General features: G+C 44.5%; 1 protein-coding gene and 3 pseudogenes across 1 annotated transcript; 1 reads left to right on the top strand and 3 right to left on the bottom strand.

The window, feature by feature from the left end:
* Nucleotides 1–4,156: 4,156 nt before the first annotated feature.
* On the bottom strand, nucleotides 4,157–7,317 carry LOC109690386 (saoe class I histocompatibility antigen, A alpha chain-like; annotated as a pseudogene).
* A 2,532-nt stretch (nucleotides 7,318–9,849) lies between these two features.
* Nucleotides 9,850–11,589, top strand: LOC141425880 (MHC class I polypeptide-related sequence B-like). The gene is made up of 4 exons (XM_074084806.1): nucleotides 9,850–10,204; nucleotides 10,743–11,009; nucleotides 11,127–11,251; nucleotides 11,545–11,589. Exons 1-4 carry the CDS (start codon nucleotides 9,850–9,852, stop codon nucleotides 11,587–11,589), a joined length of 792 nt encoding a protein of 263 aa, XP_073940907.1.
* Nucleotides 11,590–13,803: 2,214 nt separating this feature from the next.
* On the bottom strand, nucleotides 13,804–19,543 carry LOC109690387 (ATM interactor-like; annotated as a pseudogene).
* A 324-nt stretch (nucleotides 19,544–19,867) lies between these two features.
* Nucleotides 19,868–22,882, bottom strand: LOC141425879 (ATM interactor pseudogene; annotated as a pseudogene).
* Between the last annotated feature and the right edge of the window lie 38,066 nt (nucleotides 22,883–60,948).

Below are 60,948 nucleotides of genomic sequence, written 5' to 3'. Positions count from 1 at the left end.
GGACTAGTTATAGCCCAGATCCTTCAGGAATGAAGGTCAGGGTCACTCCACCAGGTAAAGAACCAGCTGAAGGAAAAGGGAATACTGAGTGAGGAGTAGATGAAGGTAGTTACAAATCAGCTAGAACCATGTGACTAGTTACGGAAACAAGGACTGTCGTTCTTTTTTTAAAACTATTAATACATTTATTATTGGTATGATATATTATTAAAGATTATATCCCAAGAATTAGCCAAAGTAAGAAAACCTTTGGTTCCTGTGACTTTATCTGCATGTGTTCTGTCTGAAGTACTAAGAGCACTAAATCCAGTGCTCAGCTCCATGCCTCAATCTTTTCTGCTCCAGTTTCATGAAATAACTGAATTTAAAATTTCACTACTTAACTATATTCATTCAAGATACAAGATGGGGGCTGGGGCATGGCTCAAGTAGTAGCACCTGACTAGAAAGCATGAAGCTCTGATTCAAACCTGAGTACAACAACAGTAATAATAAGCGAGCCAGAGATGGCATTTTGTAGATGATGCTGAAGGAATATGTTTGCCTTAAATTCTGATGAGTGACTATGACAGTGTTAGATGTGAGAGCCAAGAGGCATTTGTAACATTCATTTCCCAGGCATTTGAGCACAGCTGGCCCATACATTGGCAGAGATGAGGCCAGCCAAATGTGTCATTAAACCATCCTGAACAGGCATGGCCTCTTTTTATCCTCCAGAGATGCTGCAAGAATCTGAAGATGGCTAGACACAAGCATTTAACTGTACCACCTCCAAAAAGACCGTTCCTCTTTTAGGGCATAATATAAACAATATGCCCAAGTTCAGACCCATCTTCCTTGGTTTGCCTCTCTCTGCACAGTGACTGGGCTATGAGCACTGCTGTAATCGCACGAATTCCTTCTGTTGCATAACAAGACGCCATTCTGTTAACCCTATCTATAACATGCAAGAGACTTTCCAGAAGGCCACAGAAAACTCAGTGCTGACACAATCTTTCTTCACTTGTGTAGCACAGGCTGCAGCTTTTGCAAATGCCTGCATCCCACTGCCATTAGCCGATAACTTCCAGTCACTTACTGTGCAGGCATTTTTCAGTTAGGTGTCAGACATATTTCTTTGTACCATGCAATTGGATTAAAACCATAGTTCTGAGCTTGCTGTCCAAAATTGTTTTATCTAATACTGTTTTAGCATTTGCAGACTTATTAAATGCCAGGTGGCAGTAACTCTATATGAGGTCACTTTCAATGAGTACTACCAAGACTGGCTGATTCTGCAATTCCCTTATCAGAGCTGTACTAGATCTTGATACAATAGTGATATATCTGAACAGATACAAGAAAAATTTCAGGTAGGGCTGGCAGACAGCAAGTGAAGGCTTGAAATGTCAAACATAAATGACAGCATACAGTTGTCTTGTTGGAACCATGTATTCTGATCCAGCAGTTGCACTGCTGCTTCCACTAAAACCATGCTGCTTTGGTCTCCAGCACTCAAGCTCACGCTACCAAGTCAGTCATTTTAAGTTTGGGAGTAGCTCCCCGAATTGTTCTAGAAATCCATCTGACTGCTTAACCATTGATACTATCTATCTGCCTTATTAAAATGCCTCCTGAGTTAGCATTCACTTTCTGCTGCAGGTGTCTGTATGCAGACTGATTTTTAGAGTTTGTGATGTATTTTTATCTGCTTTCACCTAGTTTGAAGCTTGAAGGATTTAGGTGATTTTAACAGGTACCCTAGAAAGATTGTAATTGGTCAGTGGTTGAGAGGTAGCATCTTTGAGACCATGCTTTTTCATAAATAAAGGGACTTGGGAGAAAAGGGCACAAACTGACCCTACATGTTTCAAGTTCAGAAAATGACTTTGTGTTCTTTATATGGTCAAATATATTGTAGATGGGAATGTGAAGGGAAAGTAACTCTTCACTGCAAGTGTTCAAGCCTTCTGACATCACTGACACTATTATAAAAAGGGGGACACCCAGATGGAGACCTTCAACACCACTGCTCTGTACACAAAGAAACATGAGCACTGGGTCCAGTTCTATACATGTTGTTTTGCTCATGAACTGCTTCACTGAGAAGTTGCCTATGGCCTGGCTAAGTCAACACTCAAGAAGCCTAACTATTGAACTGATTATCACACTTTCATGACATTCCTCCCTATAATAAATGTGGGCAATTTTGCTGGACCTAAGAAAGTTCTTCCTATTTCTTTGAAAGATGAAAGTTGTTGGAGTCCCATGTGTCTTCATTTGTTTATGACCTCACAGTCATCACCATGAATCATCTTCCAAAGCCACTAATCTTGATGACATCCAACTTTCTACCCCACACTCACCCTGGTGCAGCTCTGGCAGCTTTCTTGTCATTGCACTGACACAGCCTGGTCCTCGTTCTGCAGTTCATCAGACTCAGGGTTTCCCACAACTGGGTTTCTGTTTTCATTACTTCTTAGCTTTGTGTTTCATTGTGTTTCAGTGACTGCTCCAGTCATCATCTTTGTTATTCTTCCTGGAACACAAGGCCCAGTTCCTGCCCCAGTGCATTTGCACATCAGGATCCCCTGCCTGAAAAGAGCTTGGTCCAGATGTTCTCAGGGAAGATTCCTTATGTTCTCCGAATCATTCCTCAAAACTTGTCTTCTCAACGAATGCCACACTGAGCACCCTAACAGACATTTTCCCTGTCTCCACATTCCCACACTGTGGACCATCTTACCTGTATCTCTTGCTATCTCCTAACATGAACACTGTTCTTATTTACTCTGCTTAGAGTGTATCCTCTGCTTCTTCCCACTGGAATGCATGCTCCACAAGGCCAGCAGTTTTTCTAAAGACTTCACAGGGTGTCCCAGATGTGAAAAATAATATGTCACACACCTGGCACAGAGCAAACACCTATGGAATGAGTGATCAGTATAAAGATCCTCCCTCTTCTAGACTCACTATCTTTATTAATAGAGCGCAGGTAAAAAGTTGCTCTGTGACAACTGCAGATCAAAGCCCTATCACACTGAAGTCAGGGTCACCTGGGTTTTCCTCACAAGGGCTTCCCTTCTTCCCCACACCATTATCTCTTCCTTGCACAGTACCTATCTCTGCACTTATCTCTTCAGAAAATAACAGTCTTTGATCTATGAATTCTACTTTCCAAATAAATATAAATTTAAATTTCACTCTCCCTATAAGCCCTTGAGTTGACAATGGAGCCAGTGCAAAGATTACTAGAGCTAAAAGCAGGGATGGGGCAGATAAGCATAGCAGAAAAGAATTCCAGGATCTAAGATGAAACATTAGGGACCCTTTGTCTTTGCTAATTCTAGAACCAGAAATTAGATTTTAAAAGATTGGGGCATGAAGGGAAGAAAATTCAGGAAATAGCCATGGAAGGAGAGCAGAGCTCACAAAGCTAAAAATTCATCTCTAGATTTCACAGAGTCTCCTCTGTGCTGGGGCCTTCTAGCACCTTATAGGAAAAACACCTGTTATTGCTGTCACAAACAGGGGCACTCAAAGAAGAATGAGATTAGCATCATTCTGAAGAACAAGAATAGGCAAAATTCTCTATAGAAACCAAGAGACAAGAAACAAACACAAAAGAGAGGAAAACCCAGGGTTGAGCCTAGACTCACCTGGCACAGGATGCCTTAGTATTCACGATCCTGGAGACAGGACAAGTCTCTGGCCATATCTGAATTCCTGTGATCACAAGCCCTGTTGGAACACGGTTCTACCAAAAGGACAAGGAGAAAGGAATGCAGATGGTGATGTATCTGACAAGTGATCACGTCAAAGCCCACAAATGACTGAGCACCGACTGGGGACAGCCCCATCCATACCTGGCTCTTCACAGCCTTTTCCTGCCCCTACCTACAATGGACTCAAGCACAGGAAACCTGGGCTCTGGTAGGTTTTTTTAGTGATTCCATCTATTCCTCCATCAAACTTCAGAAATTTTCTCCTTAAATTAGCTCATCAGTCCCTCATGTCAAGGATTTGACAAAACAAGTTTATATTTAGATACTTATTTTAAATGTGGAAGTAAGATGCAGCTTAGTGCACCATGAAGTTGAGAGGCAGATGGAGATGTTCTAGCTCTGTTTCTGCCACATAACTGTGGCAGGGAACATAGATCAGTGTGGGACAGGGGTCATGGGGGGCAGGGGTAGGCTGGTCGCTCCACTTTCTTCACATTACCTATAGGAATGCAGACATATTTAGATCCCTTTGTAGAACAAGAAGCCATGGGTTCTTGAAGTCACAGGGGAGAGACGTGAACAAATCTTGTGTCACTCAGTCCCACACAAGGCACCTGTCCCACACATGCTGCAAAGCAAAAGAATCGTGAACAAATCCAGGGCAGGCAAAATAAGTGGCAACACTGAACAACCCACCACTCACACAAAAGGTCCAAATTCTGAGTACTTCTGACCCTGTCATGTTCCCTCTGCCTCACCCCCAATTCAGGGTCTCACCTTTATAAGCTGTGAGAGACTTATCAGAGTCCTGGGTACCGTCACTACCTGGCATTGAAAAATAACAAAACACACTCAGAGTCCAGCAAAGACGTGGTTGAAGGAGCAATTGTGGGTTGGGCTAGTTCACCATGGATACCCATCTATTCCACCCCAGGGTACTCAGGGACTCTCCCTCCCATACTTACTTGCAGTCTGAGGGTAGCTCCCTCCTTTTGTACCCATGGGAAGAAAACAACCTGTGAGAAACAGAGAATCCCTGGGCCCCAGGGAGTTTTCAGAGCTGTGACTGCAGACCCAGGGAAGGATCAGGAGACAGGAGGAAAGAAGATGTACAGGGACTGAACCAACTGCCCTCCTGGAAGCCTGTCCTCAGCAGGGACCTTCTCCTCTCACCTCTGACTGCTGGGAATCAGGCCACTAGCACAATGATCAGAGTGACAAATCTGTCCCTTCTTTTTCATGCACTTTACATAGAGTAAGTGTCAGCACACAGGGCCACAGGCTGGGAAGCCTGTGTGTGTGTGGTGTGTGTGCGTGTGTAGTGTTTGTGTTCCATCAACGAGGCAGAGTGCACTTCTAAAAGGGGCTGAAAGGAGAAAACTAAGACCCTTCCCCTCCCCTACCTGTGTTGTTCTTCCTCCGTATCACAACAACCACCACAGCTCCAATGACAACTCCAAGGATAACCAGGGCAGTGACAATTCCCATGATGGGGATGGTGGGCTGAGGAGGTGGCTCTGGGAAGGGAAAGGAGGGAAGGGAAGGTTAGAGAACTTGACCCCCAGAGCTCAGCCTGACCCTGCTGAGAGTCTCCAGAAGAGCTCCTGCCTTCCCTGACAAGAGGTCTTGTGCCCACGTCCCCTCCTTACCCCATCTCAGGGTGAGGGGCTCAGGCAGCACCTCATGCTGCACATGGCACGTGTACCTCTGCTCCTCCCCAGAAGGCACCCACTTCTGGAAGCTTCCATCCCCTGCAGGCCTGGTCTCCACAAGCTCCATATCCTAGGTCTGGTGCCAGGTCAGGATGATCTCCACAGGGTAGAAGGCCAGGGCCCAGCACCTCAGCGTGAGGTCCATTTCAGGTCAGGGATGATGGGTAACTTGTGTCTTTGTGGAATCTACAAAGATGAGTTGAAAAATTCAGGCATTTTGCATTCTTTCTGGGCCACTCCAGTAGCACTCACGTGACCATCTTGAGAACTGATAGCAGACTTGGATTGATGTAAAACCCAGACACTAGCCCCAACACAGGCATCTGGGATAATCTAATTCTTGGGAAGTTCTAGAAACAAGTGAGTTATCCCAAGGCAGGAGACTCCAGATCTCTAAGGGAGAAAAGAGAGAGATTTCTGGGGCTGTCTTGGTGGAGATTTGGCATAACTGGAGTCAAACATCTAAAGCCATTGGGTGGTAGACAGAGAACAAGGTCTGAGAGAGGCCATGGTCACAACCCCTGCATAGCCAAAGAGAACTGCAGTTTGGTTACTTCACGTACCTTTACTCTTCCCATCCTGAGGCAGACTCTTCAATTGTCACGAGAGGAGGGTGAGCCCCTGGGCAGGTCACACTCTGATATTCAATGTGAAAATCTCACAGCTTTCTTCTCCATGGCGATTCAAGAGAGCAGTGTTCTGCTTCCCCTTTTCCTCCTTGGAAGACATGGGTTCCATCCCCAGGGCAGATGGAGGAGTTGCCCTTCGGGCCCTTGTACCTGCGCGCTGCAGCATCTCCTTCCCATTTTCCAGGGGTCTGAGGAGCCCACTCCACTCACTCCCCCTCCGGGTAGACCCTCTGGTGCTCTGCCTCACCAGCCGCCTCCCACTTGCACCTGGTGATGTGAGCAGCTGTGTCTGCCCCAGTCCAGAAGTGCAGTTCCTCATTCAGGGAGATGTAATGGGTGCTAACTGATTGCAGCCACGGAGGAGGCGGCCATGCAGCCCCTCGGTGCAGCCATGCATCCTCAGGACCGTGAGAGAGCATGGCCTGCCACCCACCGCCCCCCCGACCCCAAATGGATTTCAACCTAAACTGAAAAGGGCACAGTCGCACCCCGCGCGTTCTTCCCAGGTCGAAGGTCTCCGCTGGTTTCCCAGCGTTGAGGTGAACCTTGAATCTGGGGACCCGGGGCGTCTCTGGCCCTTCTGTAGGAGACGTAGAGGGGTTGTGACCTCTGATTCCAGCCTGGGGTCACTCACCATCTTCGCTCCGGTTGTAGTACACCATTGTGGTCCGCAGATACCTTCGGTAACTCTGCGTTATCCTTGGTTCCTTGTGTGTCCAGGTCCCAGTACTCCAGCCCTTCCCGCTCCACCCACGGCGCCCGCGGCTCCATCCTCGGGTCCGCGGGGTCGCTGTCGAAGCGCACGAACTGCGTGTGGTCCACGTAGCCCACTGCGATGAAGCGGGGCTCCCCGCGGCCGGGCCGGGACACGGAGGTGGAGAAATACATCATGGAGTGCGAGCCTGGGGACGGGGGGGGGGGGGGGGTGGCGACTGAGACCCCAAGACCCTCCGGCCGCGGGACCGGGTCCCCGTTTGATGGGGTCGGAAGGGAGGAGGGTGCTTGGGGTTCTGAGATAGAAAGGGGGCTGCTGGACTCAAATGGCGAGGATTAGGTGGGAGAGGAGGAGGCAGGAGACTGGATGGAGGTCACAACAGGCAGTAGCACAGATGAGAAGGGATCTGGCTCAGGGTGGCCTGGAAGCGTTTTCTGCTTCCTGAGCTCCCCTCGCTCTTCCCCAGCAATGGGCCTTTTGGCCCCTCACTCAGCTGCCCAGATTTCCAACCAGGCCAGAGCTCCAGAGAGCAGCAGGAGGAGGGCTCTTGGCGCCATGATTCCAACTTTGGACATTGTGAGAAAATATAAGTCCCAGAGAGTGGGAACCTGAAACCAGGGCAGAAGCTTATTGGCTTCTCTCGGAACTCAGCACTCAATAGGAGTGAGAACTGAGGCCTTCTCAGTTCCAGGTCCAGGCAGAAGACACTGACCCCAGGTTGGGAGTGCCCATAAGCACCATAATCCACAGCCAAGACCTACAGGGCCTCCTCTGAGGTTCCTTCTCTCTAAATGTCCCAGAACAATCCTAACATGTAGCTATTAAAGTAGTAAAAGTCTTTCTTTGGGAGTAGCTGAAGGAGACAGTTTGCTGGAGCTGGCCCATCTAGGAGGTCCTAGAAGGAGGGCAGACATCATGGAGGAAAGGGCTGGGACCAGCTGTGAGGAGAATTGAGTTCCCTCTTCCACTGCATCATCACTACCCTGTGACCTTCACTAATGAAATGGTCTCTGTGAGAATGGGGGACTGGACCTCAATCCCTCTTGTGCTAAATAAATTATCATGGTCAAAATAATTAATAAAAATGAATGTAAAGTTTAAGTTGTCAAGACTGCTGGGCGTGGTTGTACATGCCTGTAATACCAGAACTGTGGAAGTTGAGGCAGGAGTATGGAGAGCTCCAGGGCAGCCTGTCTACACACAGAGTTCAAGACCAGCCCTGTCTCAATATATATAAATTTTTCGAAGCGCTGTGATACATGATATTTACATCCACAGACAAAAGGTAGTCCAGGGGTCCCAGGGGAGTGGTTAGTTAAGGATAGGAACAGTTCACCCTTAAAAAGGGGAAGCAGAGGTGAACTGAACACAGTTCCTGATCCTGGAGTGAGAGAGCTATGATCCTGTGGACCTGTCTGGTTTGAGAGGCTGATGGGCCCACGGATGCAGATGTCCTAAGGCAGGTTGGCTGTGGAGAGCGGATTATGGAAAGCCTATGAAAACTGGACACAAGCAAGGTGAGATGCAGCTCACCTGCTTTTCTGAGATTGGCACAGCCCTGGAAGCAGAACAGCTGTTTCTCCTAAGTTGTTTTCCTTCAAAGAAGCAGGAACACAGGTTTCTCCTGTTACAATGTCACACCCCTCCCTGAGAGCTGCTGCTCCACCCTGCTTACTGCTGTTTATAAAAGACCGCTGAAGGAGGAAGAGGGCTTTTGCCTTTGGCTTTGGCTTGGGCTTGGGCTTTTTGGTGTGGGCAGCTTTTGGAAGGGAAAAGAATTACTGAAAGGAAAAGAATTGCTAAAGGGAAATTGCTGAAGGGAAAAGAATGCCTAAAGAGGGGTTGATGGAGTGTCTGCACTGAGAACTTTTACATAGGCCTTAGAACAACTAAGCTAAAGAAAGAACTTTACCATAGATAGGCCTCAGAAAAGCTAAGCTAAAGAAAAGAACATGAGACAGTGCAAGATAGAGAACCAAGACATTAAGAGTTATGCATATACAGTTTTTAGGCATGACTGTTGTTTGCAAGTCTGAGCACCCAGGCTTTAAGAAAGCTAGAGAGATGGGACAGTGCAAGCCAAGGGGCAAAAGACTTTAAGAGCGATTAAGCTAAAGATAAGCTAAGAGAAAACATGGGACAGAGTGAGTCTAAGGAAAGAGGTTTTAAGCAAGGTTTTAAAGAAGACTTTAGAAGCAACATTTTAAAGAGCTGCAAGGAATAAGACCTTAAAAAATAAAGATAGAGAAAAGAAGCAATGCGGGTTGGGCATCTCCACCCAACCACTCAACACACCTGACCCCACTTTCTGTTTGTCTGTCTATCCTGTGTCTTTTCTGAATCTCCAGTCATCCCAGTTAGCCCCAGTTAGGTTCCGTAATAACCAGGAGCAAGAGAAAGCTCCCTCTAACAAAGGAGGGAATGAGAAAACAATGCCCCCTCCAGATGGTAAAGGGAGTCTGGTTGGCAAAGGGTGTTGGAGTGGACTATAGTGGAGGGGGGGAGTAGGAACAGAATCAATGAACTTGTGAGTTTAGACACTTAGAGGAAATGACAACAAGAAAGAGACCTGGATGAATCTGGGAGTCAATGGAAGGAAGAAGAGATTGAAATAGCTGAAACATTTGAGAGATTTGGAGTGATTTAACTGGGGTAAGGAGCTTCAGAGAGGCAGAGGAGGACAAAATCTGCAAAGAGCTCTTTAAATCTGGCTAGTGGTGACATTACCAGCAATGCTGAGCATGATTGAGGGCTGTGTGTTGGGAGGGTAGGAAGAAGCTCAGAATGACCCTGGCAGAAATCAATGCCCTACAGAAACAGAAAGGAGATGAGTACGGGAGGCTTTTTCTGGGAAGGTTGGGGAGAGGGCAGGGATCTGTCTTCTCACCACATTTGGTTGGGATGGGGTAAGGAGTGGAGATCTGGGAGCTCAGCCCAAGGTAAGCCATTACTCAACCAGCACAGAGGAGACATAGTGGAGATCAAGGGATCTTGATCTCTTAGCTGGAGTTTCTCGCTTGGGTGGGGAAGGGGAAGAGGGAATGGGGTTTGGGTAATATTGTGGGGAGGGGGTGGTTGGACTGTGATAGATGGGTGACTTGGTGGTGAGTTTGAAAAATGCTGCCAGAGGACAGAGAAGTCAATGCTGGGTGGGGGCAGGTTCCCTTTCCCTCCAGATCTGGGGCTGTGAGATTCAGGAAGACAACCACTCCAGAGGATTCTGGGATTTCTACTATGATGGGGAGCCCTTCCTTTCCAATAATCTGGAGACCCACAGCTGGATGATGTCCCCATCCTGGGCTCAGTCCTCGGCTGTGGAACTCAAGAAGTTATGGGACACAGATAGAATTCACAGCAAGAATCACTGGGCCCACATCCAGGGAGAACTTTGTGGAAAACTCCCTAGATATCTGGAGTCCTGGATTGGCTTCAGGGAGAGTACAGGTAACCTCCCCTCCCCTGCAGCCTCTGTCCAGGGAAAGCCTCTATACTGTGGGATGTATGCCAGTGTAGTGAGTGGGTTGTATCTGATTTTCCTGTCCTGCTAAAGCCACAGTGATAAAGATACACAATTAGGTCTGGAAATGATCTGTTAAAGGTTGTAACCATGAAGCAACCCAAACCTAGTTAGGATGGGGCTGATCAGGAACTGAAGTCCTCAGAGCCAGGGTCTTGCTCCACCTGTCTGTCAGCCTGCCTATCACAGAGAGCTCCCTCCAGGCCCCATGACCCAGGAGCTCCCCCAACCAATACCCTCTTCTCTATATCAACATGTGGAAGGAAGAGCTGAGGCCACCTGTTAGTCTGGAGAACTCAGGTCTCAGATTGAGACTAGACTTGCAGAAGTTCCTGGGGTCAATGAAGGCTTTGGCAAGAGTAAGAAAAGGGGAGAGGACCAGGCCTGTTCCCGCTGCCTCCCTTAGAGAAGAGCCTTGGCTATGTTGCCTCACTGGCTCTGTCCTTTCTTCTCTGGTATTCCCAGTAGTGAATGTGACCTGCAGTGAGGCCAAGGGTAGCTTCAACCTGAAATGTTGGGCTTTCAACTTCTGTCTTGGTAATACTTCTCTGACCTGGTATCACAGTGGGGAACAAATGAGCCAGGACAAACAGCAGTCCGAGGATGTCTTGCTCTATGGGAATGGGACCTACCAGAGCTGGGTGACCATCAGGGTTCCCCAAGGAGAGGAACAGAGGTTCACCTGGTATGTGGAACACAGTGGGAAGCACAGCACTTACACTGTGTCCTGTGGTGAGCCTGGGGTGTCGCTGCAGGGGTTCCTACTGGAGTGGGACCAGAGGTGGGCTAGGGCAAGGGGAGAGGGCTTGAGGCCCCTTGTGCCCTGTATATAACCAGGCCTACTTTCAGGGAAGGCTGTGGTGCTTCGAAGTCGATGGCCTGTCCTTCTGAGTGTGGCTCTTGCTTCTGTGGTGATTATTCTCTTTGTGTCCTTTGGTACAAGAAGAAGATGGCGTCAGCTGTGGAGAGTTCAGGTAAGAAAAGTAGTCAATGGTTGGTGATGGTGGTGCCATGTGTGACTGCGGGCTTTCCTCAAACCTCCCAATGACAAGAGAGTAGTGGAGGTGACAAACTTTCTGGAATAAACCTTCTGAAGTCAGGGTCTTTGTGAGGGTATGGAAGCTACCTGTCCAGCTATACCCCTTGTCCTGCCCATATGTAGGGCTGGCAAGGCCCTTGAAGGCCAAGCTGTAGCCTCTTCTGGATACAGGGTAAGGAGTGAGCTGCAATGGGGCCTGGGTTCCTGCTCTGTTCCCATCTCTCACAGCCTTCCCAGCCCCCACCAGGGCCCATGTTGGGACTCCTGAGCTGACCTCTGTGGGCTTGACTATCGTGACCTCAGGGAGAGCAAGGAGTAAAAGCACCTGTGAGCTGGGGAGAGGGCTCAGAAATTGGCGAGGAATCCCAGGAGAGTTGACTCCTGTCCATTCCTGTCTGCCTCCCTCTCCCCTACTCTCTCCAGTCATTTTGAGGAAACCAAGAAAAAGATCCCATGAGGCCAGAGCCCTGTCTCAGGGGCCATCTGTATTGGGTCATTTGGTCTGTGTTCTGTGGCCTCTCCTCACCCTCCTGGAGCCATTCTTCTTTCTCTAGATGGTCACTGACCTATAAATTTGAAGTCAGGTTGTTCAAATGATTCCCCCAAAATCAGGTTACTTGAGGGAAGAGAAAAGGTGAAAAGAGGAAACTCCTTTTTCAGCAGAGAACCAAGGCCTTGTGTGAACAGTGAGGGGCTGAAGGTGGGCAGAATCTTCAGGTCACCCTGAAGATTCAATAGAAGGGGGTACAAAGAAGGTAATGGGGGTGAGTGCGATCAAAGTACATATATACGTATATAAAGATGTCAGAATGAAACCCATTAAATTGTATAAAAATAATTTCCATAGAAAACAAGAAATATTTGATAATAGAGGAAAAAAATAAAGACTCCTTAGGTCTTTCTGCTGCTTCTGCTACCTCTGTGTGTCTGCAGTGGGGGCAGTGGGTGGTTTCTCATCCTTGAATCTGATTTCATTGTTAATTGACCCCTCAGCCTGGGCAGGTGACTCCTGCACAGTTCAGTTTTGTATTTACCTTCCACTCTTTACTAGAGGTGAGGTGGGGAATGTTAGTTTTGGTTCACAGTGGGCAAAAATGGCTGCCCAAAATGTCTCTGGCGTATTGGCCAGGAAAGTGTGAAAGCCATATGCTGTTTTGGGTTTGTTTGTTCTTTTAACTTCAAATTTCTGCTTTGTTGGTACCCAACAAATATGCTTCCTGTTTCAGCTTTGTTTCTTTAGTCAGGGTCTCACTATATGTTGCCCAAGCAGGCTTCAAACTCACTGTGTAGCCCAGGTTCACTTCTGCCTCCAGAGTGCTGGGGTTAGGGGCACTAACCCCCTGCCTGACTCAGCTGGACCATCTTAATAGAGATTCCTCCAGTGCCTATGTCGTAATGAACATTAAGTGAAACAGGAAGTCACATTGCAAGGGCCCTCTCTGGCATGGCTCCATGTGGAAGATGGTGGATGGTGGCAGAGGCAATTCCAGGGTGAGCAGAGTATGGGCAGACAGCCTGAGGCTGCAGGGTCTCAGGAATGCCCTACTCTGCATTAGGAAGAAGAGCCCTGTGGTCTGTGAGGGCTGTGGTCTGAGTGAGTCCCTGCTAGGAATGGGGGCAGGCAGGCTGGGACAGCCTCAGGTAAGCAGTGGGCCTTGGGGAAGAGCTGTGTCCCAGAGGCAGGAGGACCAAGCAGGGGAGAGGATGTCAAAATTCAGAATGACAACTTGGGCAGGGACTAAGGGTCAGGGGAAGCCAGGCCTCCATGGCACAGGCAGTTCAGTGTCGGGTTACAACACACCATTGGCAGCCAAAGTTGTCCAGCTAGACCTGTTGGTGCCCCATGGGCTTCTTCCTGGGCTGGCTCAGGACAGGAAAGAGGGGATGCTGAGCTGTAGGTAGAGGGCAAGACCTGTAAATAGCAGAGCCCAGGCTGGTTCACACCTGTAGGGGAGAAGGGCTTGGAACTGTGAAGGACTGTGTGGGAGCCCCATGCCGAGGCCTGTCAGGACCAAGAGCTGCCCCTCTGGTTGGGTCCACCGTAGGGACTGATTGAGTTGGAGAAGAGGGGTGGTGGAGGTGATGGGCTTCCAACCAGGATCTTGTCACTTAATCCTGTGGTCCTTTTCTTCCCTTGCATGGTGGATGGTGGAAACTGGAACAGATGGCACTGCTGACTGAGTCACAGGAGAAGACTGATAAGGGCTAGGAGAGTGGGGTGAGAGGGAGAAAAGGGTGGAAGCATTTTCTTCCCTCAGAGAAAGGCTGATGTTGGAGGGACTGAGAAGGGGAAGTCCAAGAGAATGAAGGGCAATATTGTACAATCATTGAACACCTACTGTTTTCCCTTCTTCCCCACAGCTCATGAGCTTAGCAGTCCTGGGTCAAGAGTAGAAGGGACCAAGAGATCAAAATGGCACTGCAGAGCTGGAGGCAGCATTCAGGACAAATCCTGTGGGGCACGTCTGCCCTGAAGAGTTGGAGCCCTCATGTGATGAAGCAGAGCTGGAGGATGACACCAGGGAAGGGGGCAGGAATGGTGCTTTGGGGTTCCCTAGTGATGAGCAGCAGGGACTGTGGCTGTTCTGGAAACTGAGGGAGGTTAGAGTCTGAAGACTCAGGGCCAAGAGATTCTTCTCTTGACTTTTCATCTCTACCATGAGTGTTCTCTGGCCTCCTGCTCCCTGTGGGTCCTCTCCACTCTTGCATCTCCATCACTCTGTATGAACTGTGTGCTCTCTGCTATCTCCTCTTGTTTGAAGTTCTCTGATCCATTTGCAGAGTGTCTGCTTTCACATTACCTCCTCCTCAATGGCACGCAAGCCCTTCCTGCTCTAGTTATGGTCCATTGCCTACAAAGATCTTCACCCCGTGCTCACTCATGCCATCTGCACAACTTTCCCTAGTTCTAACTTTCTTTTTTTTTTGGAAAAATGATTTTTAGTTGACTTAATTTTTTTTTAAAAAAAAAGCCTATCTGCCTTGGGCCCTCACCAAGTTCCATCTCTCACAAATCCTTCTTGAAAGGAACTTCAGTCACCACCCCTGACCTTATCTGGCTTCATCCAGAGCACCCCATTGTCCCCACCCTACCCCTAGCTCTTCCAGGGTCACCACAGAAATGAAATGAAATAGTACAAAGATAGGAAGCTCTTGATATTTCCTCATGGAATGGACTCCATGTTATACTGTTAGAAAAAAAAATCAAGATGCAAGAAAACTATGTCTAGGCTCAATAATACAAATCCAAGCAATATCATCTATACATAGAAATATATACAGAACATGCACCCAAAAGTGGGACTGGCAGAGGAGACTAAGGGAAGAAAGGCAGTGAAAGAAGGAAAAGACAGATAGTGAACAATAGTAAAATACATCACATCTGTGTTCAAATGAAACACACTGAAAGCTGTTGAACAACACAGGATGGGCAAAAAGGGTGAGGAAGTACAGTGGAGAGGATAGATTGACTTAATTAAGCACTGTACATCTATAGGTAAAACACCAAAGCAAAAAATCTCACTGAACAACAAATAGACACCTAAATAATGAAGGGTGAGAATGTAAAACAGGTTACACTAAGGGGAGGGAACTGAAGGAAGGAGAGTAAATGAGGAAAGTAAAGGGCATGAATATGGTTGATGCACTTTCTATACAAGTATGAATATGGAACATTAAAACCTCTTGAAATCACCATCAGAAGGGGACTATGATAAAAAGAATAATGAAGGGGATGTACCAATTCAGGACAATATATATATATATATATGGAAATGTCACAATGAAACTCCCTGTATAACCATCATAAACAAAAATGTCTTTTTTTTTTAAAAAATGAAGGACAGGAAGGTAAAACAAGTCCTGTCCAGGCGTTGGTACCAGTGAGAGTGGGGAAGACATAGGAAAGGGTGAAGGAAGGCAAATATGGTGGAAGTACTATGTATTTACATATGAAAATGGAGCAATGAGACCTGTTGGAATGGTTCTAAGGGGAAGGGGATAAAGGAGAATGATGGATCTAATATATCTAAGACATATTGTAAGCACTTGTGTAAAAGTCACAATGTACCCCAATACAACTATAATATGCTAATGAATAAATAAAAGAAAAAAACAGAAAAGCATATGTCATTTGCCATATTTTTTGTGAAAAGTGGAAATAAATGTGACATTTATATTTGTTTGCGTATGTGTTTTGGGAAGAATAAAGAAGCTGGTATCAGTGGCTACCTATAGGGGATGGAACAAGAGGGAGTGACTTTTTACCTTGGAAATCTGTTTTTGAACAAAGTAAAAAATTAAAAGATAATTCAAAGGGAGACAAACAAACCCCACAGACTTTTAATTGCTGGTGTGTCTCAGTGGTAGAGCATGTGCAGTCACAAGGCCCTGGGATAAATCCCCAGCTCTAAAACAGAGACCAAACCAAAGCAGCAACAGAAAACAAAACAAGTGAAAAACTCTGATAGAAATAATTATTTTTCTTCCATTAAGATAACAAAATAATCTAAGAATGGTATCATTCCTTAAATGAGAAGGCTTACTACTATTTAGCTTCAATATGTTTTTTTAATTGCATTATCTTCCTTTATGATTAATTGATAAATGTGATTCATTTAGGGAAGGAAATTATGATCCAAAAGAGCAAAGCTAATTTATCACAATACCAGATGTAATCCCTAGCTAGAGGCTTCTCTGTGTGTGTGTGTGTGTGTGTGTGTGCGCGCGTGCGTGCGCGCGTGTGTGTGTGTGTGTGTGTGTGTGCGTGTGCGTGTGTGTGCGTGTGTACACAAATATGCCAAAGAGCAGTGGGGTTTTTGTTGTTGTTGTTGTTTCTTTGTTTGTGGTGCTGGGGACTGAATCCAAGATCTTGCCCATGCTGGGCAAGCACTCCACCCCTGAGTTGCATCTCCAGTCCCCTTCTTCCCAGTTTGAAACATCTATAATGGCTGGGAGAAGGAAGTCCCGTACTGTGTGCAGAACCCCGACATCCCCTTGCAGCACCCTGGGCCTCTGCACTCACTGTGCCTCCCAGGACTATTTGTTTCTAAGTCCAACTTGGAATAGAGGAAGAATTCTGGAAGCATTGGCATTCCATTTCTGCATCCTTCCTCTGCCAGACATGACCTCAGCTTCCTGCTTTCCTGCAGCCTCCTCAGTCCTCGCTAGAGGGAAGCACACTGGACGCTAGGGCATGACTCTCTTTCTACCTCAGACCTGGACGTGCGGTTTCCTGTCCTTCCAGCCACCGCCACTGTGTGGAGACTGAGAATATCACCCAGATTGACTAGATTCCCTTACAGAAACCTTATTGCCCAAACATGTGGGAAACTCCTTTAAATCACAGTGTCATTCTTTAGACTTGCTCCAAAAGTCTTTGAGCGTTCACAAGAGCAAATTGAAGCTAGAGGAGTGAGAAGTGCCTGGACCAGAAGATTTTGTGGCAAGGCAGGTTCAAACACTGTTTGGGTATAAATGTGTCAGGGTCCTCAGTGCAGGTACTCAATTTTCCCCCTCTGTTGTTTATTTTCTCTGTGAATCATCAGCTGCCTCTATTTTGCATTTCTTTTTGTTATAGCCTGCACCATTTGCAAATATTTGTTAAATGTCCATTCCACCAAAAGTGTCCTTTTCAGGGATGGGAGTATAGCTCAATGGTAGAATGATTGCTTGGTGTGCAAGAGACCCTGGCTTCCATCCCAGCACTATAAAAATAGAAAAAAATTTAAAATAAAAAATCTCTCTTAAAAGTAGCTTAGGAAAAATTCAATGCTATGAAAATACGAGGACTTACCCTAAGAGAGAATTTCTGGTATCAGACTGTAATTGACATTTTGGTTTTAAACATCAGGATTTTGTTCAGTTTGGGGCTTAGTTTATCATATTTTAAAACAGGTATTCTCTCCTTGATCCCTCTTAGAAATCCAAGTTTATACTGAAGATACAATTCCAACATTTCAGAGAAAACAAGAGTCACTACATTTTCCCAGTCCTAGAGATATCACTGTCAAAACTTTGGTAGGAAATCTTGCAGGTTTTGTTTTATATTATAATATATATAATGCAGATTGGGTATGATGGCACACACCTATATTCCCAGAACTCTGCAAGATTATGTAGGAGGATTGTGAGTTCAAGGCTAGCTTGTGCTACAAAACAAGGCTATCTCAAAAAATGTGTATGTGTATACTAATATATTTTTGTAAGTGGTATTAGTGACATTATAATCCAATATTCTATTAACCTGTTAAAAGAAAAGTCCTAAAAGTATGTCAGGTACCTCTCACAACAGTACATTAAAATCTATTTTATTCCTTTTAGTGGTTGCATAGAATTTTCTTTGCAGAGCCTTTCTTTTTTGGAGGAGTGTGGACGTGTTCTGTATCTTCATTGTGATAGTGGTAACATGCATGTGTGTGATTGACCAAACTCAATGAACTCTACATATCAGATAGTTACATTTCACTGTGCATAAATCATGACTAAGTAAACCTGTTTTTAAGATCAACATCTTCTACTGTAGAATACACTCGAATGTATACACACATTTCACGTCTACAAGTACAAAAGGCAAAGAACTGCAAAGAATATGAGCTACTGCATCACCACTACATCAAGAGTTAATCTTGTTGTCCTTGTTCCCTGGTTTCTAAATCCAGAAGGAAGTGGTAAATAAATGCCATCCCCTAGAGGACTCCACATACAGACCTTGGAGACACCATGCAGCTCAGCACACATCTGGGTTTCTGCAGGGCTGAACTGAGATTCCATTTTGTCCCAGGCCAAATCAGCAACAAGGCAGTCATCACTGCTATTCAAGTGTCATTGCTGGTGAAGAACAAGCTCCCTAGAGTTTCAAAGCCAGAACTTACTGTCTGTTTTCTGTTCAAGTGAATCTTCCTCTCCAGAGCAGGTAGGATTCCAACTGGAGATTCTTTCACTGTGGGTTTCTGTGTCAGATGAATCAGTGCTCATGGAAAAGCTGGAGTGTTTCAGAATGCTGACGAGGGACAGGTGAAGAGCACTGTTTAAAAGCAAGTTTAAGTCTATATTTGCTGCCAAACATCAGAAAGTCTAAAAAGTGAGAACTTTCCCTGCACTCGTAGGGCTGAACAGAAGTGTCTGTGGGTAAAAAGTAAGTCTGGGTTTCTATGTTCATTGACTCCTAGACTGGCTCAGTGTCCCCGGTGCTAAGCTCACTCTTTTCACTTTGAGTCTGGGTAGTTGAAGCTGAAAAGAACTGTTCAATATTAAAATCTATACCAGAAATCAGGCTTGGTGACAATTGCCTGTAGTCCCAGAACTTGGGAGGTTAAGGCAGGAGGATCATGAATTCAAGGAGAGCTGGGCTACATAGTGAGACCCTGCCTCAAAAACCCAAAACCCAAACAAAAAACTAAACAACAACCCCTACCAAAATCAAAATAAAGAAAAAGGAAACCATCAAAAAACAAAACAAAGAAACTGAAAACAAACCATGAAAACCTGTTCTAGGATTCCGGATTGAGCCAGAAGAGAAGTGGGATCATGACCAGGAATTGCGTCAGACAGAAAACCATGATTATCCAATACCTACCAGGAGATTATATGAGCAGATGTTTTCTAAATCACTTAATAGAGGTGTGGTTTGGATCTGGTTACATCATGTTCTGTGAGGGAAGCTTATCACTTCAATGCACTGAAGTCTGAAATGGGTGCAGATTGCCCGATGTCTTGATTTCAAGTTGCTCTCAGGTAACAAATCATGAGTTTTTGTCCTGCTACTAAAGTGCAGCTTACAATACTGTCTGTCAGAACATCGTGTGATGAGCAGACACTCAAAAATATCTGCACATTCCAGTGTGGTCTATCTGTACTCTGTCATGTATGAGACTTTGCATCCCACTGGTTTGGGTTTCTCTGGAGATCCCACTGAGCTGGGATCTACAAGTATCTATAAACACATCACTCAGAGCAGTCATAGATGAAGTTACCTTAGAGTATGAACACTAATGAGAAGACACTTGAAAATCAAAGGATGATTTGAGAATAAGATAACATAGAAGAGTCAAGACCAAACCCCGGTATAGAAGGTATAAAATTTTGTAAGGCATAGGACACTTCTGTGTGAACATTGATTGAAGAAATCCTGTTCTTTTGACATGTTCTGTAGTTCATGTAAAGGACTAAATGAACTTTTACCCAAATTTGCCTGAATCCTGATGATAGAATCCAGGTGCTCCAGCATGCTAGGCAAGTACTCTACCACTGAGCTACACACCCCAACTTTTAAATTTTATTTTGACACAGGGCCTTGCTAAGCTGCTGAGGCTGGCCTCTCCATGGAGTTCATAAATCTCTAATCTCAGGCTCCCAACTTGATGGGATTATAGACGTGCACCACTGTACCCACATAGGATTTATGATTTTTAAAGAGGTAAGCCATCTTTAATAAAGCCAGCTTCTGGCTTTTGGCAGTTTTTTTCCCCTCTGTTACTATTGTGGTAACTTGAGCTATTTTTTTTAGCTCCTCAGTAATCATCTGGCAAGAAAACCATCTAAAGCAGCATTATTAAAAACAGCTCTGACAGTAACAGTCACTACTACAGACATAGAAAGTAAGTTTAATTTCTGAAGTTTCTACTTCTTGATGTCAGGACCCAGGAGTTGGTTGGTGTCTCAGTGATTCAATGGTCTCATGGGATAACTTCTGTTTGTGCAGATAGTTTTCGATTTTTGATTTTTTACTAAGTGTTCCAATAAAAACAGACACCTGTGTTCTGCAGGGATCAAATGGTCAGTTGGATAGATGTGAGATTGTAATGCTTTTCTTATAGGGGCAGTCACATGTGCACCAGAAGGTCTTGCCACAGTCCTCAATGTGTCTTTTCAAGACCTGTTCAGTTCCATATGAATTGCTGCACTTACTGCACTTATGCTTCTTCTCCACATGCATTTTCATAAGGTGCTGTTTCCAGAAAAAACTGAAGAAATGGTCTTCCAGGGCCTCTAAAGCATCCTTCAAATGGACTACAGTAGAGTTTCAGATCTTTTCTTTCTGCTGGATTTACTATGCCATTTTGCAGGTGGTGGTTCTTGAGCAGGTACATGGTGAGCACTGGGTTGTTAAGCAGGGTCTTGCTGTAGGATGCACAGCGCACAGGATGTTGGTCCACATATCCTGGGACTCTTGGCTCACTAGCTGGATCAGCAGCCAGGCTCAGGTCCAAGGGCCATGGCCACTTAACCCTCAGCCAAGGAACATGGAGACTATCTGTTCCCACTCATCCCCGCCCCCACAGCCAGAGGAGTCGAGGCATGATTGTGAAACTTCCTAGGCACCTGCTGCCGTGCCTCAGGGGCTGCCAGGTCTCCCACCCACAGCCACCTCTTCATATTATACTTTATGTCTGTAGGAGGCAGACACCTTTACAGAAAGATAATACAGGGGTATTTTTTTTCAGCACTGAGGATTGAACTCGGGGTCTCACACTTGCTAGGAAGGCACTCCACCACTTGAGCCACTCTGCCAGCCCTGTTCTGTATTGGGCTTTGTCGAGATAGGGTCTCATGAACTATTTACCTCAGGCTGGCTTCCAATTGCTATCCTGATCTTTGCCTTCTGAGTTGCTAGAATTACAGGCATGAGTCACCAGCGCCCAGCAATCCAGGGGTTCCTGAAGTCATAAGATAAGGACATGAACAACTCTTGTCACTCAGTCATCTCATGTTGCAGAAAAATAAGTTATGAACAAAATCAGGGCAGTTACTAAATGTGGCAACTTTCTGAACAACCTACCACTCATTCAAAGAGTCCAAATCCTGAGAGTCCATGTAACCCAGTAGTTACAACCCCCATTCAGGTCCTCAGAGTGTCACTTTTACAACCCAGGGGAGACACATCAGACCCTGGGCACTGTCATTACCTAGAGTAAAAAAGAAAAAGAAAAATTCAGAGCCCAGAGGTGTGGCTGAAGGAGGAATTATGGACTGTTTGAGTCCCCTCTGCCCCCATGGGCTACCACCTCTCCACACTGAGCGTGTCCCCCACATACTTATCTGTAACCTGAACATAGCTCCCTCCTTTTGAATCTATGGGGAACAGGTTCTTACAACCTGTAAGCAATTGGAGAAGACTTGAGCCCCAGAGAAGTTTGCAGAAATGTGACTGAAGACAGGGAAGGATCAGGAGGCATAAGGAGACATGTGCAGAGACAATCAAGTGCCCTTCTGGAGGCCTGTCCTCAGCAGTGACCTTCTCTTCTCATCTCTGACTGCTGGGAATCAGGCCCCGAGCACAATGATCAGGGTGACAAATCTGTCCTTTATTTTTCATGCACTTTACATAGAGTAAGGGTCAGCACATAGGGCCTCACGCTGGGGAAGCATGCATTTGTGGACGGTGCTTCCATTAACGAAATAAAGCCCACTGCTAAAAGGGGCTAAAGGAAGAAAACTAAGACCCCTCCTCTTCCTGACCCGCATTCCTCCTCCTTGTGACAAGGGCCATCACAGCTCTGATGACCACAGCTCCAAGGAGAACCAGGACAGTGACAATTCCCATAATGAAGATAGTAGGATGAGGAAGTGACTCTGTGAAGGCAAGGGATTAGGGAAAAGAAGAAGAGGTGCCCTGGTCCCCATCTCTTAGCCCTGATCTGCTTTCCCTGACAAGAGGCTCTGTGCCCACGTGCCCTCCTTACCCCATCTCAGGGTGAGGGGCTCACGCAGCCCCTCATGCTGCACATGGCACGTGTATCTCTCCTCCTCCCCAGAAGACACCACCACATCTGCCCACTTCTGGAAGGTTCCATACCCTGCAGGCCTGGTCCTCCCCATCTCATTGCCAGGTCAGGTTGATGTTCTTAGGATAGAAGTCCAGGGCTCAATGCCTCAGGGTGACATCCCCTTCAGGTCTGGGGTGATGGTTCACATGTCTCTGTGAGGGGAAGAATTGGAAACTTTAACTATCCTGAGAAGGGACAGAAGAACTGGAGTTGGCGGCAGTGGGAAACCAAGCCAAAACAGGCATCTGGGATAATCTATTACTTGGGAAATTCTAGAATCAGGGTGAGTCAACCCAAGGTAAGAGACTCCAGGTCTCTGACCTGTAGAAAAGGGATTTCTGGCCCTGCCTTTGAAGGAACTCAGCATAACTGGAGTCAGAGATAGGGCACAGGCTGAGAACAAGGCTTGACACCATGGTTCACACTCCTTTGCAAAGTCAAAGAAATCTGCTGGTGGGTTAGTTCACTGATCCACTCTCCTCCCATCTTGAGACAGACAAAATTGTCTTGAGAGAAGGGCCAGAGAGCCCCTGGGCAAGTCTCTCTGATGTTGGGTTTGATAACCCAGGAGCTCTCTTTCCCCTCCCAATAGGAGAGAACTACAGTGTCCCAGCTGGATCCCATTTCTCTCCCTCCTCAGCTGCCGTCAGCCCCTTCCCTAGGGAAGATAAAGGAGTTACCTTGTGTCTGCTTGTACCTGAGCATTGCAACGTCTTCCCGCTCTCCAGGTAGGCCTTGAGGTGCTCTTCTTTACCCGCTGCCTTCCAGCTGTGCCTGGTGATCTGAGAGGCGGTGTCCATAGTGGTCCAGGAGTCAGGTCCTCTTTCAGTGAGATGTAATCTTGGCCATAGGCCTGCTGGTCCTACCCTTAGGAGTGCTGCTCTTTCCATGGGCATACTGCTCCTACCCACGGAGACGGTACCTGTCCAGGCCAGCTCATGCACTCCTCCTTCAGGTAGGCCCTGAGGTGCTCTGCATCACCAGCCATCTCCCAGTTGTGTCCAGTTATCTCAGGGACAGATTCCATAGTGGTCCAGGAACACAGATCCTCTTTAAGAGTGATGTAATCTAGGCCAAGGTAGGCTTGGGGCTACTACCTAGGAAGGAGATGCCTGTCCTTTCCACTTAGCAGCTTGTCCTGGCTTCAATAATCTGTCAGAACTACTCACCTGGACGGCCTTGCCAGGACCGACCCCGGAGATTTCCATCTATACTGAAAATAAATCCGGGTAATTATCCCCGCAAGCTCTTTCCAAGTCAAGGATCTCTGAGGGTCCTGCAGCCTCGGAGTGAACCTCGGACCTGGGGACCCAGGCGACTCCAGCTGTCTGTGGAAGACATGGAGGCATGTGACTTCCGACCAGGACCAAGGTCACTCCCCGTTTTCGCTCAGGTTATAGTAGCAGAGCAGGGTGTGTAGGTCCACTCAGAAAATGTGTGCGTTGACCTTGGCGGTCCCAGGACTCCTGCTCCAGCCTCTGCGGCCCGAGGCTCCATCCTCAGGGTCGCATTGTGACTGTCCAAGGGCATGAACTGTGCCTCATCCACTTCCAGGTGCCTGGGCTTCCAGCGGCCAGGCAGGGACACAGCCGGGATGAAAATACGTCATGGAGTGGGAACCTGGAGGTGGGGAGCGGCTGACACCCGTGCGACCCTCCTCTTGGCGTGAGACTCAAGGTTCCACATTGGTGGGCATGAAGAGCAGGAGTGGGAGAGGGATGGAGGAGGGGTGGTGGAAATGAAAGAGCCATAAGTGGGTGGAAGAAGAAGGTGCGGGAGACTGTAGCGGATTGGACAGACAGTAGCCGATTGGGGAGGGATCTGGGTGGGAAGGTGGAGATGCAGATTCCAGTAGTCTTGCGCCCCAATCCATCTGTCCCCTTTCTCCTCTCCAGCAAAGGCTGTTCCACTCCCACCCAGGCACTCACCACCCAGGTCTCAGTAGGGGCCAGTACCACCAAGAGTGACAGGAAGAGGGTTCTTGAAGCCATGATCTTCATCTTCAAGAATAGGGAAGAATCTGAGTCTTCGTGAGTCCGTAGAGATTTTATTACCTGGAACTGTGAAGACACTGATTGACTTTTCTAGAATCACGCAGTGGGAGTGAGAACTGGGGCACGTCATGAGTGTCCAGGCAGAATGACCTGAAAAGGTTTAGGAGAGGGAGAAGTGAAACTATGGGGAAATGAGGAATCCCCAATGTTGGGCTTCCCCACCCCAGGCACCATCCTGGGACCTCAGTCCCTGGGAGGCTCACAGAGGACCTGGGATTTAGTCATGAACACTCTCCTCCTGCAGAAGAGGGCTCTTTGTCCCTTGTCTTCCCTTAGTCCTGGCCTAGAGGCTTTCGGAGGAAACCAGGGAGAAATTTTCAAGCTGGACTCAGTTTCTCTTTTTCCTCTTCTCTTTTGGGATTCCTGAGATATAAGCCTAACCCCTAAACATCCCCCTGGGCTATTCTAGAAGAAAGTTCACCCCCAGGGATTGTGATGCCAGTGAACTGGCCTGGGAACTGAGTGGGAGACAGGTTTTCACTGTAAACATGGAGAAGCTGTGCCTGCAAGCACCACAGAGAGCCACACAGAGGCCCATTTCCTGTTGTTTATTGAGGAGAGTGGGCAGCACTGATTGCTAACCCTGGATGGTCAGGAATCTAATTTGCAAAGGAAGTGAAATTGGCCTTTCATACATAAATGTGTCAAACAGCATTGCACTTAGACTCACAGAACTGTTTAGTTGTCTTTTCCTTAGGTTGTTGTGTTTGAAAATTAACATAATTCCAGAGCCCTGAGTTTGTGTGGGTCCAGGGCATTGTCTCCATACAGGAAAATACAGTCTTTCTCCACCCCAGCCCCCTTCACCAGGGGGAATAGCCCAGTGGATGCCTGAATCCAGCAGAGTACTGAATGAACCTTGTCTACATCTTTTCCTATGTACACACATATTATGATAAAGTTTAATAAATAAACCAGATGCAATAAGAGATTAACAATAACTAATTATAAAAAAGAACAATTATAACAATATACTGTAATAGTTATATAAATTGTTATCTATCTCTTTCTCACAAAATATCTTAATTTCACCGAACTCACATTTCTTGTGATGATGTGAGTTATAGAATGCCTACTGATGAGATAGATGAGTGAGATGCTGGTTCAGGCATTATGGCACAGTGGATATGCCAACCAAATTGGCTACTAAGTAACTTAGGTGTGTGTAGCATATACAGTGTGGATACTCTCACAAAGGTAAGATTCACATACCAGGTGGCCAAAAGTTTCATGGCACTACTAAGGAAGGTAGGAAATTAAAAACCTATGAATGGTTTATTTCCAGAATTTTTGACTTAGTATTTTCAGGCCTCTGTGGGGACTAATGTACAGACAAGCACATGAAAGCAAACTTGTTACTGTGTGTTTTAAACAGAGCTGTAAAAACTTTAATCATGCATGTGTTCAGTGCAGCCATGATACTCCTCACCAGCTCTTATGCATTGTCTATTTTTAAGAATTATTCACATTAAGTGATGTGCACACGTTTATTGGGAAACTTTGTAGTATTATTTTTAGACTTATTAACATAGGAAGGCAATTAAATTTCAGGCAGCCCCACAGAATGTATTAAGTACCAAGTGCAAAGAATGCTTTGCCAAGCTCTGTAGACAGATCTATTAAAAATCTTAAAATTCCCATAGCTAGTGGCTCAGCCTGTAATCCTAACTACTTGGGAGGCTAAGATTGGAAGATCATAGTTTGAGGCCAACCTGGGCAAATAGTTCACAGGACCCCCATCTGCAGCATAACCACAGCAAAAATGGTCTGGAGGGGTGACTCAAGTGGTAGAGTGCCTACAAGCACAAGGACCTGAGTTCAAATCCTAGTGCTATAAAAAAAATCTTTAAAATAACATACTCAAATTGAGAATTCTACTGCATTAGAATTCCTTACCTTTGTATTTATATGACATCGCATCCTAATCCAAACTCAATTGTTATTGTCTAACAAGGGTAGACACATAAAGAGTTTTTGTAAATAATTGCTCTTCATAGTAAGAAAACAAATACTTTTTGTTTTGGGGGTGGAGTACTGGCACATGCTAGGGTGTTTTCTGCCACTGAGGTTGACTCTAGCTCCTGAACAAATACATTTTAATGAGGATCTTTTAAAAAAGTCTTCTGAGCTGTAAACACGTGAAAAAAAAGAGAATCTTGTTCACTAAATTTGTTTTATACTTAATGCAATTTTTTGTTTTAATTATAATAAAAAGGAGGAAAGCTGTAGCCCTTTTTGGAGTGGGGAGGGGTGGCCTCTAAGGGTTGAATCTTTTTCTGGTGTGGACAGAAGAGCCTGGCCCTGGGGGAAGGCATAGACCCCTCCTTCACTTTCCTGCACTCTGGCCTTTCTTCTTTTTTTCTTCCTTGTTTCTCTTTCCCCTTTACTTTTTTTTAAAAATCACTTTCTTTCTCTCCTTCCCTACTTATCTCTACACTTCACTTTATCTTCCCCCACCCCCTTTTTTCCACTCTCACTTTCCATTTTATTCCTTGTGAATTGGAGCCTGGTGGCCTGCACATGTTACCACGTCCCCTGGGACTTGTAAAGCCAGCCCTGAGCTGCTCACAGTATCTCCTATGTGGTGTGGACTGGCAGGCCACGCTTTCCTGTCTGATTTCAATGAAAGTCACTCAAGTGGACCATGGAGAGATCACATTCTGATCCTCAAAGATCCTCAGGGAAGAGCTGGCAGAGAGTGAGTTCAGCTCTGAGTTCAAACTTTAGTACCGCCAAAACCAAAACAAAACACCCCCAAACGACAACAAAAGATCCTCAAGGCAGGCTTTTCTTCAATCAACTAGTTGATTTTTGTCCCAGAGGGGCGGGTTTCAGAGAAAACGACAGCCGGCCACAACCTTCCTGGTTTGTCACTGAGCAGCAGGAAGTTGTGGTCGAATTCTAGAACCCTTGGGCGGGGTCCTGAGTGGGAGCGGGGTGGTGGTGGAAGAAATATTTCATTACCCACCAGCCTCGAAGTTCGCTGGGATGCTGGTTGAGTGTTGTCGGATTCTAGATCCCGCCTCAGACCCTCGGGGTCCCGCACACCCGCAGGTTCTGCACTTTGACAGCCGGCAGGTGTAACTGCCTAGCAGATGGACAACGTGACCCCAAATGCGTCTCGCCCTCCTCCCTGCGGTCATAAGCACCGTAATTCTGATTTCATATAAATCAACGATTTTGATTTTCTTGAGGTCAGAGTGGGGATGATGGATAATCTTCAGGCCTCGCAGTAAACTTGGGCCCCATAGACTTGAAAACGAGCACAAGTGGCCTAGAGAGCCCGGCCCAAGGTGGCTTCTGTTTCTTTTCCGGACTCGCAATGGCGACCAAAGTCAGCGCAGAGAAAGGCGCCACTGTTCTTGTGAGTCCAGGGGTCTAAAGACGAGAGTGGAGGGAGAAAAAGTAGTTTACAGGGCAGAGCAGAGAGTGTTGAGGTGCTGGGGAGGGGGCGGGTGAGAAGGGAGGCACTTGTACCAAAGCCAGACTGGGAGGCTTGGTGGGGGAAGGGCAGCCAGCCTGGATCCTGGGGAGCCCCTCACCCGGAGCCAAGACCGGCAGGGCCTTCTCTGAGGTCTCTTCTCTCTAGATGCCAGGGAACAAACCTTGCATGTAGCTATTAAAGTAGTAAAAGTCCTTCTTTGGGTGTAGATGAAGGAGACAGTTTGCTGGAGCTGGCCCACCTAGGAGGTCCTGGAAGGAGAGCAGACATCATGGAGGAAAGGGCTGGGACCAGCTGTGAGGAGAGCTAGGTTCCATCTCCCACTGCATCAGCACTACCCTGTGACCTTCACTAATGAAAATGATTCCTCTGAGAATGGGAACCAGACCTCCATATCTCATGTGATAGATAAATTTTCATGGTGAAACTAATTACTAAAAATGAATGTAAGGCTAAGAAGTTGTCAAGACTGCAGGGCATGGTGTTATATGCCTGTAATCCAGGACTTTGGAGACTTGAGGCTGGAGGACAGAGAGTTCCAGGGTAGCCTGGAATATATAGAGCTTTTAAGACCAGCTTGGGCTACAATAGTGAAAACCTGTCTCCACTGAAAAGGAAAGGGGGAAAAAAGGGAAAAAAAAAAGAAATTGTCAAAATTTTGTGATGTGTGAATTTTACAACCACAGACAAAGTGCAGTCTGGGCATTCCATGGGAATGGTGAGTAAGGATAGGCATAGTTCAGTTTTTAAAAAGGCATTCCTAGGGGAGACAGAGGGGACATGAACACAGTTCCTGATTCTGGAATGGAAGATGTGTGACCCTGTGGACCTGTCTGGTTTGAGAGGCTGATGCACACAGAGATGCAGATGTCCTAAGGCAGGTTGGCAAAGGGAGTCTGGTTGGTGTTGGAGTGGACCACAGGAGGAGTGGTTGGGGACAATTCAATGGGCTTGTGAGGTCACAAGAAAGGAGACCTGGCTGGATCTGGGAGACAATGGGAAGAGGAGGAGATTGAAATGGCTGAAACATCTTAGAGAGGTTGGAGTCTTAAGGATTTAACTGAGGAAGGTGCTTCTGAGAGGTCTTTAAATGTGACCAGTGGTGACACTGCCTGCAAGGCTGAGCTTGGTTGAGGGCTGTGTGTTGGGAGAATAACAACTCAGGCTCTTCTCGAAATGTGCCCTGGAAGGAGCAAGTGAGCTAGAGGCAGCCAGGTGGGGAGACCTGGGCTGCTCCACCGGCAGGGAGTGGGCAAGGTTGGTGCCGATGTGGTGTGGGTCTGCTTTAAGGTTGGACCATGACACTTGGCTGTTCACAATCTGTTCCTACTGCATTCACCAACTGCAGTCACCTGTAAGTGGAGCCTAACCAGGAGTCCTTAGTCACAGGCTTTTATAGACGTAGAGCATTTTTGTAGGTTGAGAAAGGGTACCAGCTGCTGCTGGATAGTTCCCAACTTCTTTGACCGGAGTGAATGAGCTATTTCAATTACAGCTCCAAAATAGCACTCTGCTCTCTCTCCCCGCCACTGTTAGGGGCTGACGTTGGTCGGTTTTCATTGGTGAGCGGTTGGGGGCGGGGGGGGGGGGGGGGCACTTATACACTACTTTAAAGGCTGACTTTCCCGGGACTTCTTTGCTGTGGTCGCTGGGAGGGTGGCAGACTGGCGGACTATGGGACCATTCCACGTCCTGTTGCTCCTGGCCGGCACCACTGCCCTTTCTGCACCCTTCTGTGGCCCCCGCGGTGAGTGGTTGCTTGTGATCCTTCAGAGCAGAGCTGCCCGACGTTTGCAGGGGTGGAAATGGGAGAAGTTATAAGAAGCAGCTCGTGTATCTGTGAAATTCCGCTAGTGTCTGAGAGGTCAGCTGGCTCTGAGGTGCGATCCCCTCGGTGGTGGTAAGGGGTACGAGGTGTTTGCCACTACCCCGAAACTCTGCTTCTCAGGGTCCACCCCTCCATTCCCCATCCCCCCATCCTGGTCTCAGACTGCACCTTGCCCTCCTTGCTTTCCCTCTGAACCTACCTTTTCATTTTCGGACATCCTTGTCCTTCTGACGCCTCGGGGTCCCGGAGCTGCTTCCTGTGTTACCCGCAACAGCCTCTCCTATCTCTATGGGACTGTGGAGCTCCAATCAGACTGAGGGACATTAGAGTCTGAAGACTCAGGGCCAAGAGATTTTTCTCCTGACTTTTCCTCTCCACCCTCACTGTCCCCTGGCCTCCTGGTCCCTGAGGGTCCTCTCCCCTACATGAACTCTAATTATCTAATATACCTGTGTCTCTCCAGATCCCTGCATGCCTCCTGCTCTGCCTATCTCACAGCCCTCACCCCCAATCTCCTCCTGTCTGCATCTCCAATCCATTTTTATGGTGTCTTCACCCCATCACCTCCCTCCTCAGGTCCTTCCACTCCTCTTATAGGCTATGGCCTACAAGGAGCTTTATCCAGTGCTGCCTCGTTTCACCCCCCTCCCCCAATTTTTCAAATCCTAACTTTTTTTTATCCTAACTTTTTTAAAATGGGTTTTAGTTGGACTTTATTTCTTAATTTTTAAAAATTGTTAATTGAGAAGTGCCTGTCATTCTAGCCACTTTGGAGGCTGAGATTGGGATGATCACAGTTTGAGATCAGTCTGGGCAAAAATTCATGAGATCCTATCTCAACAGAAAAAAGCTGAATGTGGTGCTGTTCACCTGTCATTCCATCCATGCTGGCAGCTTAAAATAGGAAGATCCTAACCCTGCCTGGGCAAAAAATGAGATACTATTTCCAAATTAACCTGAGCAAAAAGGGCTGGAGGCATGGCTCAAGTGGTAGAATGCCTACCTAGCAAGTGCAAAGCCCTGGGTTCAAACTCTAGGACTGCCAAATAATGATTAATTGAGAAACAGATGTATATATTTTTGGAGAACTGTATGATGTTTTGATACCTACATACATTTTGGAATGATCAATTCAGGGCAATTAGCATATTCATCAGCTCAAATATTTATCATTTCCCTGTGATCAGAACATTTAAAGTCCTCTCTTTTCACTCATTTTGAATATATGCTCCATTATTATTAACTGGAGTCACCTTGCTGTGCAATGGATCACTAGAATATGCACTGATTCTTATTTTAAGAGTTTAATTATGGTAAAATATGCATAAAGTAAGTTGTACTATTGTAATCATTTTAAGTGTACAATTTGCTGGCACTGAGGACATTTGTATTTTTTGTAAAGTGAAATGCTGTAGCCACTAATCAGGAACTATCCATTTCTCCTGGCCCCTGCCAACAGTCGTTCTTTCTGTCTGCATGACTTTAACTACTTTGGGTGAAATTTAAGTGGATCATACAGTGTTTGTCATTTTGTGACTGACTTCTTCCACTTAGCATAATATCCTCAAGATTTGCCCATAGTATAGCAACTTAGCAACTGTCAGAATTCTTTTCTTTTTTTTATATTTTATTTTGTTTTTTGTTTTTGAGACAAGGTCTCTCTATGTAGCTTAGGCTGGTCTCGAACTTTTTATCTTCCTGCCTCAGCCTCCCCAGTGCTGAGATTATGAGATTGTGTATGTGCACCATCATGCCAGGATTGAATTTCTACTCTTTTTATGTTAAATAGTATTCATCTTATGTATATACCACATTGTTTACATTCTTATCTTTCTTTTTGCAAATATTGTTTATTTTAATGAAGCTGGTACAGACAATGTCCATTTTTGCATGTTTTTAAAAATAGTGTCCTTTCTAATGGACATTAACTGGTACTTCAATCTTCTTTGATTTACATCTCCCTAGCAGCTTTCTTTTGTTGGTGGTGGTGGTGATCCTGGGGTTTGAACTCAAGGCTTCATGTTAGCTAGGCAGGCATTCACCACTTGAGCTACTGCACCAACCCTACTAACTGTTTATGTGCTTTTTGGTCACTTGTATGTCTTCTTCAGAGAAGTGGTTATTCAGATCCTTTCCCCAGTTTTCAATGGGTTGAATGTTGTGTTGCTTTTGAGCTGTAGGATTTTTTTTTTTTTTTGTACTGGAGTCAAACCCAGGCTCTTACACATACTAGGAAAGCACTCTCCCACAGCTCACTATGCCCAGGCTGGCCTGGAACCCTCAGTCCTCCAGCCACAGCCTCACAAGAGCTGGAATTAGAGTTGTGTGCCACTATGCCTGGCCTCCAGGAATTCTTTCTATATTCTGAATATTAATGTTTTTTAGGTATGTGGTTGGCAAATTTATTGCCTATTCTGGTGGTTACTGTGGCTCTGAGTGTCCTTTAGTACACGGATGTTTTAAAAATTTTGATGAGTTCAATTTATCAACAATATCTTTGTTGTCTGTGCATTTGGTATCAGATCCATGAAAGTGTTGCTAAATCCTATGTCACAAAGATTATCCTCAATGCTTTCTTTCTGAATTTTTAGTTTTAAGGTTTAGGGTTTTTTTAAAAAATTCATTTTGAGGTTTTTGTTTGTTTCTGTTTTTCTTGAAGTAACTGAGGATGGAACCCAGGGTCTTGTATTTGTTGGCCAAATGCTCTATCACTGAGCTACAATCGCAACCCAAACTCAATTTTGTATATGGTGTGAGAAAAGGATTCAGCTTTACTTGTTTACTTCTCTGCATTAGGTGTTGAAAGATGCACCAACTCTTTAGGAACAAGGACACTTGCCTGTCCTCATCAGACCATAGCAGGACCATTCACCTTACACTTGGGGTTCACTATGCCTATGTGGACCCAGCTACGCTATGTCCAATTTATTATTTATATCTACTTGGGGCTCACTATATCCAATTTGGACCCAGCCACAGCTTCCCTTCCTCTGGAGAACTGACTCCACTCTAAAAGCCTTTGGGGCTGTAACTGCTGTTACCCTCTAGGCTCAGGGCCACCCACTCCCTGACCAAAAGGATCCTGCTCCAGAGCAGCAGCCTCCTTCCTGGCTCCCTGGGCTTCCTGTGCTGCACAGCCACTCTCTCTAGCCATGGCTCCTCCCAACCCTAGACCCTCACATGCCCACCTAACATCTGCCCCTGGCCTTTGACACCTCCCCTGCTCCTGAAGGCCAGCCTCTCCCTTGAATTCCCACCTGTACCCTTAGAGAATCTGTTCCCTGTCTTGGCCTTCACCTTGCAGGATTGCCAGTCTGCATTCCATCTTCCTCCCTTCCTTTCTCCTTTCCTATTTTCCTTTAAAAAATGTTTTTAGTAGTATATAATAGTTGTACAGGGAATTTCGTTATGACATTTCTGTATATGCATACAATGTACCGTAGTTTGGTTCATAACCTCCATTGTTCTCCCTCTTCCCCCTCCTCCTTCTTAAAATGGCTTAGGAAGGTTTCAGTGTTCTATATTCATGCATGTGTAGAAAGTACATCAACTATATTCACCCTCCTTTACCCTCTTCATTTATTCCACGACTCCTGTTAGTACTGTCCCCTTAATAGGACCTGTTTTACATTCCTGACCTTCACTGTTTTAGTGTCTGTTCATTGTTTGATAGAGTTTTGCCTTGGTATTTTACCAATAAATATATTTTACTTTAATCAGCCTAACCCCCTCTATTACTCTTCCTTACCCTTTCCCCCCACCCTGTATTGTTTGTTTTCAGCTTGTTTTTTTTGTGTATTCTTCTGACTCAAATGTGATGCATTTTGGGGCAGGGATGTAGTTCGGTGGCACAGCGCTTGCCTAGCATGCGCGAGGCCCTGGGTTTGATCCCAGCACCAAAAAAAAAAAAAAAAAAAAGACAAAAAAAATGTGATGCATTTCTATATTATTCACTCTATTATTTTCTTCTTTCCCTCCTCCTTTAGTCTCCTCTAACAATACTTTTGAAAACATGTTCTGTGTATATATATGTGTGTGTGGATATGATAGTGCTTGTGTTTAGATTTAGATTTATCTTCCACATATGAGAGAAAACATGTGACCTTTGTTTTTCTGAACCTGGCTTACTTACTAAACATGATGTTCTTCAGTTCCATCCATTTACCTGCAAACATCACAATTTTATTCTTCTTTGTGGCTGAATATTATTCATATATATAATCACATTTTCTTAATTCACTCATCAGTTGTAGAGCATCTGGGCTGTTCCCACAGCTTGGCCGTTGGGACTAATGCTGCAATAAACATGGGTGAGCAAGTATCTTATTGTATCCTGACTTACATCCCTTCAGCTATGCCTAGGAGTGGTATTGCTTGATCATGTGGTAGGTCTATTTTTAATTTTTTTGAGGAGCCTCCATACTGCTTTCCATAGTGGTTGTACTAATTTACATTCCCTCCAACCATGTATGAGGGTTCCTTTTTCCCCACATCCTCACCAACATTTGTTGTTGTTTGTGTTCTTTATGATGCCATTCTAAGATGAGTGTGGTAGAATCTTAATGTGGTTTTGATTTGCATTTCCTTTATTGCCAAGGATATTGAGAATTTTTTCACATAATTTTTTTTGGCCATTTGTACTTCTTCCTTTGAAAAATTTCTGTTCAGTTCATTTGCCCATTCCTTCATTGGGTCATTGATTCTTTGGGAATTTAGTGTTTTGAGCTCCCTGTAAATTGTGGTTAGAAATCCCTTGTCAGATGTATAACTGGCAAAGATTTTCTCCGATTTTGTGGGCTGCCTCTTCAGTGTGGTGACCATTTCTTTTGTGGTGCAGAAGCTTTCTAGTTTCATGTCATCCCATTTGTCAATCTTTTCTTAGTTGATGAGATATTGGGGTTCTATTTAGGAAGTTATTCCCTATGCCTGTGTGTCCCAGTATGTTCTCTATTCTTTCCCATGGTAGTTTCAAAGTTTCAGGCCTTATATGAAGGTCTTTGATCCACTTTCAATTGATATTGGTACAGGGTAAAAGACAGTGATCTAGTTTCAGTTTTCTACATACAGATACCCTGTTTTCCCAACATTTGTTGAAGAAATTTCCTTTTTCTCCATCATATGTTTTGGGCTCCTTGATCAAAAATCAGGTGACTGTAGCTGCATGGATTTATGTCTGGGTCTTTTATTATGTTCCATTGGTCTTTGTGTCTGTTTTTGTGCCGGTATCTTGATATTTTTATTGCTATGGCTCTGTAGTATAGTTTGAAGTCAGGAATTGCAATAATTTCATCATTGCTCTTTTTGCTCAGTATTTCCCTGGCTATTCAGTCTATATGAACTTTAGGGTTGATTTTCAATCTCTGAAGAATGTCAATGGAATTTTAATGGGTATTGCATTAAATAGATTAAATCATTGTATAGATTACTTTTGGTAGTATCCATGAACATGGGAGATCTTTCCATCTTCTGATGTGTTCTTCAATTTCTTTCTTCAGTGATTTATAGTTTTCCTTGTAGAGGTCTTCACTTCTTTTGTCGAATTTATTCCTAGTGCTTTTTTTTTTAGCTGTTGTGAATGAGATTATTCTTCTAAATTCTTTCACAGTTTATTCATCATTCATATGTAGAGAAGCTAGTGATTTTTGTATATTGATATTGAATCCTAATTTGCTGAAGGTATTTGTGATGTTTAGAAGTTTTAGGTGAAGTTTTTAGGGTCTTTTAGGTATAAGATCATGTTGTAGGGATAATTCAGTTTCTTCCCTTCTTATTTGAATTCCTTTTTTCTTCCTGTCTTATTGCTCTGACTAGCAATTCCAAAACAAGAGTGGGTAAGTACATACCCTTGTCTCATTGCTGACTTTAGAAGAAATGGTTTCAGTTTTTCCCCATTTAGTATGATGTTGGCTATTGGTTCATCATATATAACCTTTATTATGTTGAGGCACATTCCTTCTATTTCTAGTTTCATCAGAACTTTTATCAAGAAAAGACATTGAATTTTGTCAAAGTCTTGTTCTGTCTCTATTGAGATGACCCTGTGATTTACATTACATTTATTGATTTGCATATTTTGAATCATCCCTGCATCCCTGGAATGAAACTAACTTGATCATGGTGTATAAACTTTTTGTTTTGCTTTGTTTTATTGCAATAGTGGGGCTTGAACTCAGGGCTTACACCTTGAGCCACTCTGCCAGTCCTTTTTTGTGATACGCTTTCTCAAGATAGGATCTTGTGAATGGCTGGCTTCGAACTGTGATTCTCCTGATATCTGCCTCCTGAGTAGCTAGGATTATAGGTGTGAGCCACTGGCACCTGGCTTGAACTTTTTGATATGTTGTTGAATTTGGAAATGGATTTTTTATGGTACTATTGTTGAATTTGGTTTGCCAGTATTTTATTGAAAATTTTTGCATCTATGTCATTGAAGAGATTGGCCTGTAATTCTTTGTGTGTGTATGTGTATGTGTGTGTGTGTGTGTGTATGTGTGTGTGTGTGTGTGTGTGTGTATGTGTGTGTGTGTGTGTGTGTGTGTGTGTGTGTGTGTGTGTGTGTGTGTCCTTGTCCAATGTGGAGATAAGTATAACACTGGCTTCATAGAATGAGTAAGGAAATAGACAAACTTGTCTATTTCATGGATAAGTTTGAAGAATGTTGGTATTAGTTCTTCTTTAAGGGTCTGATAGAATTCAGAAGTAAATCCATAGAGCCCTGGGCTTTTCTTTTTGGGAGACTTTTTTTTTGGATCTTCCTTGATTCAGGTGTTTGTCTCTTGTTTGAGTTTGTTGTTTCTGTGCCTTCTCTAGCTATTAATTCATATTCTCTTGGATTTCTTTGACTTGTTTTTGCTTGTCCTCTTGAAACTCTTTAATCATTCTTACCATCATTTTGAGCTTGGAAACTGAGGTTTCATCCCTTCTGCTATCCATCAGATCCCCTGTTGTGTGATTGTTGACATTTTGAGGAGTCATATTCCCCTGCCTTTTCCTATTTCCCATGCTTGTACTTTGAGATTTGCTTATCTGTTTTCAATTAGTTGATTGGGGATTTTAATCATATGAAGCCTTTCCCTTGACTTAATTTCTATGTTCTGGCAGGATTGGTTATTGTCTAGGTCATTGTGTCATTTCTGTCCACTGACCTGGAGGTATAATTTAGCAATAATGAATTCACAAATTCAATACAAAGCAAGATAGTTACATGAAGTGTAAAGTCTTTGGCAATATTAACTATAAGCAGATTGGTGTTCAAAAAATGAAAATTGTTTGCATAGAAATTAAAACTTAGATAGTAAAAATAGTGGAAGATGAGATAAGGAAGATGGAGGGTAGGGAAAGGGGGAAAAGAGGTGTCAGGTGTGGCTAATAAGACCCTAGTGTGTAGAGAGGTCGTTCAGTTGTGGATAAGGGTGGAATTGTCAGGGATTGCAGATGGATAGAAAGGATGGGAGTAATATAAGAAGGTGGTAGAATACACCACTCATTGAGTGTTTTTTTAAGGAAAAGATAGGGAAAGTGAGAGAAAAGGAGAAGAGAGAAAAGAGAAAAAATGGATGGGGGAGAATTGAAAAAGTAAGGAGAAAAATTTTGGAATAAAAGAGGAATAGGCAAATTAAAACTTTAGCAAAAAAAAGAAAAAAATTAAAGTTCAGTTTCTTCCTTAATGAGCAAAGATTGCATTTCCTATGTTTTCAATAAATACACTGGATGTGCCCCTCCCCTCCCCCGCAATTTCTGGTCCTCAGGGTTTTTTTTTCTGCAGTTCCATGGATAAATTTATTTACATGTCCCTGGATTACCCAGGTGTAATCTGGTAAGTGGAATGGGATTAGGGCATCTGATGGCATGAAGTAACCATTGTGGGTCAGTTGTGGGTTCTCTGAGTACAGTTACTGGGTTAGAAAGCACTCTGTCACTTTTGGAGCCTGTACTTTTCTCTGTTCAGGTAGTTCAATGGCTGCTTGTTTGGGGTTAGGGGCTTGGATGTTGAGCTCTAGGCAGCTAACTTGCTATGTCCCAGTTCCTCCTATGGATAAGAGTGAGGCTGGTCTTGACAGCAGGGCTTTGACCCCCACCATCACCACCAGGCAAGTCTGCAGGCATGTTCCCCCTGTACTGGTGTGGTCACGGTCTCTCTGTCCTTTTGACCAAAGCCTGTTTTGTGAGGTATGAGGGAAGGGGGCTTCAGATTCAGCTCCTTTGGCTAAGAGGGTTCTTCAGGTCTCCTGTGGGTCTAATGTGTTATTAATTCCCAAAAGCTGAGTGGCTCACTCCCTGCTAATCCTGTGAATAAGAGGCTAGCTGGGCTTGACATCAGGGCTGTGACCCTCCCCTGCCTGGCATGGCTGTAGGTGCGCTCCCTCCTGGCTGGAGGGGCACATACTCTCCATCCCTTTAACCAAAGGCATTTTCTTGGGGGTTAGGGGGTCAGCTTCCAATGAGCCTGGCCTGTGGGGCAGCCCTTGTGACTGAAAGTAGCCAGCTCACCTGAATGGTTTGCAGGCTTGTCTCGTTAGTATGGGCAGGAGTGCAAGTTGGCAGTCAGTGATTGTCTTTTGTCTCTGTGGTTCAGTGACTGACCTGTTCTAGGCTCTTAGCCATGTGTGTTGATATTGCTATGCCTGGTAATCTTCCTGAGCTGGAGGCAGCTCAGATCCAGATGGAGAAGGGGGATCCTTTCCTATTTTCCTACTAGTGGAACTCTCCTTCTTGCTCTTTTGTCCATGCAAATTTTCCATATCCTCTGGAAGGTCAAGAAACAAAACCTTTGTGTTGAGCATTTATGTGTACTTATTTCCAGAAGAAGCTATTATCTGTGCTTTCCACTTTCCCAGGGTCCCACACGCTGCATTATAACCTCACAGTGAGGTCCCAAGATGGATATGTAGAGCAAAGGTACTTTGCTGTGTGTTATTTCAATGATCAGCCCATCCTGCACTATGACAGTAAAAAAAGGCAGGGCAGAAGTTCAGAAGCATTGGGAAACTGTCCTGGTTGCTAAGGACCAGAAAAATGACAGCCAGGCCTTGACAGAGAGTGGAAAGTACCTAAAAGTAACCATGGCAGATATCAAGGACCAGCAAGAACAGGAAAGAGGTGAGTGTGGCAGGGGCAAGAGGGATGTGAGGCTTTTTCTAGAAAAGCTTGGGGCAGAGAGCAGGGACCTGTCTCTTTTCACTGCATGTGGCTGGGATGGGTAAGGAATGGGAGTCTGTAAACTCAACACAAAATGACCTGTTACTCAACTAGCACAGGGGCACATGGAGAAGAGCCAGGGGCTCCACTGTGAGCTGGAGTTTCTCACATGGATGGGGAAGATGATAGGGGAGGGTGCTTCCATGGGATAGAGAAGTCATTGCTGGGTCTGGGTAGGCTCTCATACCCTCCAGGAGTCTTGGGGTTGTGAGATCCAAGAAGACAACTGCACCAGGGCCTTCTGGAATTTCTCCTACAATGGGGAGCCCATCCTTTTCTATCACCCGGAGACCCACAACTGGATGGTGCCACTATCTTTGGCTCAGAACTTAGCTATGAAACTCAGGAACAAGCTAGAAACAAATGTAATCCACACCAAGAATCGCTGGGCCCACATCCAGGGAGAACTTTGTGGAAGAGTTAGAAAATATCTGAACTCCTGGAGAACAGGTAACCTCCTTTCTCCTGGAGCCTCTGCCCAGGGAAACCCCATGTACTAAGGGATACACATGAGCTCTGTGAGTGGGTTATATGTGACTGCTGGTCCTATTAAAGCTACTAGATAAAAACACATAGGTTGGTCAGGAAATGAGCTGTCTAGGATCATAACCAAGAAGTAAACTGAACCTAGAGAGACGGAGGTTCTACAGGAGTAGAACCCTTCAGATCTAGGTCCTGTTCTGCCTTCCTGCAAGCCTTCCTTTTATGGAGAGCCCACTCGTGGCCCAACAGCCCAAAGGCCCCCTGCCCCCAACACCCCTATCTAACATCAAAATGTGGAAGCAAGAGCTGAGGTTTCCTGCCAGCCTTAGGAGTCAGGCCCTAGGATGAGAAGACATTTGCAGAAGCTCTAATGGTCAAGGAGGGCTTTGGCCAGAGTGAGAAATGGAGAAGAGCAGTCCTATTTCTTCCACCTGCCTTTAGGAAAGAAGCTTGGCTCTGTGCCTCACTGGCTCTGTCCTATTTTCTTTGATGTTCCCAACAGAGACTGTGACCCACAGTGAGACCTTGGAGCACAGCATCACCCGGAAATGCATTTTCATCTCTGTGGGTATGGCTGCTGTCTTTGTGGTGATTCCTCTTCTTCTGTGTCGTTGTTATAAGTGGAGGAATACAGCATCAGCTGTAGAGGGTTCAGGTAAGAAAAGTGGGCAGTGTCCAGAAATGACAGGGTCCTATCTAGGATATTGAGTCCCCTCATGCCTCTTGATGACACACATTCTAGAACAGGAACAGAGAGACCTGGGCAGCTCAAGGCAACCAGTGGCTTTGGGTGGAGCTCTTTTTCCAGAGGAGGGGCCCAGATAGGAATAAGGGCAGCAAAATGCAGATTGAGAGCCTGGGTGGTGCAAGGTGCTCCTTGGTGCACAAGAACCTGGGTGTCCTTGGCATGGATCAGATTAGCATCATACGTTGTAGTAGCCAAGGTTTTGCTAGCTGATCCAGCTGATCCTCCTGGACTTCTTGCTTAATGGGCTCAGAACAGGGGAGAGACAGATGCAGGTAGAGGGCACTGCCTACATGGAGAAGAGACCAACCTGAGGTGCACCTGCCTCTTTTGGGTAGAAGTGCCTGGGATGGAGGAGAAAGACTGTGTGGGAGCCCCATGCCCAGGCCTGGCAGGACACAGAATCACCATCTCTGAGAAGGCCACACTGTCAGAAATGGTAAGGTTCAAGAGGTGGGGAGACCATGGGTTTCAAACCAGGATCATCTAACGACCACTCCCTTACAAGGTGAGTGGTGGAAGCAAGCACTGGTGATGCCACAGGAAGGATATATAAGGGCAAGAAAAAGTAGTATTAGAGGGAGAACAAAGTAGGGAATTTTCTTCCCTCAGAGAAAGGCTGAACCTTATTTTGGAGGGACCGAGGACAGAAGTCCTAAGGAAATGAGGCAAAAATGTGCAGTAAATTGCACACTACTGCAACCAATTGAACACTCACTGGTTTCCCCTTGTCCTCCACAGCTCATGAGTCTAACAGTCCTGGGTCAACACCAGAAGGGGCCAAGAGATCACAATGGCACTGCAGAGCTGAGGCTGACATTCAGGACTGAGCCTGTGGGGCACATCTGACCCGAAGAGTTGGAGCCCTCATGTGATGAAGCAGAACTTTTGGGTGACATCAGGGGAGGGGACAGGAATTGTTTTTCAGGGTTTCCTAGTGATGAGCAGTAGGGGGTCAGTCTACTTCTGGGCTGAAGGGACTGCTGGGTAAATGTGGACTGAGTTGGTAAAGAATAAGTGGACACAGAATGTTTGTGAATCAAACACTAGCATCTGTGCCACCTGGTCAGACTGAAGCAGGCAGGGCAGGAGAGAAGATGATACTCCCCATCCTGATTTCTGTCCTTTCTGACTCCCAGACTAGGAACCCATAGAGGGCAGTAATATTCTTGGTCAGGGCGAGCTAAGCCACATCCAGGTAACACATTGTGGATAGCAGGCATCAGGGGACACCAGTTGAATGACTTTGATAGTCATAGGAGCCCTCTGCCTGTGTGGGTGACAGTCACAGGGCTGCCTAGAAACAGAAGGATGAGGGACCCACATTGAGTCATGTTTCCTTGTTATCTGGGTTTAAGCTCATCTTCCTCTACCTCCAGAGTGCTGGGATTACATGAGCATGTGATCACACCTGGCTTACTTATCTATCTTGAGATGTGTTTCTTGATCTGTCTTTCTCATGTTTGTATTTTGAGTTGATGTCACTCACACTTGTGCATTAAAGCATTTATGTATTATGGTTATCTTCAAATGTCATTTGTTGTATTCAGTTTTCATCACCCAAAAACGTTCATATCCATTGAGCTTTTATTTTAATTTTATTCCAAGCTACAATTGCACCTATTTAAAAGAGCCAAACATTTGTGCAATATTTCTCATGAAAAATAAGAATCCTCTCTGATCCTTCTAAATTTCTCACTTTCTAGAGGCTACTGCTTTCAGCCTTCGAGTTGATTCTTTTGACTTGTACTTTCATAAGTCTCAATGCAATGCTGTTAAGCCTGCTTCATGTTTTGTTTGCAGCCATTGTCTGTGGCAGTGCACCAGGGCTGACACTGAAGTTAACAGGAATTGTTCTGTCTCATTCTGGCTGTTCTTTTTCTTTCGAATGTATTTGTGTCAAAACTTAGCTCAGTCATTCTCTGTCTCCTCATCCATGAGTAATCCTTGCAAGTAAAACATTACTACCCTTCACTTCCTGTACATTTTTTCACCCAGGAGTTAATGTTTGCGTATTTTTTGCTTCATTATTTCTCATGAAGCTGTCATTATGTTAACTGTGATGATCCTTCTATTTTGATGACTCAAGATGTTCAGAGACTTTGGGTATTCTTTTAATTTTACCTTCTGGGAAATATCCCCCCTGGGCCCTTCTCATAGAGTAATCTGGACTGGTGACTTTCACAAGAGAAGCAGAACCACCATCCTGCATATCCCTCCACCACTGTCTCAGTAGTGCTCTTGCATGCACTGGAGCAACCTAGGAACCCTGCTAAAATGAATGTGATTCAAGTCATCCAGGATGGGGCCTGTCTTTGTAACTACTTTCATGAGAGACTGATTCTGCTGGTCTGTGGGTTGTAGCATGTGTAACAAGATCTCTTTTGTCTCTGTCTGGTGCTATATTTCCAGTTTCCTATATCGTGCAAATTTCTCTTTGTACACATCAATCATTAATTTTAAATTAATTAATGTGTTTGTACTTGTTGAACAGTAATAAAGATGATCAAAACCACTTTTGTCTGTATAATACCATGGTGTTAACTCTAAGCACCTTGCTGTATAACAGATCTTCAGTATTTTTTCATTCTACAAAACTGACACTCTACGCCCATTGAACAAAAACTCCCTCCACTCGAATCTTGCACAGCCCTCATTCTATTTTCAGGTCCTAAGACTTTGACTACTTTAGTATGAGTAACCTCAGGTAAGTGGAATCATGTAGTATTTGTGATTTCCTTTGCTTCTATGAGGCCCAGAAGTTCACAGTGCAAAGTGTAGTCACTGAATTGGAAATCCTAAACGCAATGAACATGCTTAAATTCCAAGGTGGCCCAGTGATGGCACTCAGTGGCCAAAGCCAAGGTGGTCATGGTCCTGTGATGGACAGCAAAGCAGCAATCAGGACAGTGGGGACCTGACCTATGACATTGGCTAGTTCATCATGGTATTCCTAGGAGGGAAACAAAACTATCTTCATGTAGATTAGCAAAAACTGAACTGAACACTTATACTATTAATCTTTTTCCTGCCATCTCAATGGGAACTATGTACTATTGCCAGGGAAACTGCAATGGGGACAAGGAAATAATGAGACACTTAATGACTACTGTACTTGAGTTCTAAATTGACACAGTTCCAAGAGACCCCACCTATGACTAAAGCCACCATTTAAAGGAAGAATAAAGATAGGCCAGAAAATCTGGCATGAAGCACCTGCCTAGCAAGTGTGAGGCCCTGAGTTCAAGCCCCAGTATCACTAAAAATAGAAAAAAGAAAGAAAGAAAATGTGCATGAGTGACACAGCACATGGGTTTTTGTCTCCTGTGTGGCTGTGGATGCTTCAGCAATGCCTTCTCAGGCTTCAAAGTCTTGACTTCAGCATAGGGACTTCCTTTTTTGCCTCTGGCATCACCTTGGTAAAAAGGACACACTCACTGTCTTATTGCATGAGATATCAATTCTTCAGTGCCATGTCACATTTTAGGTCACAGGGATTTCGACTGCCTGTCCTTCCACCAGATAGGCAGGCTCTCTACTACTGGAGCCACTCCACCAGCCCCAGCTAGCACGTTTGTCCATCACAGTGATTACATTATGTTGTTTGGACATAGTGAGTATAAAGTAGACACAACTTTGAACTTGTTTTTAAGACATTTGCATGTCAGAGGAAAAAATACATCTGATACACATTTGCTGCCTTGGACCACAGTGAAATTTCTAAGGGTCCAATGGTGTGAGACATTTCAAGATGTTTCTCCTGATGAGGAAGCAGAAGCTGTTGCATCTGACTCCTCCTATAGCCTACAAAGGAGCACAATGCCTGGGGGGGGCGGAGTTCTCTTTGGATTTTGGAAACAAAACATTTCCTCACTTGGGAGTGCTGTTCTGGCCCATGTACGGAGTGACCTGAAGTTCCTGGTTTTGAGTAGGGCCTAGAGCAAAGGAAGATCCTGTGACAGGTGCAAGCTACTGTGTGTATATGGCAGGTGAGGATGCTGTTTGGATCTTTGATAGCCCATTCAGGTGAAATGTAGCACAGGCTATTAGGACATTGAAGCAAAGTCCTGCCGTCCTCCACAGATAACTACTCTTCATCAGAGAAGTAGCTCATGGGCTCCACTGAGTCTTAGCAGTTTGCCACTGAGACTCAAGTTGAACCACGGGTTACCAAGTTGCCATATGTTCAGAGGCCCCCATCAAGAACTGGGTATTATCTGACCCATCAAGCCATAAAGTTGGTCACACACAGTAGCACTGCATCACCAAATGCTGGTGGTATATTTGGGCAGGCCTTGAAGGTAAAACTCAGGTACTTGATGAAGCAGCTCAAGTGTCATGGTCCACCTTCTCTCCTGCATGCACCTATGGTTTCATCCCTTCTTCTAGTAGACAGAAAAAGAGAAGACCTGGGCCTGGTGTACAGGCAGTTCTGCAGGATATGCAGGAACCGTGCAAAAGTGCATAGCTTTAGCACTGCAACCCCTGCAGGCATCACTGGGGTACTTTTAAAGGGAAAACCTCTCTTTTGTTGAAAAGTGAAAGCAGTGGACCTGGTTGTTAACTTTGCTTGGAGGGAGAAATGACCAGATATGCAATAATATATCCATTCATGTGATGTGACCAATAGGTTTTCTGGATGGTCAAAGGTTTAGAAGAAACATTATACTAACTCACTGACAAGAAAATTTGGGGAAAAGAGCAAATTCAGCAATGGTTAAATTTAATAATTGAGTGGTTAGGATGAATGATTTTGAAGGTACCAGTCAGGGCTGGCAGAGTGGCTCAAGAGGTAGAGCACATGCCTAGCAAGCCCAGCATTGTGAGTCCCTGAGTTCAAGCCCCAGTACCACCACCAAAAAAAAAAAAAAAGAAGGTACCAGTCAGCCCTTTTCCCCAGCCATTCCTATCATTGCCCAATAGGTTCATGCAAACATGTATCCATGGTGGCATGGATGATGATGCATGAGCTCATCAATGTGGACCTCCATTCAATAAAGCCAACCTGGTTGTGGCCAATCCCCCAGTAACAGGGACCAACTCTGTTGTCACCACTTCCCAGGATGGTCAGCCAGCTATCTAGTGGCAACTATCATCACGGAGGAGCAGGGCTTTCTTCTCACTGCAATAGATTATAGATACTTTGGATATGGATTTGCCTTCCCTACACAAATGCTTTCGTGAAAATTACCACTGTGGGCTTACAGAATGCCTTATGCACCATCATGTATTATACACAGTATGGCTTCTGATCAAAGAACTCACTTTTCACAGCTAAAGAAGTGAGGAAATAAGTTTATGCTCATGAAATTCATAAGCAAACAACAGAGTTACTGTGCTGACTGGAGTGATGATCCTGACTATGGGGGGAAATTAGACTGCTGCTTTGCAATGAAGTTTGGATGTTGCATGAATTCCAGGGATTGGGATAGTGCAGACAGTCCAAAGGACTCAAACAAGCCCAGCCTGGTGAGTTTATTAGGGGTTACTAAGGGAGCAGTAGACAATTAAGGCAGACTGCATTCCTGAAGTCTCCCCTTTTTCTACCTCCCCCATACCCACCTACCAAACTTGTATTTTATGTGGCTAAAGGCTACAGTAGAATTAATGTAAATTAGGACTTAGAGTGCCACCTAGTGTTAAATAAGCAGAAGTGACTACAGACAGCACAGGGCACAGGAAAAAAACAGACTCTGGGAAGTTTTAAGTTCTTGTGCTTGACCTCAAAGGTAATTCTGCTGGTTTTGGTGAACATTGGCAGATTGTGGGAAGAACGGCTAAACAAAGCTATTTTCTGCATTCTGGTATATAGAACAACAAAATGAAAGCTAGCCCCAAGATGAAAATACTCTAGCTAGGATTCCCAGGACTGGTTTCACTACACCAGCTTATAGGGATCCCTGAGTGTTAAATATTACTTTAATCTTAGGCTTCATCAGTGTAGGGGCCAGGGTCACCCCACCAGTTAAGTAACCATGACCATCTGAGGTACTTGCTGAAAGCAAAGGTAATGCTGGAATGGGGCATAGAGGAAGGCAGTTATAAATCAGCTCTACCCGTATGACCAGTTAGAGAAACAAGGGCTGTCATTTTTTGACTATTTATTATTACCCCAATATATTACTAAAGATTATTTTCCAATGAATTAGCCAATAACATTGCAAAAATACAAAACCTCTGATTCCTATGAATTTATCTGCATATGTCATTCAATACAGCACTTGGCACCATGCTTCACTAGCTAGTGCAACGATGACATAAACCCCTTGAATTTGTTCTAATTTATTTGAGCTAAGTGATAAATTCCACCATTTACCATATTCATTCAAGATAAAAGAAGAAGGAGAGCCAGAGAGTGTGGCATTTTGTAGATGATGCTGAATGAGTGTTTACCACAAATTCTGATGAGTAGCTCTGGTACTGTTAGGTACGGGAGCTGGAGGTATTTGTGCCATTCGTTTGCCAGGCATTTGAGAGCAGTGGGTCTGTGGATTTTGCCCTGGCAAGCCTTGGCCCACCATCCTTCTACCTGCTCTGGGTAGCTTGGATTACAGGTGTCTGCATCCGGGGTGGTGGGAGTGACAGAGTGGGAGAGGTGGGGAGGTGGGTTCTTGCTAATACTTGCCCTGGGTGACCTCAAACCGCAAACACCCAGAGCTCTGTTCCCAGGTGGTTAGATTAGATGTACACCACCGCACCCAGAAGAAATTTGGATAATTATATCAATTTCTTGAATCTGTAAAAACAATCACACCAAACATCTTTAAGTCATCGGCTGCTCTGCCAACCAAATTTATTTTATGGGCTGTAAATCCATTGCAGAAACCTGGTCATCGAGCGCCACCTAGTGGTAAAACAGGGAAACCACAGCTTTAAAACACACCCAGACTCTGGGAAATGTGTGCTCTAGCCTTTTCCATAATAGGGATTTTGTTAGTTTCTGCAAATGCTGTCCCGTCCTGGGGGGAGGATGGCTTGTTTTTTTTGTTATTCCTCACATAGAACAGCTAAATGTCGGATTGCTTTAAGAAGGAGTTACTACAGCCAGGATTTGGAGGACTGATGTATCATTCAACCACACTCAGAAGCCCAAGACATACCTGACAAAGTTCTACCCTCACACCATTGTTCCAGGAACTGAACTGTCATTCACTTCCCTCCCTCGCCCCTCCACCTCCAGCACCTGTGCTCTCCTCTAGGTTAGATTCCAACCTAAAGAGCCTGGGCAGGAGGCAGAGACGCCTTCCTTCCATAAAAGTGGAAACTTCACTTTCTCCATGGTGTTGCAGTTGGACACTGCATAAAGTGTGGGCTCCACAAACAGAGGACCATATGTCACCCTTTGATCAGGACATGGTGACACAGAGGCTGGACTGTGCAGACAGACACATTGGCAAGGGTGACATGATGGCATGCCCAGTTTCCAGGAGCAGCAGTGACAGCAGCATCAACAACCACCCTGTTACAAATGCACAATCTTATGGTCAACTCCAGCCCATCTGTGCATCAATATAACGCCCACGGCATTGTCTGGAAAAGTCTTGGAAACTCTGGTCTGCAGGTGCTGTAGACGCAGCTCTAGACTTCTGCCATCAGCTTCAGATCTGGGGTCTGATCAGATTAGCCACAATGCAGCTCCAGGGCTCCACCCTTGCTCCCTTTCTCCTCTGTAGTGATCACTCTGGTAACTTCAGCAGTTCTCAGGTTCTCAACTACCATTCGTATGATGTCACCTCCCAACCTGTTCCTCCAGCCCACATATTTCTCCTAAATATCGCCAGAAGTTTCTGCCCATGCTCAATCCAGGCAGCTCAGTCTTCCCTTTTCTGCTGATGCAACTCTATGATTCTATTACAGTATCTCCAATGTTTGGTGTTCTCCTTTACTTCTCTTTTTCTGTCATACCCTAGAATCAGTGTACTGATAAATGCTGTAAAGCCCATCTTCCAGTATGCATGGAATCCAATCACTACTTCCACAGCCCACCTCCAAGTTCAAGCGCACGACAGGTCCTGCCTGGAGCACTGACCAGTCCCCCACACTTTTCCCTACTGGTTCACCTGTCCTTGGCCTCTCTATATTGTTCTCAGTTCAGCAACTCTCCTTCTCCCTTGGTAACTCTATCTTTATCAATGGAGCCTCAAATCAAGTGCTGCTCTGTGGCAGCTGCAGCACAAGGTCCTCTCACACTGAGGTCAGGGCCCCCTGGGCTTTTCTCACAACTGCAGCCCTCCGTCCCGCCCTCCCACACCAGCCCTGCTGCATCCACATCAGTCATTACATATTTTTCTTCAGAAAAGTTGATCCTTAATTTGTGGATATTTGCAATCAATTAAAACTCAATATTAGACTCAGCATTTAAATCCACAAATTGGAAACGAGACTTGTGGTCAGGCCTGTAATCCCAGCACTAGGGAGACTGAGGCAGGAGGATAACAAGAGTGAAGTATAATAATAGTAATATAACATTATTATTATTATTATTATTATTATAACTATTATCACTGATTTAGATTGGAAGTCAGGCTGGGATTATTAGAGCTAAGGCAAGGACAGCCCTAGATGAGCAGAGAAGGTGGAAACATGACAGGAATTTCCCTAAAATGAGAAACCATGAGATCCTACTCTCTGCTGTCTCTACACTCTGGTTCCTTTAAAAACCTTGGAACAAAGATTGAAATCACAACCCAAGAAACAGTCATTTCCCAATACCACAGAGCCTGCTACATGCAGGAGCCTCCAGTCATTGTGGGACAGTGAGAGGAAAATCACCTCCTGCTGCCCTAAGAGATGGGGGACACCCAGAAGACAAAAACACCAGAGCCCATACACAATCACAGGATCAGGCATCATTCTCTATAAAACCATGAAACAAAAAATGATGGAGAGATCGCAAGATGGTGGCTAGAGGGAGGAAGCAGAAAGCGTGCTTCCTAAAGTAAAATCTTGGAGAGACACTGGAGATACACATTACAGGGAAAACCATCGAGAAGAGGCAAAACTTTGACTCCTCCACACCCCCCAGCCTGCACATAGCATTCCCACTCCACCTTAAATGGAGAAACCAGGAGGGATCCCGCACCGCTGCCAGACGCCAGCACCCAGACAGCTTGGGAAGATGCGGACAAGGTGAGCTAAGCGGCATGTGGTACTCCCACAGAAAACCCTGGGCCAGATCAGCATAGACCCCAGGACAGACTGACCCCAACCCAGGGAAAAAGAGAAACTGAACAATAAGCAGTAACAACAAAAAAGACACATAGCAAAGAGGGTGGGGTACCCTGAGTGTCAAAGAGGGGAGGGGAAATCCCTCACAGCTGGAGAAGGCAGGAGTGGCGACACCGGCCCAGCAACCAGGAGCAGGAAAGCTTGTAAAAGCAGTGGGAGGAAAACTCCACAGGAGAGGGGGGAAGGCCCACTTCCCACATGAACTGTAAATAAACACGCTGGCCTGAGAAAACTGGTGCAGTGTCACCTCGCCCAGTGTGCTTAGAAAGGGGAAAGCTTGTAGCAGTGGCTCGTGCACAGGAGAACTCTGAGTAAACAAAGTCTGAGGGACCAGGTGAGTGTTAAGCTCACTCCTGAGATCTGCATAAATAACGCCGCCAGCAACAGCAGGCTGACAGCAGTGGGCAGGCAAGCCACAGCCACAGACACCATTCACGGAACTGTCTCCAGACTCTTTTTTTTTTTCCTCTCTTCCTTTGATGAGACAACAACCTAACTACACCTGCATGATGAAAAACTAACTGAAACTGTATTGCATTTGAACTTGGGACACTTTGTGGTGATTTTTTTTGTTTTGTTTTGTTGGGTTTTTTCCCCTTTGATGAGACAATGACAGAACTACTTCTGAGATGCCATCTCCAGGATTGGAAGCTGAGGGACAAACACCAAAATTATTAAGACTGAAGTTTTATTGCATTTGAACTTGGAGATTTTTTTTTCAATCCTCTCTCTGTCTCTCTAATGCCTGTTTAGCTTACTGTTGATTAGTACACTATCTCTTCCTGTTTGTATCTTTGAAACTTTTTCTGTTTGTTTGTTTTGGTTTTTTTACTTGTTTCTTTATTTGTTTTTCCCTTTTAACTTCTTTTCTTTCCATCTCCCCTCACGCTTCCATCCTAAATATCTCCATTGTTAATATTACAAGCTAGAAAATACTTAATTACACACAGTACAGGGACAATAACAACATCAAGAGCAATGATGGGAAGACAGAAAAAACAGGGAAACCAGTTTCCCACAGCAAAAAATTAGCACAGGAACCAGAGGGAATGAAGAAAACAGATATTCAGATCCAGACTCCAAAAAAATGAAGATAAACTATGCCAAAGAACCCAATGAAGCCCACAAGAATAATTTAAAAAGAAGAAATACTACAGGTAATCAATGAGAATTTTATAGAGATGATACTGGATATGGCAAACCAAAATGTATAGGAGACACTCAAGAAAATCCAAGACAACAAAAATAGAGAATTTGAGAAAGCACAATAAGAAATAAAAGAAACCACAGAAGCACTGTATAAACTCCAAAGCGAAACAAAGAACACGATCAATAAAGAGATAAATGAACTCAGGGTGAAAAAAGACAACATTAAAGAGGAAGTGACAGGATATGGAAAACCTCAGACAAAAGAATGAAACAGAATTGTAAAACAAAACGGAAGGCCAATACAGCAGAATAGAACAAACAGAAGACAGAATCTCAGAACTCAAAGATGAATTAATTAAATTTAATTAAAGGAAAAACCAAACAACTATTGTTAAACAACTCAAGACCTGTGAAAAGAAAACACAAGAACTCACCAACTCCATCAGACCACCAAACCTGAGAATCATGGGGATTGAAGAAGGAGAAGAGGTGCAAGCAAAGGGAATGCGTAATATATTCAACAAAATAATAACAAAAAATTTCTCAAATCTAGAGAAAGATATTTCCATACAGATGCAAGAGGCCTGCAGAACACCAAACAGACCAGACCAAAATAGATCTACCCCACGGCATATCATCATTAAAACAACAAATACAGAGACCTGAGAAAGAATATTTAAGGCTATAAGAGAGAAAAAACAAATAACATACAAAGGTAAACCCATCAAAATCACAGCAGACTTCTCAACAGAAACATTAAAAGCAAGAAGAGCTTGGGGTGAGATCTTCTGGGCACTGAATGAAAATAACTTCAACCCTAGGATACTCTACCCAGCAAAACTATCATTCAAAATAGATGGAGCAATAAAAATCTTCCATGATAAGCAGAAACTAAAACAATATGTGACCACAAAGCCACCACTACAAAAGATTCTTCACGGGATTCTGCACATAGAAAGTGAAACCCAACATAACCATGAAAGGGCAGGCAGCACCAAACTACAGGATAAGAAAAAGCAAGAAAGTAGAGAGTAACATCAACTTAGGTACACACAACCAAACTTTCAAACAACTAAGACAACTAAATGACAGGAATCACCACATACCTATCAGTACTAACACTTAATGTTAATGGACTTAATTCCCCCATCAAAAGGCACTCTTTGATGAACTGGATTAAAAAGGAAGATCCAACAATTTGTTACTTACAGGAGACCCATCTCACCAACAGAAATAAACATAGGCTTAGGATGAAAGGCTAGAAGAAGATTTACCAAGCCAACGGCCCCCAGAAACAGGCAGGAGTAGCAATACTTATCTCTGACAAAGTAGACTTCAAACCTACATTGATCAAAGATATCAAAAGGAAATAACAATTATCAACCTATATGCACCCAATGTCAACACACCCAATTTCATCAAACATACCCTGAAAGACCTAAAAGCATATATTAACTCCTACACAGTGATTGTGAGAGACTTTAACACCCCATTATCATCAGTAGATAGGTCATCCAAACAAAAAATCAATAATGAAATCCAAGATCTAATATATACAATAGATTAAATGGACCTAGTTGATGTCTACAGAACATTTCATCCAACTTCTACACAATATACATTCTTCTCAGCAGCCCATGGAACCTTCTCCAAAATAGATCATATCCTAGGGCACAAAGCAAGCCTCAGAAAATATAAGAAAATAGAAATTATACCATGCAGTCTATCTGATCACAATGCAATAAAACTAGAACTCAGCAACAAAAGTAAAGACAAAAAACATGCAAACAGCTGGAAACTGAGTAACTCATACTTAATAAAAAATGGGTCATTGATGAAATAAAAGAGGAAATTAAAAAGTTCCTGGAAGTCAATGAAAATGAAAACACAACCTACCGGAACCTATGGGACAGAGCAAAGGCAGTCCTTAGAGGAAAGTTTATAGCCATGAGTGCATATATTAAAAAGACTGAAAGATCCCAAATCAATGACCTAATGATACATCTCAAACTCCTAGAAAAACAAGAACAAGCAAATCCCAAAACAAAGAGAAGGAGAGAAATAATAAAAATAAGAGCTGAAATTAACGAAATAGAAACCAACAAAACCATACAAAGAATTAATGGAACAAAAATTTGGTTCTTTGAAAAAATAAACAAGATCGACAGACCCCTGGCAAACCTAAATAAAATGGGGAGAGAAAAAACCCAAATTAGTAGAATCAGGAATGCAAAAGGGGAGATAACAACAAATACCATGGAAGTCCAGGAAATCATCAGAGACTACTTCGAGAACCTATATTAAAAAAAAACTGAATGTCTTAAAGAAATGGACAGATTTCTAGATGCATACAATCATCCACAACTGAAACAAGAGGAAATTAATCACCTGAATAGATCTATCACACAAAATGAAATTGAAGCAGCAATCAAGAGTCTCCCCAAAAAGAAAAGTCTAGGACCTGATGGATTCTCTGCTGAATTCTATCAGACCTTTAAAGAAGAACTTACACCAATCCTCCTTAAACTATTCCACAAAATAGAAAGGGAAGGAAAACTGCCTAAACACATTTTATGAAGCCAGTATTACACTTATCCCAAAACCAGGCAAAGACACCTTCAAAAAGGAGAACTCTAGGCCAATCTCCTTAATGAACATTGACGCAAAAATCCTCAACAAAATAATGGCAAACCAAATTCAACAACACATCCAAAAGATCATTCACCATGACCAAGTAGGCTTCATCCCAGGAATGCAGGGATGGTTCAACATATGAAAATCAATAAACGTAATAAACCACATTAACAGAAGCAAAGACAAAAACCACTTGATCATCTTAATAGATGCAGAAAAAGCCTTGGATAAGATCCAACACCATTTCATGATAAAAGCTCTAAGAAAACTAGGAATAGAAGGAAAGTATCTCAACATTATAAAAGCTATATATGACAAACCTACAGCCAGCATTATACTTAACGGAGAAAAACTGAAACCATTCCCTCTAAAATCAGGAACCAGACAAGGATGCCCACTATCTCCACTCCTATTCAACATAGACTGGAATTCCTAGCCAGAGCAATTAGGCAAGAAGAAGGAATAAAAGGAATACAAATAGGTAAAGAAGCTGTCAAAATATCCCTATTTGCAGATGACATGATCCTATACCTTAAAGACCCAAAAAATCTCTACTCAGACAATCCTAGACACCATCGATAGCTATAGTAAGGTAGCAGGATTTAAAATCAACATAGAAAAGCATTAGCATTTCTATACACTAATAATGAACAAACTGAGAAAGAATATATGAAAACAATTCCATTTACAATAGCCTCAAAAAAAATCAAATACCTAAGTGTAAACCTAACAAGGAATGTGAACGACCTCTACAAGGAAAACTATACACTTCTGAAGAAAGAGATTGAGGAAGACTATAGAAAGTGGAGAGATCTCCCATGCTCATGGATTGGTAGAATCAACATAGTAAAAATGTGGATACTCCCAAAAGTAATCTACATGTTTAATGCAATTCCCATCAAAATTCCAATGACATTCATTAAAGAGATTGAAAAATCTACTGTTAAATTTATATGGAAACACAAGAGGCCATGAATAGCCAAGGCAATACTCAGTCAAAAGAACAATGCTGGAGGTATCACAATACCTGACTTCAAACTATATTACAAAGCAATAACAATAAAAACAGCATGGTACTGGCACAAAAACAGACATGAAGACCAGTGGAACAGAATAGAGGACCCAGATATGAAGCCACACAACTATAACCAACTTGTCTTTGACAAAAATGCTAAAAATCATATGTTTTCCCTCATATGCGGACATTAGATCAAGGGCAAACACAAGGGGATTGAACTTTGATATCAAGATAAAAGCGAGAGCACACAAGGGAGATATGAGGATAGGTAAGACACCTAAAAAATTAGTTAGCATTTGTTGCCCTCAATGCAGAGAAACTAAAGCAGATACCTTAAAAGCAACTGAGGCCAATAGGAAAAGGGGATCAGGAACTAGAGAAAAGGTTAGATCAAGAAGAATTAACCTAGAAGGTAACACACACACACAGGAAATCAATGCGAGTCAACTCCCTGTATAGCTATCCTTATCTCAACCAGCAAAAACCCTTGTTCCTTCCTATTATGGCTTATACTCTCTCTACAACAAAATTAGAGATAAGGGCAAAATAGTTTCTGACGGGTAGTGAGGGGTAAAGGGGTTATGGGAGGGATGGGGGGGCTGGTAAAGGTGGGGGCAGGGGGATGGGGGGAAAAATGACCAAATCATTGTATGCACTTATGAATAAAATAAAAGTTAAAAAAAAAAGAAAACAAAGAAGAAATTGCCAAAAAAAACTACACTAAGATTTTTCATCTCACCCTGACTAGAATGGCTAATCTTCATGAGTAAAAACAACAGCAAATGCTGGTGAGGATGTGGTAAAACAGGAACCCACTGTTGGTGGGAATGCAAATTAGTACAATCATTATAGAAAGCAGTATGGAGATTCCCTAAAAAGCTAAAGATAGAACTGCCATGTGATCCAGTGATACCCCTCCTTGGCATATACCCAAAGGAATCCAAGTCAGGATACAATATAGACACTTGCACACCAATGCTTATTGCAGCACTGTTCACAATAACCAAGCTATGAAAATGAGTGATAAATGGATCAAGAAATTGTGGTGTCTATACACACAATGGAGTTTTATTTAGCCATAAGGAAGAATGACACCATGTGGTTTGAAGGTAAATGGATGCAATTGGAGGACATCATGTTAAGTGAAGTAAGCCAGGTGCAGAAAGACAAAGGTCACCTGTTTTCTCTCATACGTGGAAGAGAGATCCAAAAGATAAACATATACACAAAAACAAACAAAATTATATGTAAAACATGTTTGTAAAAGTGGAAGTACTCTATTGAACTTAGGGGAGGAGGGAAAGGAAAAGAGAATCATGGAGCATCAACAATATCAAAATCCATTACATCTGTGTAGGTAGCGGACACAACAATATGTACTGAAAGCTGTTGAATAATGGGGGGTGGGAGGGAGGGGTAAGGGGGAGTAAGGGAAGGGGTTGAACTGACCAAAGTAGAGTACACTCACAGTGGGATACACTGAGAAACATTGACTTTGGAATTAATGAGACAGGACTGTGAAATAGGTACCTGGCAGAGGTACTTGTGGGAAGAGGGAAGGTGAATGAAGGAGATTAAGGGGAGGGAATGTGGTTGATGGCCTCATATGCGTATATGAACTAGAACAATGAAACCTCTTGCAGTTGCTTTAAGTGGGATGGGGAGATGGTAGGGACAATCTAACCAGTGTATAATGTAAGTCTATTCAGAATTGTCACAATGAATCTCCCCTGTACAATGAATATATCCTAATAAAAAAAATTAAAGGCAAAAAAAAAATGGTGGAACCTGCCTTTGGATTGAGGCCTGAGCCTAGACTGACCCTCCACAGAAGCCCTGGTTGCTTGTGGTTTTGGACACAGGAAAAGACCCTGGCAGGGTCTGAGTCCCTGTGATCACAAGTCCTGGTGGGACGAGGCTGTACTGAAGAAACAGGGACTAAGGAGCTGGGAGATGACCCAGCTGAGGAGTGACCACATCAAAGCCCAGGATGGACTGAGGACCAACTGTACACAGCTCTGTCTACACGTGGCTTCTTATAGCTTCCTCCTGTCCTCTCCTGCAACTAACTCACACCATGAACACAAGGACTCTGAAAGCTTGTCAAGTTATATTCTCTCAAAGTTTTATTAATCTTCCTTTGATTTAGTTAACTAATTAACTTCATCTCATGGCAACAATTTGAGCAAATCCACATCCACATTCCTATTTTCAACAGGGAAGTGAGAACTTGCAGCTTGGTGCAACCTCACGTTAACACAGGGATGGAAACCTCCCAGCACTGCCTCTGCTGGAGCAGCAGGTTGATCAGGAAAGAGAACCAGGACAGCATGGGGAGGGGTCTCCATGCTCAGGGGTGGGTTGGGCTCCTCATTTGCTCACTTTATGATGACAAGAGCCCAGACACATGGACACAGTCAGAGGCCAGCTGCAGACAGACAAGTCAGGAGCTCTTGAAATCACAGGAGGGAGGGAGGAGAGACCTGAACAGATACTTTGTTGCTCAGTCCTCACAAGGCACTGTCTCACACTGTAGGAGAAAATGATCATGACAAATTCGGACAGTCACTGTAAGTGGTCACACTCTGAACAGACCACCACACAATCAAAATAGCCCAATCCACAGTCCGCACAATCCAGTTTGCCCTCTGACCAGCCCCAGCCCCAACTCAGGTCCTCAGCGGGTCAACTTTTTAAGCTGTGAAAGAAGCCTCAGAGCCCTGGGCACTATCCCCTCTTGGGGAAGAACAAAACATCTGGTCAGAGACCACAGGAGATGTAGCTGAAGGAGGAATTATGGGGTGGGTGAGCAAATCCATCAGTTCCTGTCTACAGTATCATGGGGGACTCAGGGATCCCCCCATACTTGCTTGCAGCCTGAGCATAACTGCCTCTTTTCCACCTGTGGGAAGAAAACGACACATGAGGTACCAGGGAGGAGGCAGGGACATGAGGGCCTAGAGGAACCTCTAGTTTTGGACCCCAGGTTAGATTCCAGACTGTGATACAGGATAGGACCACTATGCACGCTTCCTCAAACTTGCTCAGGGTGATCTGAGCAGCCTTGTCCACCGCGGTCCAGGTCCTCGTTCAGGGAGATGAAATCCTAGCTATCATAGGCGAAGGAAGAGCCCATCAGACCCCAAGTCACAGCTGCAAATCCTCTGGCAGGTGTGAGAGCCTGACCACGCCCCCAAGGTTAGCTCCGCGCCTCTGGCCCCTCCCCCGCTCTGACCAACATGCAGGTATTTCCCCTTAAAGCGAAAATGAAACCGGCTAGAGTCCCCGCGGACTCTTCCAGGGTCGAGGGTCTCCAAGGTCCCATAGTCTCCGCTTGAAACTCTAGTTGGGGAGGGAAGTTAGAGTTGGACCCATCAGTGGGGGACATAGAGGAGTTGTCACCTCTTACCCAGGCCCAGGGTCACTCACCGTCCTCGCTCTGGATGTAGTAGTCCAGCAGGGTCCGCAGGTGCACTTGGAAAGTCTGTGCTTTGACCTTGGCGCTCCGCGTCTCCCGCTCCCAGTACCGCGGCCCCCATGGCTCCATCATCACGTTCGCCTCGAGACTGTCGAAGCGCACGAACTGCGTGGCGTCCACGACACCGCGGTGTCAAAATACATCAGAAAGTGGGAACCTGGAGGCGAAGAGCGGCTGAGAACTGGAGACCCTTCTACTAGATTGGGACCCCAGTCCCAGGTTAATGGGTCAAGAGAGGAGGAGGGGATGAGGAAGCTCACAAAACAGAAAAAGAGGACGGTAAGGTAAGGGAGAGAATTAGGTGGGAGAGGAGGGTGCGGGAAACATGGTGGAAGGATCAGGACAGTCGGTAACCAAAGTGGAGAGGAGATCTAGACAGGTGAAGAGGAAGCTCATCTTCTGGGTGCTGAGCCACCATGGAGAGGTCCTGTCGCTCCCCCCACAGCAGGGGTCATTTCTCTACCGACCCCATACTCGCCGGCCCAAGTATCCATCAGGGCCCCGAAGAGCAGCAAGAGGAGAGCCCTAGTCGCCACCACCTCCGCGAGATTTATGGAGAATCTGAGTCCTTGCTGATCGGTGGAGACTTTACATCAGGGAACCGGGCGATGCTGATTGGCCTCGCGGGAAACTCGGCCGCACAATGGGAGTGAGAACCGAGGTCACACATGAGTGTTTAGGCAGAAGTACCTGACAGGCTGGAAGAGAGAGAGATGAAACTCCTGGGAGATAAGGAATCCTCAACACTGGGCTTCCCCAGCCCGGATATCGCCCTCAGTCTGAGTCAGGGAGGAACTGGGACTTTGCTCTGACCTCTCTTCTTGGCAGAGTGCTGTTGTTACATCCTGTCCCTTAGACCTGCCGCTGAGGCCATTTGAGGACACCACGGAGAGACCTCCAGTCTCCTCTTCACCCTCTTTTTCTGGATTCTTTCTTCCTGAGCTATACTTCTAATTCCTATCTGTTCTCCTGGACACTTCTAGAAAAAAATCTCACCCCCAGGAATATGCCAGAGAGTAAACTGGCCTAAGGAATGCAGTAGAGACAGGATTTTCTCTTTAAACCTGGAAAAGTTGTGCTTGCAAGCACCAAAGACATTCCCAGAGGACTCTCTTTTCCTTTTGTTTATTAACTTTTTGTTTATGATCTTTTTCCTTTTATTTTTTAATTGAAGTGGGCAGCATAAATTGCTAACCCCAGAATATTCAGGAGTCTAATGTGTAAAAGAAGTGATTTCCTCACCTGCCGGCATAAACGTGTCTACACAGCTTTGCACTCAGAATTAGAGCTCCTAAGTTTTACTTTCCCAGAGAATCCATCTGTGACTCTGGGTTGTTGTGTTTTAAAATTATCTTCATTCTGTATCCCCAATTTTGTACCCAGGACATTGCCTCAATACGGTAAAATGCAGTAGTCCCTCCCCTTCTCTGCAGGAAATAGGTTCCAAGACCCCTAGTGAGTGCTTGAATCCAGTATAGTCCTAAGCCCTATCTACACTACATGTTTTCCTATGTACACAAGTACCTATGATGAAATCTAATTAATAATTCAGGAACAGAAGTGATTAACAATAACAACTAATTATAAATTGGAAAGATCATAATATAGTGTAATAAAAGATAAGTGAATTGTTCCTTGTCTCTCAAAATATCTTAATTTGCTGTACTCTGCTTCTTGTGATGAGATCACACAATGTCTACTGATGATTTGGGGTGAATGGTGTAAGCACTGTAGGGCAGGGATCTGATAACCAAGTTGGCTACTAAGTAACTAACGTGTATAGTACACGCTCCCCCAAAGGCAAGATTCACATGCCAGGTGGGGCAGACATGTTGACCAGAGATATCTTCCCGTTACTCAGGTAGATGAAGAATTTAAAACTTATAAATTATTTATTTCTGGAATTTTTGACTTAATATTTTCAGAACTCAGTGGGGACAAATGTACAGAGAAACACATGAAAGCAAAATTTGTTACTGTGTTACATCAAGTTGTAAGTGTTCAATGTAGTCATAATGCCCCTTCACCAGAATCATGTGCTGCCCATTTTCATGAACTATTCACACTAAGTGGTATACACATTTTCTTGGGAAAATTGGTAGTGTTATTTCTTTTAGCCTGTTTGAAGGAGGCAGTTAGATTTAGGGAACCCCACAGAAAGTTTTAAATACCAAATGCAAACTATGCCTTGTTAGGGTCTGTGGCTATGTCTATTAAACATCTGTAGAATTGTACTGTATTAGAATTCTTTATCTTTGCTTCTTTTCTTCACCTCCTGCTTGTCCCAAAGCCCTTCTCTTTGTCTTTCTCCTCTCTCAGGCCCCTCACCTGCCATCTTGACTAATCTCCTCACCTTTGTTGGCTGTCCTGATAATCTGAGTCAGGTTGTGTCATCTCTTCACTTAAAATGTTCCAGTGGCTTCTTCTCACTCTCCTGAGACCCCTAGAATGTAAGACCCATGAGCACAAGGGCTTAGACCTATTTTAGTCAACATTGTATCCCCAGCAGATGAAGTCATACCTGGTCCATGATGGCACTAAATTAATTTTTAATGAATGAAATATGATTATTTTAAAAGCAAACTGCATTACAAAATCATAAAATGAAAAATACAAAGAAAGTTAAAGATTTCATTTCATGCACCACAGTTCATAAATTCATTTCAAGGGAGAAAATGCTTTTCTGTACTTATCTGTTGAACAGTTGAGCCTGTATATTAGTTTTCAGTTACTGCGCAAGATAATGTAATCTAGTGGCTGAAACCTCCCTTTATTTGTTTAGTTCCTTTGTCAGAACCCCAGGCATGGTATAGAGAGATTCTCTGTCAGGGTTTTTTGAAGCTGTGCTCTCATCTTGAGCTCAGGGTCCTCCTCCAAGTTCATTCCAGAACTTGTGGACTGGATTCTGTTTCCTGCAGGTTTAGGGTGAATTCTCCTGTCCTTGCTGGCTATGGAGGTGAAGAGGAATAAGACTGATGCCAGTTTGCATGGGCCCCAGCATTCTTTGCACATGGTCCTTCTGTTTTCAAAGCTCACACTGGAGGAAATCTCCCACTCACGCCGTGGATCCTTTTGTTCAGGAAGAACCCTGTCCTTTTAAGGGACCCCCTGACTAGAAGAGTCCAACCAGGCTAATTCCCTATGTTAAGGTCAACTGATTTGGAACCATAAATACATCTGCAAAGTCCCTTCTCAGCAGTACCTGCCTTAACATTTGACTGAATAACTAAGGGAAGGTGGATAATCTGGGGATGGTTATTGGAAAGGACTGCATAGAATCCGTGTAGCATGGTCATGGTCTTGTTTGTTGTGTAATGGAATACAGTTGGTTATGAAGGTCAATAAATAGTTTGTTGGGGATGGTAATAAAATGCACCCTGTTTAACTCTGAGAATTCTTAAATCTTAAAACCAAATGATGTATTTAATGTCGTATAATTAATTTACAGCAATGAAAAAGCACACTGATTCGATCTTGCTTTGGAAACTGTGTTAGTTAGCTACCATTCCATAACAAGCTACTCAAAACTTGACAGCTCAAAACACCAACTGTTCATTACCTCCCACAGTAAGTGATGGTCAGGAATCCAGGAGAGGTGTCCCTGAGAGC

Source organism: Castor canadensis, chromosome 8 (genome assembly GCF_047511655.1).
Source record: "Castor canadensis chromosome 8, mCasCan1.hap1v2, whole genome shotgun sequence".
NCBI classification, from domain to species: Eukaryota; Metazoa; Chordata; class Mammalia; order Rodentia; family Castoridae; genus Castor; species Castor canadensis.
The sequence above is the reverse complement of the archived record's forward strand: the minus strand, read 5'-3'. Positions and strand labels throughout refer to the sequence as shown.

What these genes read in the sequence shown, in the direction of transcription:
- LOC141425880 (XM_074084806.1), top strand. Translation starts at nt 9,850, where the DNA reads ATGGGTGACTTGGTGGTGAGTTTGAAAAATGCTGCCAGAGGACAGAGA. An exon ending in TGGCTTCAGGGAGAGTACAG is followed by an intron (nt 10,205 to 10,742) that starts GTAACCTCCCCT and finishes TGGTATTCCCAG; the next exon opens with TAGTGAATGTGACCTGCAGT. An exon ending in GTCAGCTGTGGAGAGTTCAG is followed by an intron (nt 11,252 to 11,544) that starts GTAAGAAAAGTA and finishes CATCTCTCACAG; the next exon opens with CCTTCCCAGCCCCCACCAGG.